This window comes from Theobroma cacao, chromosome 4 (genome assembly GCF_053813885.1).
Source record: "Theobroma cacao isolate CCN51 chromosome 4, ASM5381388v1, whole genome shotgun sequence".
Classification (NCBI taxonomy): Eukaryota; Viridiplantae; Streptophyta; class Magnoliopsida; order Malvales; family Malvaceae; genus Theobroma; species Theobroma cacao.
Window position 1 is genome coordinate 28,525,614 of NC_142642.1, and position 72,089 is coordinate 28,597,702.

General features: G+C 31.1%; 5 protein-coding genes and 1 long non-coding RNA gene across 6 annotated transcripts; 4 read left to right on the forward strand and 2 right to left on the reverse strand.

Moving 5' to 3' along the window:
* The first annotated feature begins 23,738 nt into the window (after nt 1-23,738).
* Nucleotides 23,739-26,117, forward strand: LOC18601891 (GDP-L-galactose phosphorylase 1-like). Its single transcript, XM_007032981.3, has 5 exons — nt 23,739-23,850; nt 24,510-24,937; nt 25,035-25,220; nt 25,351-25,611; nt 25,758-26,117. The coding sequence occupies exons 1-5, from the start codon at nt 23,739-23,741 to the stop codon at nt 26,115-26,117; spliced, it is 1,347 nt and encodes a 448-aa protein (XP_007033043.2).
* A 9,316-nt stretch (nt 26,118-35,433) lies between these two features.
* LOC18601893 (putative calcium-binding protein CML23) lies at nt 35,434-36,136 on the reverse strand. The gene has a single exon (XM_018118814.2). It carries the CDS (start codon nt 36,078-36,080, stop codon nt 35,622-35,624), a length of 459 nt encoding a protein of 152 aa, XP_017974303.1. The 5' UTR covers nt 36,081-36,136; the 3' UTR covers nt 35,434-35,621.
* A 5,527-nt stretch (nt 36,137-41,663) lies between these two features.
* Nucleotides 41,664-45,451, forward strand: LOC108661511 (uncharacterized). The gene is made up of 4 exons (XR_001927347.2): nt 41,664-42,189; nt 43,745-43,819; nt 43,960-44,012; nt 44,935-45,451. It is a non-coding gene; the product is annotated as an uncharacterized LOC108661511 (long non-coding RNA).
* Nucleotides 45,452-48,814: 3,363 nt separating this feature from the next.
* LOC18601894 (putative fructokinase-6, chloroplastic) lies at nt 48,815-56,398 on the forward strand. Its single transcript, XM_018120238.2, has 7 exons — nt 48,815-49,215; nt 50,598-50,806; nt 52,071-52,283; nt 52,794-52,991; nt 53,101-53,238; nt 54,433-54,549; nt 56,006-56,398. The coding sequence occupies exons 1-7, from the start codon at nt 49,065-49,067 to the stop codon at nt 56,138-56,140; spliced, it is 1,161 nt and encodes a 386-aa protein (XP_017975727.1). The 5' UTR covers nt 48,815-49,064; the 3' UTR covers nt 56,141-56,398.
* Nucleotides 56,399-57,410: 1,012 nt separating this feature from the next.
* LOC18601895 (Calcium-binding EF-hand family protein) lies at nt 57,411-58,010 on the forward strand. Its single transcript, XM_018120216.2, has one exon. It carries the CDS (start codon nt 57,665-57,667, stop codon nt 57,914-57,916), a length of 252 nt encoding a protein of 83 aa, XP_017975705.1. The 5' UTR covers nt 57,411-57,664; the 3' UTR covers nt 57,917-58,010.
* Nucleotides 58,011-58,645: 635 nt separating this feature from the next.
* LOC18601896 (putative serine/threonine-protein kinase PBL7) lies at nt 58,646-61,937 on the reverse strand. The gene is made up of 6 exons (XM_018120215.2): nt 61,114-61,937; nt 60,741-60,998; nt 60,486-60,658; nt 60,308-60,387; nt 60,035-60,182; nt 58,646-59,401 (listed from the first exon to the last, which is right to left on the reverse strand). Exons 1-6 carry the CDS (start codon nt 61,670-61,672, stop codon nt 59,057-59,059), a joined length of 1,563 nt encoding a protein of 520 aa, XP_017975704.1. The 5' UTR covers nt 61,673-61,937; the 3' UTR covers nt 58,646-59,056.
* Nucleotides 61,938-72,089: the final 10,152 nt, after the last annotated feature.

Sequence of the window (72,089 nt, forward strand, 5' to 3'; positions counted from 1 at the left end):
TAAACCCAGTTATATAGTTACTCCGATTGTAGAGGCGATGAGGGTAACTCCTGGGGTAGTATTAGAGCTCACTTCACGTCGAACCCCCACGTGAATGTGTAACTCGGCCAACGCCAAGGAACGGCTGGTTTTAAAAAAAAAAATGTGTTTCACGTGTGAATATTTTAACACCCTTGGCGGACTCAGTTAGATACCTCGGCCAAGGTATCCCCGAGGATTAGTTTTGGCTTGAGCCTTGTTTTAATAAAAGACATAAGCCTTAACAACTGTTTTGGTAAATTACAAATATTTTATGGTTTAAGAAATAAATTGGAAACATTATGAAATGAGTTGAAATTTGTTGTTTAAACTTGCCTCCATTTTACTCGCCTTTAGATATTTATGATAATGTCTGTTTACTCATTGGGATTTTATAATCTCACCACCCTCCTTTCCACCCATTTCAGGTTCAGTATAGACTGTAGATAGCTGATCTCATCGAGGACTACCATTGGATCTGCATTTTCCAAACCGTAGGTTCACAGTCCTCTTTACTTTTGTTTATTCGGGGGCCCTCTTGTTATTGTAAATTAAATTAAATATTTTAGCTTACTGTATTTCAGTATGTATAAATTTATTTAGCTTTTACGCTATAAAAATTATTCACGTATAACTCTATAAATATTGTTTTATAAGAAAATAGAATATTTTCCTTAATATTTCTTTTATTTTCTTATTATATTCAAATAACCGTAATTTTGTTTTAAATGAAGATTTTAGACTTTTAAACTCATTTTGAATATGAATTATGTGTTTTGTACTTGTATATTACGTTTTTGCCAGTTTCAAAATTTTTGAGAAAAAAATGACCAAAATACCCCTGTGTGGCGAAAATTTTATTTTGATTGTTTTTGATCTAAAATAGTATATATTCTCTAAAAACTCGATATTTAACAATGATTGCTCACAGGAAAGGAAAGAAACTGATATGTAAGCCTTGCGGGGTTCCGGTTGGCATTCCGGATAATAAGTGTCAATCGGGACGTCGCGGCGATTGTCATGGGCCTGAGGGAGGTTCCGGGTCGTGACAATAAATATCACCAAGGAATCATGTATCAATTTAAATTTGATTCAATGGGTCTATGCCTCTTGATCCTTGAGAAAGGATTCACAAAAATGCTTGTTTCATCATTTAAAACTCTTAATCTTTATATTATGATAACAAAAGTTACCTTACAAAGATCAATAACTCTTTCTTTTTTGAAACACATTTTTCTTTTGCTTTCAAAAAACGTTGAATTATGACAAAATGCGACCAAAATTCCCTCACAAAACTATTTTTAATGACTAAAGATAGTTAGATTTTGGGAACAAGAATGAGTCAATTCAACATGTGATACTGTAATCTCTTGAAAGACTGATAATTACTGCTCGAAAGGACTTTAGATGACAATTTAGTCTTTCAAATGGATTGGATGGTATAATGAATCAAAGTCTTGGTCAACAAGAAGGGTTTCACCACTTCATGGAGAAAAAAAGAAAAATTGAAGTTTCTTTATCTAAGCTCACAAATGAATGGTGATTTTCTAGACATACACTTTTAGAATCAAATTTTGCAAAAAGATTCCTTTCAAATCACAATCAAATTGACACTGTCTTAGTCTCATGATATGTGGCAAGATGATAAATTCCAAGACCAGCTATTAAAAGCTTAATATTGCAAAAGGCTATTTTGAAAGAGATAGGTTCAAATCTCAGTACGGATTTTTCCAATAGATCTTAAATCTTTAAGGGTGCTTAAGAGTCTTAAGCACTTAAAAAGTGTCCAACGCATTCTAACTGCCTTGAACTGGTCTCTCTTTGGTGTTACTTGTTATCACCTCAGTTAGAATCATGAGTGGCTTCATAAGTTCTCATTTTTGCTCTAGACTACCATTTCGAATTTTCGCCCAATAGCTTCATCTTTCTCACTAACTTTTTCTCTCTCTCTTTTTTTTTTTTTATTGATTGTTCCATCATGTACTTGAAAAATTCAAACTTGGTCCAAAATGACTTGAGGGATTCAAAAGGGAAATTTTATCAAAGAAAATAAGTCAAGGTCTCATTTTCTATATGATGATCTCTTTCTATAAAAAAACTCTTCAATTTAAGTATCCACACTTGATCAAAATGGACTTCTTCAAGCACGTAATGTAGGCTATGGTTAAGGGTTCTGAAAAAAAATGGATACAAAGACCCAAAACATGTATTTAAAGGTGATTAAACCAAAGATCATTTCTTTTCATGTAAAAGACCTTTTTAAGACATTTGTCTTTTTTTCAAAGCATGCTTTTTCCATCATTTCTCTTATATGCTTTTTCTTTTTTTCTTTTTTTTTTTTGTTTTTCTTTCATTGCAATTTTCATATTGATGGATTGAGTTTGAAATTTTCAAGAACTTAAATTCGCATCTGCCCCCATAATATAAAAGATGTTCATTTTTCCCTTGGAATGAATCTTCTATCATCCATGTTTTTGACAAAAATTTTCCTTCGTAATTGCCATCCAATGTGAGAGGTGATCTTTGATTGAGGTGAATTTTAAAGAAAATTCAATATGCTCAAAAGGGTAGCAAGCAGATAATTTCTCAGTTGTTAAGGAAAATGAAACATAACCATTTATCCTCTCAACTATGGTTATTTATATTGATGAGCAATCCTTAGAAAAGAAGAAATTAAGATCAAAGGTTGATTTTTTTGTTTTTCCTCTTTTGTCACCATTTGAGTATTTCAAGTGCATAACGTCGTTATCAACTTTCCTCACCATTCTCTCATTTTTTTAATTTCTTTCTTTCTTTTCTTTTTTTCTTCTTTTTATTTGTTCTTTCTTTTCTTCACAACTCAAGATTGAAGGAATCTTTCCAAAATGGAAGAATTCATCGAGAATGCCTTTCCTTAATCAACCACTCAAATGAAGGCTCAGGGGATAACTCTTAACAACAAGGATTCTTTAGAAGCCTTCAAAGATCTAATATCATAATCTCTTATCATGATCAACTTTTTATGAAAAGAAATACTTTTACTAAATGAAAGAGGGAAATGGGCAATTTTTGAACCCAAGGTGTCTTGAAGATATTGGGTAATCTTGTTCTTTTGATCATCATGCCTCAAAATGTGGGTGAAGAAATGTTTTAGACAATGGGTTCAAGGTTCACATTCGGTTTCCACATTTAAGGAATTTGAGAGGTTTTGGCATATTTGAGACTTTAGCATAGTCTTGACATTTATTAGCCTACCACATACAGAGTCTTTATAAGAGCATCTGATTTGCTTGATTTTTAAAGGAAGAATTTTACAAAATAATCAATTATAACACTGGTCATTGCTTAGACAAAGATAATTGTCCTTTGGTATCACATGATAAGGTTGATGAACTTTCGAAACTCTACTTTCTTTTGGATTTAAGTTCTTAAATAGCCTTTATTTGAGTGGTCTTGGAAGTTTGTGGTGCTTGGAGAAATGGTTTGAGAACATTTGCAAGGACTAATTTGCTCCAAACAGTAATCATCAACTTTTTTGAGAACATGTGTACACTTTATTGTCAAATACTTTTTCCCTTCTTGACTTTTCTATCAATTTTTATGATCTTGAAAACATGTTATAGAAAACTTTATTAAATCAATTACATCACATCATTTTGCAAATTAAACATAAAGCTTTAAAAAATTGACAAAAACATTAACGCTTCAATTACAACTTCTAAAGTTTATATTCCTTAATAAAATCCTACTCATGCCATGCACATGAATATGAAATAAAAACTTCAAATTATCCACTTTTCCTACAAGCAATTTGTTTGAGACTTGAGGTGTTTCTTCAACTTCCCAACAAGAGCTCAATCTATGGCAAAGTTTATTTCCAATGTTCCATAAGCTCAAAAGTCAAAGTGCCATCCTTGATGAGAAATTCAATTTTCTCCTTCAATTGCCTACACTTCTCTATTGAGCGTCCAATTGCCCCCATATGATAGTCACATTTAGCATTAAAGGTCATAATTCTTTGCTGATGGATTTGGAACTGTCTTCATTGGCACAGGACTGAGGTATTGATTCTTAATTAACAGAGCCAACAGATGATGGATCGGTATTGGCAATTGAAAAGTATTAGATCTTGGAAATGATCGAGGCACAAGTAGAGGTGTGGGTGATCTTGAATGAAAAATTGGTTGTGGAATCGGTTGATATGGATATAAGTTATGGGAAATATGATTCAGAGTGGGGTAGGAAGGTTGGTATGTGAGATAAAGATGGTATGGATTAACGCCCCATGGCTACCCCTCACATGTAATAACTTGTAACTCCCATTTCCTTTTCTTTAAGGCATTACAATTTTCCATGCTACTGACACTGTTCTCTCCAAGTTTACCTTTCTTAATTGCATTCTCAATCATCTCTCCTGAAATCATTATGTCGGTAAAGTTCTTGGTAGCATTGCCGATTAGCCTATCATAGTATGGTGGCTGCAAAATACCAATAAACAACATTGTTGTTTCTTTTTCAGTGGGAGATGGTTGAACTTGTGCAGTAACATCTCTCCATCTTTGAGTATATTCCTTAAAACTCTCAATGTCTCTTTTTTCCATGCTCTGCAAAAAAAGCCTATCCGGGGACACATCCATGACATGTTTGTATTGGACTAGGTATGCTCTCGCAAGATCTTTCCAAGAATTAATACTAATCCTCTCCCATTGAACATACCATTTAGTTGCAAACTTTGTTAGGCTATTTTGGAAGCAATCAATCAAGAGTTTATCATCATATACATGTGCAACCATCTTTTGACAATACACAGCGATATGGGCCTTGGGCATTTGGTTCCATCATATTTCTTAAAATCTGGTACTTTGAACTTAGGTGGGATAATCACATCAAGTACCAAACATAAGTTTATTGCATCAATAGAACTATAGATGTCCATCCCTTCAATGGTTTTAAGGCACCCAAAAGGTCATGTTTTTATTACATTCTCAATTCTTTCATTGGTTTAGAAAAGTCTACTTTCAATTTTCCTTTCTTTCCAGGGTCATTTAAGTCGAGAATAGGAATTGGGTCAAAGAGATTTACCTTCGAAATCGACATAGTTTGCTCTTGCATTGACAATTGGCTCTATCCTTGCAAACCTGATGATCCTTCGAAAGACCTTTCTCCTTTACTAGCAATCATTATCTCCATTAGCTTTGCTAACTGTTCCCTTATCTCTTCTTGAAGTTTCTTGATCTTGTCCATTCGTTTTAACTACTCATCTCCCATGATTCTAACTTGAGTCCACGTAGCACTCAAATAGTAAATGGACTTCCTTGTGTTTTTATCTTTTTCACAAGATGGAAACAAATTAGATTGAGTGACCAATTATATCTTATTGAAGATCTTTCTAAATATACTCCTTCTTCATAAAAAAAACTTTGGAAAAAGATCTTTTATCTTATGGAATCAACAACATTGTTGTCTCTCTTTTCATTGAATGCTATGGAGTCAAATGATGCTATTTACAAAAAAAGTGGATGAATGATGAATACATGTGTGTCAAAATCAATGGATGTTTAAATGCATAACAAGATGATTTATGAGTCAATGGATGATGAACGATTTGGGGCACTTTTTATGCATGATGAGATTACAACAAAATCTAAGTTGTGTAACACATTTATTTTTCCATTCATCTTTTTTTTTTTTTTGAGAAATCCTCTTTGTTATTATGAAACAAAATTCAGAATATACTTAAACAAAATCTGAAAAGTCAATCATTGATACATTTGATCTAATTTGTAATAATTTTCTTGCATCATTCGAAGAACACATTCATTTCCCGATAATTGTTCACAAACACAAATCCGTTTTTACAAACTTTAAAAGAAGTTAAGAACAACCATGTCTAAACATTAAATGTTCTAAAGTCTTAAAAACTTTTACTCAAAAGGAAAAAGTCTCAATAAAGTCCACCCTTTTGCTACCTAGACGCCTATTTGGACATCTTATCACCATGCTCGACCATCTTCGTTGGATCAAACCACTTTGCATCTATCAATGTTTGCACTTTATGCTTGAAAGTGGTACAATCTTCAATGAAATGTCCCATGACTCCACCATGATAATCGCATCTTGCATTTGGGCTGTACCACTTTGGATATGGAGGTTTCAAGGGTTCCATAGGCATAGCAGCAACGAGGTGATCCTAAACTAATTGGTGAAAAAGTTCTCCATAAGTAATAAGAATGGGATCCAACTGTTTGTGTATTTTCTTTTTGGATTGTTTTTGGATGACACCTCGGTTAAAAGCAGGAATGGTTGATAGTAAGAACAATTGGGCTCGAGGAGCTTGTTGAAAATGTGGTCAAAAGGTGCTAGGGTAATGGTGCAAACTTGGACGCAGACTAACGTTCATAGGTTGAAAAATTAGTCGAAAAGTGGTAGGTTTGAGGCATGTGCTCGGTGGCAGACCACTGTTTGAAGGTTGTGTAGGGCCCAAAGATCCCATCTTGGATATTTAGCTCTTCAATTCAATCATCTGCATATTCAGCTCGTCCATTCCCTTCATAACTTTTTCCAAACCCTAATCTTTACTTGGGTCACTAAGTAAAATGTTGGACCTATCAAGGACAAATTGGCTTTCATTCAATGGTTGCTTGAGGCGTGGTTCAGTTTGAAGAGATTGCAATTCTTGAGGGTGAATTCCATTAGCTTCGTTAAGACGTTTAACCATTTCCATCAATTTGGCAATCTGTCCTTTCATCTGTAGAAGATCATACCCAAACTCTTTTTTATTACACTCCAGTGCACTTATTATCAGTTAAAATTCTACTACGCAAGTATACATATCGAATAGATAATATATAAGCAAGTAGAGTATCGATCCCACAGAGAATTTATCTAAAATTTTTGCTAAGTACTAAAATTAGAACAATTTAGTTTTATTCAAATAATTAAAATATGAATTCTAATTAAATTAAAAATTACTCAACTAAAACTAATTTAATTAAAAATTAAAGCAACAAGGTAATTGGGTAAACAACAAATGAAACAAGCCTAGGATTACAATATCCCTCACACTTCATCTAAATCTTAACTCTCTTTCTTAACTTATTTCAATAGGTTGAATTTCTAACTTAGAGTTCTCAATTATTTATAAGGGTCTCCTGACTCATCTTATAAAAATATCTACTTTAACTAAAACACTATATCCCTATGTGAATTGAAATTAAAATAGACTCATTAAGTTCAGGTTCTAATCTGACTACATATGTCCTATATGTATATCCCTATCCTATACACAAATCAATTAATATGATCATATGCTATCCCAATTTTAGTCTACACTAAACTTTCTTTCTCAAGTTTGTTTAGGTTCCTAAATCAATTTAATTGGTGGCCAAGCATTTAAAAGCTTTAAGAACAAATTGGAATAAACAATTCAAATCCCATAAAAGATAAGCAAAAGAGAGATAAAAATTTAGATTACATGTGAGTTCAATTGCAATCCTAGAAAAAGAAAATTAACTACTCATGATTGCAAAGACAAATAACATTATAATAATTTCAACCATTGAGAGTAACAAGAAAAATAAAAGCCAAGCAAGAAAACAAAACAAATATTTACCGCCTTACTCTGCAAGTTTCAACCTTAACTTCTAGCTTCTTGAGTCTCCAAAAGTTGTCTAACCTAATGTTCTTAAAAATATCCTATTTATACTAATAAACTTAACCTATAGTTCCCTATGTTGACCTATGATTTAATTGGGCTTAAAAGCGTAATGAAAGGCTTAAAAAATATCATATTTATCACTTATCCTTGCTTCCAATGGATGTTCCATATCCTTCCCTTTAACTCAAATCAAATAAATTAGAAAAGAAATTTTAAAATTTCACTAAAAACTTTCTAGATGTTTTCCATAAAAGTGGATTTGTTCCATTTTCTTCAAACCTAATAACATTGTGTGGTTCTTTATTATGGGAATAAATATGGCTAGAAATAAGCAAGAGATGAATATATGCATATGGATGCAAATATGTCATCTGCATGAATGCATGAAATGCAATGATGCCTTGATGGATAGATGAAGTGATATGCAATGAAATGCCCCTAAAATGTAAGAAAACTTGAACATTGTACATACAATGCGAGTATAATAAAAACCATATTATTATTAAAAATCATGTAAAGTGAGAAGTGAAAAATTTATTCAAAATTAAAATCCTTTTTATTTCTCTTTTCATTTCTATCTATATGGAAAAGCCTTCGCTCCTTATATTTCTTTATGAGGAAAAAAAAAGAGAATTGAAAGAAATATCATTTTTATTCTTTTTTTGTTATTCTCATAATTTTTTAAAGGACAAAATAAAAGAAAAGACTTTGTTTGTTTTCTTTTCCTCACTTTTTTTCTTTTTGAAAAGTCATCATTCGAAGAAAAAAACTCTCTTTTTGTTGTTTATCTTTTTCTTTTTTGAACTGACCAAGATGCCATTTAGGGTGAAATAGTCAACATTGATGTCGATATTGACATATTCATCCATTTTACGATTCCTCATTTTTTTATTATTTTCATAATTTTATGTGAGAAATCCAAATAGAGAAACTGAGAAGTATTCCTTCAGTGTTCCTATTTAAGGGTATATCTTTCATAGTAGGTTGGAATGGCTCTACCTAAAAGAAAGCTACTCTCTGTTTTCTACATGCTGAGTTTTGTTTCGCTTGGAGCTAAAAGGTTTCCAAATTATTCCTCACTGTCATCCACTCGGACTAGTAAGGCACCCCAGTCCTCACCCATTACAAGCTTCAAACGAACTAGGTTCAATCCAAGTGAGAGTGTTTCGCTAGCCTATGTGGAAGTTATCACTTCACAAGAACGTAGCTACTTAACTCCCTCCTAATCAAGGACAAAGCTTAGGTAGAAGGCTCATGCATGAATGCAAATCATGTCGTGTGTGTAAAGGAACAAACTGACCTTTCACTACTTATCTTAAGTCCCTCTATCCTAGAATCGCCGTAATTATTCAAAATTAATAAAATAACAACGAAACAATAAATGCATCAAACCAAAATATATAAAATAAATACTTGATACTAAAGGAAACACTAAATTCTTTAAGGCTTTAGATAACATATGATTAATCAATGGCTCGACTCTCTAAAGTCCCTAGTGAGTCGCCATCTGTCGTAACTTGTAGGTCTAGGAACCTGACCCCTAGATTCGGGAAATAAAGGAATCACCACCAATCTTTTTTTATCTAGGTGTGATTGGTCACTATTTAAATTTGTCTTATTTGACGGAGTCCTAAACTAATTTTAGGATCGCCTATAGGACATGTCAAACCCTGTTCTATAAAATAATTACGATGTCATTTACATGCTCAATAGAATGTTTGCATATTTAGGAAGTTCGAGGAATCGTTAAAAGACGATATTGCCCCTAATGGAATCATTAAGTCGATTAATTCTCGAACTAGTTAAAATAGGAATTTTAAGGTGAAATTAAGAGTTTCACAGTTCAGGGATGACTCAAAATGGTAATTCGGAGTTCGAGGATCAATTTGGAGTCAAACCGAAATTTTCACTATCTAAGGGCAAAATGGTCATTTGCCACTTGACGATAAATGGGAATTTTTAGAAAATATTTTTTGATCCATTTGACTTATTGGAGTATGATTTGAGATTTAGAAGTGAAAAAGTTTAATTCCGGTGATTTCTGGAGTGTAAGGGTAAAATCGTAATTTTTTCAATCGTGGATAAAATTTGAGATTTTGAGAGAATTTAGATCACATTTGAAAATTTGGAGAATGGTATGAGTATAAGGGATGAAAATATGTCAATGGACAATTTTTCAGTTTTTGGGGTAAAAATGTAATTTTTCACTTTACGGGGGTAAAAGTGTAATTTTTAAAAATTTACTCCACCAAAACTTTGGAAAAGTCTAAAAATTTCATGGAAGACATGGATAAGTGAAGAGGATTGAGTGGTAGAAAAAGAAAGTCAAAAAGATGGCAAGAAAAAAATAAAATAATAAAATATTCAAAAGGTAAATAAAATAATAATATTTTATTAAGCCTATTAAAAGGCTTGAAAATTTCAGAATTCTTCATTGGGATGGTCAGCCAAAACCAGCAGGAGAGAGAGAGAAATAAGAACAAACCCTAGAGTGAGAAAATTCAAAGAAAAAGTGTGATTTTTCAAGGAATCAAGTGTTTAAAGGTATGATTTTTCAAGCTTAGCTTAAGATTTATCATTTCCATGCATTTCCCATCATTTTCCATGGTTGAATCATGTGATTTGAGGATAAATTCAACTCTGAAAAAATGGTTTAGGAGAGAGAAACTTGTTAGATTAATTTGATTTTAAGTTATGTTAGTGTTTTAAGTTAGTTTAGCATATTTAGGAACAAAACAACAAGAAAAGAATTTATTTTCCTCCATTACCATTATTGGTCAAATTTTCTAGGCGAATATTAGCTGATGATCTTGATGTTTATTTGAGGAATTATGATGAATAATGATGAATAATGATGAATTATGAGTCTAGAAAAATAATGGGAATTTTCAGAGCAAAAATATGAATTTTTACCCATTAGGGGTATTTTCGTAATTTGCTATCGAGACTGATAATTTGCACCACACTGAGGGACATTAAGTCAATTTGGGTGCAATTGAGGTATAGAAACTGAAAAAAATTAATTTGGAGTTTAAATGGACGCGTATATCGATTTAATCGGGTAATAGGCCGAATTAGGTCAGCACCGCATTTAAGCGGTAGTCGGATAAGTTGCATGTATACCGAGTCTGAATTGATTTTATAATGGTCAAGCATTGATGTGGTGAATTATGTATTGTACATTGTGGATAGGTGGTGAGCAAATTACACTGGTAAAAGTACAAAAATTGTGCTTGAAGACTGGGATTAGGAGTACATCGACTCCTAGAACTGTGAGTGGACAACTTATCATGTTAAATATCAGAGTTATTATACTTGTTTGATGCTTTTATTGAATGGTGAGTTTAAATTATAAAATATTATGTTTTCCAATTAAAATATTTTTTAATAAAAATGAGATTTATACTGATTTTGAAATCAAATATTGTTTTGAGAAAATTGAGTATATGGAGACTGTGTTGAAATTTATGATTTTATATGTTATTGAAATTGTGGCTTATGACACTATGGTAGCATGATGGCTAAATTTTTGGGGTTGGCATGAAATATATGAATAGTTTTGGATTGGTCTCAGTAGACTGGATTAAATTTTATTCGCCATATTATGCTACTGGAAATTTTATGAGTCTGGTGGTATATTAAACGGTCACTGCAGTGGTGGGGGTTTCCGTGGACTGCTTATGAGAGGGGCACGGTAACTCAATTATATATTTACCTCCGGGGGGAGATGTTGGGTGAAGTATCTCCTGAGGTATGATTTGAGTGCACCTCACGTTCGGGCAACCACGTGAGAGTGAGACTCAACCAACGCCAAGGAATGGCTGTGTGTTAAATGTGAAAATATGTTTATGGGTATGGGTTATTGAACAACTTTGACGGTCCTAGTGGGATACCTTGACGAAGGTACCCGCGAGAATGATTCTGGCAGGGGCCAAGTTTAAGAAATTCATAAGCCGAAAAATTTTGATGAAAAGAAATTGTTTGGTATAGATTGAAATAAATTTTGTGTTATGAACATTATTGAGATATAACATTTTTATATTGTCTCCATCTACTCGACTTTAGATGCTTTTGATGGTAATTATTTACTCATTGAGATTATGTAATCATAATCTCACCCCTCTTCCTATCCATTTTTCAGGCTCAGGACAATTTGTTGATAGTTGATTAAAACGAGAATTAATCTCAGAGTTGCATCCTAGAAAGTAATGGTTCGTAACCCTACATCTTCTTAGTCAGTTGGGGGCCCACGTGTCACTGTAAAAGTAATTTTATTCTTCAGTTATTTGATTTAAAGTATGTATGAATATATTTAGCTTTTACACCATGTTTTTGGCGAGTTTCGGTATTTTCGAAGAAAAATGACGAAAATGCCCCTGTGAGCCAGAAAGTAATATTTTATTGTTTTGATTTGGAAATGACTTATGATTTTTTTGAAATGTGAGATTTAATAACTGTCGCTCACTAGGGAGATGTGGAAGCTGATGCTAAGCCTTACGGGGTTTCGATCGGCATTCGGGGTAACGAGTGCCTATCGAGACGTCGCGACGGTTGTCACGGGCTCGATGGGAGTTTCGGGTCGTGACAGGACAAGACTCGATCTACGAATTTTCAGAGTTGGGTTCAGGAGTACGGTTATGCACAAGGAAAGATTAACACCCCTGTGGCTCTCATTCCATAAACGGTACCACTTAATTATGTGTTATCCTAAACCATTGATTTTATTCTTACGTTTCCCTAATTGTTATTTATTTTATTACCAAACCAAAATATTTTATTTGGTTTTGCAAGTGTGGTGTACACATTATGCAGTCGTGAAATGCATGGCAAAGGAAAATCTAATAATACCAAATGAAAACCTTTTATTGAGGATATTTTCCGAATCTGCCCATAATACTAGTGGGATCCAGAGATATTCTCTCACCTAGAGAATTATCCAGAAAACTCACCTTCGCCAGTGTAACGAATAAATCTCATCATCGAGGTAACCAGTTGTGTTTAAAAAAATATTTTTCGTGAATGCAAACCCACTACGAGCAAAAACTTCTTATTTAAAATATTTTTCCACGTCCTCCCATCATACTGGTCGGACTCGGAGATATCTTTTCACCTAAAAAATTTTTTGAAGAAACTCACCTTCATAAGTTCTTTCAGAAAGACCCATCATTGAGGCTTATGCTCGTGTATAATATGTCTACATGCCATGACATTTAACGATACGGTGATAATATGTAATGGGCCTAAGTAATTTCAATATTTGTTCTTAACTTTCTCGCAACTTCTTTTGATGTTTCTTTAAAAATTATTTATCTTTAAATATATGTACATATCATGAATAAATCTTTTATTTTTATATAATTTTATTTTTATTATATATTTTTATATATCTAAGTATTTATCTATTTGGCTAAGTATATTTTCCTTTTACTTGAATGTTATTTCTTTAACCAAAAATTTTATTTTAGAATTATTATTATTTATGCATACATTTCTCAACTTCTTTCCTAAAATTTTATTAACCTAACCTATTTTGTTTTTTAAGCTACTATTTTGCCATCTTCTCACATAAATCTATTTTTTATGATTATATATATTTGCCTTTCATATTTTAGTCATATTCATTATTATTATGAATTTTCTATCTCTGAAAATTTTATTTTTTGCTATTTGTTTATCATCATGAATATCATTATTTTATATAATCCTATATTTTTAAACTATATATATTTTATCTACTCCCTCTCACATTTATTATTATTATTATTATTATTATTATTATTCTTGTTATTATTATTTCTTTTTTTATATATTTTGTTTGATTAGTAATTATGTTAATAGGTTTTTCATTTACTGAAAAATTGCAAACATTGAGATTCAAAATTAAAACCCTCCCATTGTACTGGTGGGATCTTAATCGAAATCCCTAGTCTAGAAAAGTTCATTCGAAATTGCGACTTCTCGCGTTCTTAATGAACATTTCACCATCGATGCAATAATGTATTATTCCTATAATTATTAATATTGAAGTATTTTTAGACCAGACTTATACACCTTCCTAACTATTAATGTTGATCCTAAATATACATTTTATTTTTATTATTATTATTTAGTACTTGGCTATAAATGTATATTTTTTACCTACATTTATTTTTTATAATAAAAAAATTTCCACCTTATTATTATATACATGTATATTTTACTTAATCTACCTTTCTGTGAATAAATACCTTTTCTATTTTTTTAATATATTTTATCTTTTATGGCCAAATTAATTTTATTTTTGCTTGCTTACTTAACCTATTTTCTTGTGATTAAATATATTTTTAAATCTATTTTTTCTACTTAGCCTATCCTTTCTTAAAACTAAATATTTCATTATTTGTTATATTTTTCATCTATCTAAACTCATTTCTTTACAACTAAGCTTTTCCTATTCTTTCTTATTTAAATTATTTTCTTTTAGTACTAAATTGTTATTTTTTTATAACTTTCTACCTAAACCTATTACCATCTATTTTCTTTTTATATATTTTACCTATCTAAACCTAAACATTTATTTATTGTCTATTTGTAATTTTTTGTTTTTTTTTCATTCAAAATTCCTAACATAATAACCTATAATTTTTCTGTATATTCTCTTTATCTTAATTGATCTCATACTTAAAGTAACATGCTTCTCAACAAAATACTGAGCCAGCCAACATAGACATACAGCAATAAAGCAAAAGGATTTCACCTTGCTTGGGCTAGAGTGATGGCCCAAGATGATTGGTCCGCTTGGTAGCGCCCCAAGCCTGTATCCTTAGCTCACTGTGCCTCCCAAAATGCACCGTTTTGGTGCTTATGCAGCAGCCCCTTTACCTCTCCAAAATGCACCATTTTGACTGATGCTCCCTCTCTCTTCACTTCCCAAAACGACGCCGCTTAGTAACTAGCAACCCTAGAAATAAAAACTTCTTTGTCACTTCCCCTCTTCATTTTCTTCCTTCCCTTTCTCTCTCTAGTCGCAGCCACCCTCTAACATCTCTCTAACAGCTAAGGCTCTCTGCCCTCTCTCTACCTGAAATCTCTCTTTCCTCTTTCCCTTTCAACTCTCCTTTACCACCGGCTTAATACTCACCCCAAAAGAAAACTCCTACTCTTTCCCTTTTCAAGCTATCCAGTCCCTGCTTCACACCATACCCACCATCCCAACAACCATAAACACCTGGCTTTCTCTTTTACTTTCATTGTGCATTTTTTGTTTTGTATTTTTTTTTTTTTGCTATTTTCTATGATTTTGATTGTGGTTGTATGCGACTAGTCGTGAAAGGGATTCTAGGGTTTCAGTTGCTAGGTTTTTTCGAAAATAGGATTTTTTTTGGTTGTTTGGTTTTTCTATAGTTGTGTTTCTAGGGTTCATGCTCTCTCGGGTCCCCATTGAAATCCGAAAATGGGATTTTTATAGCTGTTCTTCGATGTTTGGGATGCAGCTACCTGTGCCATCCCTAGCATCACAAGGCCTTTACCAGACGCGATTTCTCGGGTAAGGCATATTGTCCTTGGCAAGGTGCAAAACACACCCTGCTATATGTTCCAGCTATCCCATTTTTCCTTTTTATTTTTTATTCATTCATTCTTTGTTCTTTCTTTTTTCTCTAAAATATTCTTTAGTTTAATTAATTTTAATCTTGATTTTTTGGTTTAGTTCTGTTTAACTGATTTGATCTGTCTCAGATCTCTCTAGTTAAAGTGGGCCTGTTTATTAACGGGCTTGGGCACACAGTGAGCCTTTTAGAGCCCGAAATTGTTGAAAGCTAAAAAGATTAGGGCAAATATCATCAAATTAAAATAAAAAATAATCAAAACTAAAATTAAAAACAAAATAAGATAAATAATAATGAGAAAAACATAAAAATAGTGTGTACATTTATTACGACCAGCTCCCTTAACCCAGTAAAATAACAACCCACAGCCCAAGAGAGCCTTGAAAAGCTTGCTGCCTACTATTAATAGTTTTATTGTTAAATTTGCAACTAGTTTGAATGACGAGTAAATGTCTATCATGGTTGTGGAAGAGATAGAAAGAGGGAAATTGATAGCGTGCTTGCTTTGGAGAATGGAATAGTCATTGCTCCATTATTTCTAGGCCCCTCTAATAACTTGTTTACTTTACAGGAATGACTTGTGAAGAATTGTAGAAGCTAAAAGAAGAAAAGAACATTGTGGAAAGAATTTTATTTCTCAGCAATCCCAAAATTACAGAGCAATCGCATTTCAAAAAAAAATTACAGAGCAATCGTACTTATATACAAAGAAAAAAAGGAGAAAAGGTCTCTGTCATAAGGAAAGAAAAAAACTTTAACTAAAAAGTTAATTAGTTAAGGCCTAACTACCAATTTACTAAAGTAAACAGTAACAGTAAAAAGTAAATACACATAAGTTACTATATACGTATTCTTTAATGAGAGTTGATCATGTGATCCTCACATGTCTTTCTTCTCAAACAGATTTCTTCTTCTCATTGCACTATGAACTACAACTAATAAAATCATAGTGATTATTCCAAATTAATACTCCCCCTGGAGATGAATATTCATGATGGAGCATGAATATCATGAATATTCATCTTAATTAGCTACCAATGATATTGCTTTGGTTGTAATGCCTTTGTCAATATATCAACAACCTGTAATTCTGTAGACACATGTATAGGTTCGGTTAATCCTTCAAGCACTTTCTCGTTGATAAAGTGGCAATCCATCTCTATATGTTTTGTATGTTCAAGAAAGATAGGATTGCGACAAATGTAAATTGTAAACAAGTTATCACAACAAACTTTTGTTGTTGTTTCTTGTTTAATACCAAAATCAAATAGTAAGCAGTTCAGCCATATGATTTCACAGCAGACAGAGGCCATTGATCTATGTTCCATTTCTATTGAACTTCTAGCCCACACAATTTGCCTTTTAGACTTCCAATTGATCAAAGAATTTCCCAAAAATATACAATACCTTGTGACTGATTTTCTGGTATCTATGCACCCTGCCCAATCACTATCTAAATAGGTAGATATAATCAAGTTTGAATCTAATTTCATGAGTATCCCCTGACCATGAGCTTTCTTGAGATATTTCAATACTGTGTATGTTACTAATAAATTATCATGCTTTGGTTTTTCCATAAATTGTGACGGCACTTGAACAACATAAGAAATATCAGGCCTAGTGAATGTTAAGTATAAGAGTTTACCTACCAACTGTCTATAGCTTGTTGGATTGCTAACTTCTTTCCTATCTGAATTTTTGCTCAATTTGTGACTGTAATCTATGGGAGTAGTCCTTGGGTTTGCACCAAGCATACCATACTACTCTAAAAGATCTAATGTATATTTTCTCTGTCAAATCGAAATTCTTTCTGAATTCCTTACTATCTCAAGTCCAAGAAAATATTTCACTATTCCCAAATCCTTCAATTTAAATTGAGAACTCAAATACTTCTTAACTTGATTAGCTACTTGAGTTGTGGTGCTAGCAATAACTATGTCATCAACATATACTAGTAGTGCAACGAATGCTTTATTAGCAATAGTCATAGTAAACAAAGAGTAATTTGCAAAAGACTGTGTGAAACCATAACTCAATAAAGATGCTGTGAACTTTGAGTTCCACTACCTTGAAGCCTATTTAAGGCCATAGAAAGACTTATGCAGCTTACAAACCATCTTAGAACCAAGTAGATACTTCCCCTGCACAAAATAACCTTGAGGAAGGTCCACATAAATAGTTTCTTCTAAATCTCCATTTGAAAAGGCATTAATAATGTCTAATTATGACAAAAAGCAATCCCTCAGCAGCTGTTATTGCCAAAAATACTCTAATTCTACTTTGCTTAGAAACAAGACTAAATGTTTCTTGGTAATCAAATCCCTCTATTTGATTGTACCCTTTAGCCACCAATCTAGCTTTATACCTTTCCATTGTGCCATCTACATTCATTTTTACTTTAAACACCCACTTGCAACCTATTGAATGAGAATTAAAAGGTAGAGGCACAACACTCCATGCAGTATTATCTTTCAAAGCTTTTAATTCACAATGCATAACATCTTTCCAATGAGAGTAATTAACAACTTGATCATAGGTACTAGGCTTATAAATTTGAGATAGGCTAGTGGTAAAAGTCTTATGTGCAAATGATAGTTGATGACAAGATAGAAAATCAGTTATAGGATGAGATGTAACTGAATGGGAACTGAAAGGTAAATCAATTTGATAAGTTTCCAAATATTTTGGTACATGTTTAAGTTTACTATTCTTCCTAAAAAATGGTACAATATCAAAAAGAGGATTATTTTGTACAAAAACAGAATCTATTGAGCAGTTTTCAGTGATAGGATTAGGTGAATTATGTGCTATATTAGTGAATTCGGATAAAAAAGGAATATCAAATGATGGTATAGGTGAAAAGGAAAATGATTCAGCTATAACACTTAACATTTGGTGTGAAATTCACTGAAATATCAAAATGAAAGTCATGTACACCAAGTGTTTGTAAAAATGAATACTGATCTGTGGTGTGTTGCAATGACTAAACTGGAAAGTTATTTTCGTAGAAAACAATATTCCAAGATATAATAAACTTATTGGCACTAACATCAAACACTTTATACCCTTTCATGCCATTTGGATAACCTAAAAACACACATTTAACTGCTCTTTTATCACATTTTCTCCTATTTTGTGTCAATGTAGGTACAAAACATAAACATCCAAATCCCCTAAGATGATCATAGGAAGGAATTCTCGAATAAAGCAACTCATAAGGTGATTTATCATGTAATACCTCTGTTGGTATTCTGTTAAAAATATGGGTTGCAGTAAGGACTACTTTTCCCCAGAAAAAGATAGGTCAAGAAGATTGGAACATTAAAGCTTTAGCTACTAGGTGTTTCCTCTCAACAACTCCATTTTGCTTAGACGCTTCTACACAAGACAATTGATGAAGAATACCATGTTTCTCATAAAAATCAATAAGATTAAACTCTCTTCCATAATCTGTTCTAAAACATTTGATTAAAGCGAAAACTTATTTTTGGCATACTTATAAAAGAATGTAATATGGAAGACACATCTGACTTGTTTCTCATTAAGAATACACATGTAAAACGTGAAAAATCATATACCAAAGTCAAAAAAAAAACATTGACCTTTTATGGTAGGAACAGCATAAGGTCCTTATACATCAACGTGCACAAGCTCAAAAGGAAAAGTTGTATTCTTAATGAGAACAGGAAATAGTAACCTTTTCATTTTTGCATAATGACATGTGTCACAAATCAAATCCTGTGAACAATTAATGTCAGGACATTGTTTTTGAAAGACACTTATTTTGTTCAAAGGTATGTGGCCAAACCTAAAATGCCATAAATCAAACTAAGTATACATTGTTTTACAAGCATTAACAATATGCTGTAATGGAAAATGTACAAGTTTGTCAAAACTAAATTTTGATAAGTAATGTTCATCTTGATGGTCTTGCAAGAAGTATAATCCTGAGGAAACTTTGGCAACCCCAATCACCTTTCATAAAAAGAGATCTTAGATAACACAAAGCTCATAAGTAAAGAGAGCTAAAGCATTCTGACAAGAAGTGAGTTTAGTTACTAACACAAAATTAAAATGAAATGAGGGAACACACAAAACATTTTTCAAAGTCAATAAAGAAGTCAATTTGACTGTTCCTATGTAAGTGACAATGGCTTTGGCGTCATTTGGCAAATGAACAAAACAATTTCAACTAGTACAACAGAAACAAAACTAGATAAAGAGCATGATATGTGATTAGTAACACTAGTGTCTATTATCTAGGAATCTTGTTTAATTATGAACTGATTAGTGTTCTTGTATTTAGATGGAAGATTATTTGAGGTGTTAAAATAAGACTAACCAAAAATAATACCTGCAAAGGCTAAGTTCACCGAGGAAGGCTTTTCTTGCTGAGTGTTTGATGAGCTTTCAGGATAATCTTCACTATTTATACCACTCTCACTGAGAAGAGTCATTACTTTTTGAACCTAATGCTTAACGAAAGATATCTGAGACATGGAGTTTGTACCAACAACTTCTTCATCTTGATCATTTTGTAAAAAACTTCCTATAGATATATTGTTTGTAGCAGTAACACTATTTATTGTTGATTTCCTGAAATTTCCTTTATTCTTTTTTAACGTAAAATTTTCAAGGAATCCTATTATCATGTAACACTTATCTTTTGTATGAACTTTCTTTCCACAATGACTGCAAGTTAAGTTTGCTCTGTTTTTCTTCCTATTGTCCACAGTTGCATCATAGCTAATGAATCTATTGCTGGATTCGACTGAATCAGCAAACTCCTTTATGATTCTTCCCTTAAAACCATAATATATGCCTTGTCCAGCTTTGGAAATGGTTCCATTTATATGATTTAAAACCTCAATGCAGAAAATGCCTTATTGAGTCCATTGGTAAACCTAAAAACCATATCTTTTTTGTATTGATTTGAATACTTATTGAAACAAGCAGGATTACACTTGCCACAATCACAATGTGGCAAAGGCCTAAAATTCCTTAACCCTTCCCAAATGCCCTTCAATTCTATGAAATATGAATCCACACTTCTAGTACCTTGATTCACATTGCCTAGAGTATATTGTAAATTGCACACACGAGTGTCATCAGGCTGTGTAAAGTTCTATTTGAAAGCACTCCAAATTTCTGTAACATTTCCATGTAAAACATAGTCAAAGAAATTGGTGGTGTAATAGAGTCTAAAAGCCAAGCCACTATCAAATTGTTGCATCTAATCCATGAACTATACAAAGGATCTGTCATGCATGGTTTTGGGATAGTTCCATCAATGAAACTGACCTTGTTTCTTATGGATAAAGCTAGTAAAAAAGATCTACTCCAGGTAATATAATTGGTAGAAGTCAACTTGGGATTAACCACTACTGATCCATGATTATCAGTGTGGTGCACATAATAGAAAGATTGAAGATCCTCTAAGTGTGAATTGCTAGACTTAGGGTTTGTAGAATTATTCACTCTTGTTTTTGAAACTTCAGCCATTAATCAAAACACTAAAAATTCAATATCAAAGCTATGATACGTAGTTAATATATCAAGATTCCAGAAGTAAATCAGCCACAATACGAATTCTCGATTCACTTTTCAACAAATCAAGATCGATAAGGAAAGACATATATGAGATCTTTAAAGTAACTGAAGAAATACCAAAAACTTCAATTGCAGAAAAAAAGGAAAAATAAGAACCTAATTGTAATCCTTAAGAAGATTTAAAGAAGATCAACAATCAAGATCCCAATCTTCGAGCAAAGCTCTAATACCATGTGAAGAATTGCAGAAGCTAAAAGAAGAAAAGAACATTATGGAAAGAATTTTGTTTCTCATTAATTCCAAAATTACAGAACAATCTTATTTATATACAAAAAAGAAAAGAGTAAAGGTCTCTGTCATAAAGAGGAAAAAAAACTTTAACTAAAAAGTTAGTTAAGGCCTAGCTATCTATTTACTAAAGTAAACAATAACAGTAAAAAGCAAATACACAGAAGTTACTATACATTTGTTCTTTAAATGAGAGTTGATCATGTGATCCTCACGTGTCTTTCTTCTCAAACAGATTTCTTTTTCTTCTTCTTATTTTCATTACACTATGAACTACAACTAATAAAATCATAGTGATTATTCTAGATTAATATGACCATTCCTTAAGACACTTGAATAGCCATTACCAAGAGGGACCTTGGTAATAGCTATTCCAAGGGTAAAGGAATAGGTCAAAAATTTTGTTAAACAAAATTGAACTTAAATAAAGTTAAAAATTACCATCACATATAATATACATTTTCTTCATTTTTTTACATTTTCTTTCTCTCTTTACCCATTTTGTATCTCTCTCTTTCTCTCTCTAAAATCCTTCAATGGAAGGTAGCAACGACATCGATGTCGACTGCAAGAAGCACCGATTGACGTTCCTCACAATATCCAATTGCTGGAAGTGCCAATTAACTCTCTAGCAATTAGATTCAGCCACAAGGAATGCCAGATCGTCGCTCCATTACGCTAACCACATCTCTGAAAGTTGGCCGGTAAGAAGAAAGAAAAGAAAAAAACGAAAATACTAGAATGGAATAAAATAAAAAGCTAAAAAATAATATTTTATATTTTAAAATTAAATTAAAATTGTAATTATAAATTATAAAAAAAATTGATATTTAAAATTTTATTGTTAAATTTGCAGCTAGTTTGAATGATGAGTAAATGTCTATCACAGTTAGGGAAAAGATAGAGAGATATTGAATGAAAATAAGTTGTAAAGAGAGAAAGAGAAGAAAAATAAAAAAGTTTAAAACTAAATATGTATTAATTTAATAATAAAAAAATAAACGTGTGTCAATTTAATTATGTTAGTAATAAAATATTCCAGCAAAAAAAAGTTAGTAATAAAATAAAGGTCTTTGTAGAAATAACAAAATAAGAAAGCTCTTACATATAGTAATGGACTTATGACCCAATAATCTAATCCTTACTAAAGCCTTTTATAGTTATGGTCTATGACCTCGATCCTACAAAATGGATCAAGCTTCTTTAAAATGGTACATTATCACTTACTATTATTGACTACTAATCGTACAGTTACTATAACGTGTATCAATTATTCTTCTATATATGATTTTTGCAATATTTAATTGACATAAAGTTTAATTTAAATTTTTTAATCAAGAGAAATTATAATTTTTAATTAGTTATATTACCTATCCATAGCATGTTATCTGAATTATGACGTTTAGTTATATTTTAAAAAAAAAAAATCAAGGATTTTTTTTTGTTTTTTTCTGAACTCTCAACCTCAGATGGAAAGGTCAAGGAAAGAATGGCTTCCTACTAATTATCCCACATCTTTGGAAGGATTATTTTATTAATTAAGAAACTATAAAGTTTCTTTTACAATAACAAATCTTACATTCAAATTTTAATCGAATTGAAAAAAGATACTTTAAATTTCACACCCTTCTCTTTTTGGAGATCAAAATTTTATTAGATTCTAATCAAACGAGAAAACCATATTCCCAACATATCGTTCATATCATTCATAAGAAAATTTTTAATATTGAGTGGTTGAACATTATAGAACACATAATCATCAACTGCATCAAAACCCTTGTTAGTCATGTAGTTGGCGAACGCATTTCCTCCTCTAAATCACTTATTTTGTTTGGTAAACAGATTTTCTGAAACAGTCTTTAAGTTCTTGATTTTCGTGGGCTTTGTTGCCCAAATTGCATTGTGGACAAAACTCATGGCCTTCTAAACCTTTTCCTCTTTTGGCCCAACGCGTTCAAACTTCAAACCTCCGGCTGATCTCGTACCAAGCCCAGATTATTTTCCCCTTCCATGGTAGCAAATTTTGGTTATTTTGAAATTGACATAATACTTGAAAATTTTTTTGAATTATTTGAAATTTTTTAAATAAATTTTTGTTTTTTATTGTATTCAATCAAAGTTTTTTTAATTTTTATTCTAGATGAAATAAGCCGTTATGAGTATTGGTTAACTAATTACTATTAATTAAAATGTTATTTGTCATTTTATATTTACATAAGACATATATAAAAGGTAAAAAAACTTATTTAATTTAAAATAAAAATATAAAAACTTGATTAAAATAATAAAAGAATAAAAATTTGTTTAAATTTTTTAAAATAATTTACAAAGTTTTTTTAAGGTACTATGCTTATTGAATATTTATCAAATTTCAATGCATTGAAACAAAAAAAATTCCTTGTTCAAAATAAATTCCTTTAACCTTCGACTTAAACTTCCAATAACTTCCTATATAAACAAAGGCTAACAAGCACCGGAATTGGCACCGCCTTATTCCAAAAATAAAAGGAAACGATCTTAGAGAGAAACATCAAACCAAGGAAGAAGAAAGAATTAAGAAGAAGAACAAATTATTGAAAATCTCCCTCTCAAAAATCCCACAACAGCTTTCTCAACATTCACCAAAACAATCATCTTCAAACATTCTCTTTTCGTTTAACATGTTGACTATTAAGAGGGTTGCAACGGTTCTTTCGAATTACCAAGAGGATGCTTATGAAAAACAAGAAGTTGGGTGCGGTAGGAATTGCCTTGGAAACTGTTGCATACCTGGTATACATCGATAAGCTCCTTGCTTTTTCTGCTTCTCATTTGGTTTTTTCCATTGTCTTTGTAATCTCTAACTCTTTCGATATTTGGTTTTCTTTATTCAGAAGAAAACAGACAGAAGCTTTTAAATATTTGTGTTGTTTCTTTAAAAATTGAATGGCGTAAAAAGCCTTGCTTGCATGAAGTCGCAGGACGCTTTTTGTATTGGTTGTCTACAATATTATTTCCTTTCTGGATTTTGTTTCTGTTGGAACACCGTCGGGTCAAGTTGACGCTTAAAGCATTAATTGCGTTTGCTGTTCAAAATTTTGTATCCAATCTTCAAGATTGAACTTTTGATTCATAAGCTTGGAGCACAAGGCTTGAGAATTATTGTGGTTGAAATTGATATTTCTTTTTGTTATTAAATTTGAATTGTTACGACCTAGTAGAAATAATAGTAATTATGGAATGTGTTTGCAATTATCATAATTACCAGCTTGTATATATAAAACCAATTATACTATCAAAAAGTAAAATTTAGCAACGTATAAAAGTTGTCTCAATATATTGTCAGCAAAACGTCATATTCCTTGTGACGATTGTGGAATTCTTTAAATATTTCTGTTAGATTATTGGTTTTCCTTTGGTTTGGCTATTAATCTTATTGATGGACGTTGCAGCATCGACGCTACCTCTGTATGCATTCCAGAAAGAGCAAGACGATTCAGGGGAATATGGGGAGTTATATCCATCCGAGGAACAACCTCAACCATCATTCCTGAATCTGTTGCTTGAACAATGGGGCGACCGAATGAGACGAGGTTTATTTCGCTATGATGTAACGAATTGCAAGACAAAGATCATCCCAGGGAAGTATGGTTTTATCGCGCAGCTCAATGAGGGGCGCCACCTCAAGAAACGGCCTACTGAGTTTCGGATAGATCAAGTCCTTCAGCCCTTTGATGATTCTAAGTTCAACTTCACAAAAGTTGGACAAGAAGAAGTTCTTTTCAGGTTTGAACAAAGCAATGACTGCAAGAGTCATTTCTTGGCTAGTGCACCTGTCACTGCAAAGCCCAACTACTCTCCTAATGTTATTGCAATCAATGTAAGCAACTGAAATTTCTTCAGTTATTGTTGTGCCAAAATGGTGTATTGTAATTTGGCTGTTTTTAGCTAATTGGTTTGTGGATTTGGATCATCAGGTGAGCCCGATTGAATATGGGCATGTTCTGTTGATACCACATGTTCTTGACTGCTTGCCTCAAAGGATTGATCATGACAGCTTCTTGCTTGCTATTCACTTGGCCAGAGAAGCAGCAGATCCCTTCTTTAGAGTTGGTTATAACAGCCTGGGCGCTTTCGCCACGATTAATCACCTCCACTTCCAGGTACTATTTTTGTTTTTGTCCATTTAGCATTAGTAATTCTTGGGATTGTCCTCTTAATCAGCAGATTAATGTACCATTTAAGCAATGAGTTGTGCTAATAATATTGTAAAATTTGCTAAATAACTTGCAGGCATATTATTTAGAAGTGCCCTTCCCAATTGAGAAAGCTCCTATCCAAAGAATATCCACAGAGGAAGGATTGCAAGATACGGGAGTTATTGTTTCACAGCTGTTGAATTATCCAGTTAGAGGCCTTGTTTTCAAGGGCGGGAAGTCAGCGCAGGATCTGTCTGATGTTGTTGCCAATACCTGCATTTTTCTTCAAACTAACAACATCCCCTTCAATGTCCTCATCTCTGATTGCGGAAAAAGAGTCTTCCTCTTGCCGCAGGTAATGTTTCCGTTTCATCATATTGTATGGTTTTCTCTGGTTATCAGTGGTTTTTTCTAAGTAGTGAACTGCTTCAGCATTCTTTGTCATTTCTCGTTATGGAATTTTTTTGGATCGAGTATTTATTAGCTTATTTATGTGAGCAGTGTTATGCCGAGAAACAAGCAATAGGAGAAGTTAGTCAGGAGCTGCTACATACTCAAGTAAACCCTGCTGTTTGGGAGATCGGTGGACATATGGTGCTGAAGAGGCGCGAGGATTATGAAGATGCATCGGAGGCATATGCTTGGAGACTCCTAGCTGAGGTTTCTTTGTCAGAGGAGAGGTTCCAGGAGGTGAAAGCTTGTATCCTGGAAGCAGCAGCATTGCAAGCAACCAACATGAAGGAAACTGAAGTAAATCAGGCGGAAGATAAGGTATATCAGAAAGAAGATTCATTGTGCAAGCAGCGTGCAGCAAGCCAAGCCAACCAACGTGTACCATATGATTGCATGGTTTTGCAGTGAAGACCAAGATTTTTCCAAGGTAGTAAGCAATTAATGCCAAATTGAACTTGTGACTAATGATAGCAATGGGAATACTGGCGGTTTTGACATTAAGCCAGAATCTGTTGCCACATATACATATTTGTATTTGTCAGGAAAAAGAGAAACATTTTCTGCTGGTTGTCTTAGGTATGCTGTCCCCATCATATTCATGTCCTCGTATTTTGACTTTGAAAGTATTGATGTACTCATTAGTTATTCTTTGCTATTCTTTTGATAAATGAGAACCATATTTTGTGAACAAGGATAACTATTTTATACGTTCAACAAAATAAAAAGGAAGGAAAGAACATAAAGTTCAAAAAGCTAACAAAAGCAATGAAACCCTGCTTCTTCAGATAGCTCTCTCTTTTTACCTTTTATTTTGGTGAGAATCAAACTTTGGTTCGATGGGGCATAGATGCCCTCTCTTTAAGAAGATGGGGGGTTCTTAGTTTCTGCTCCATAAACCCGGATTGGCTTGCAATAAAAGAAACTGTTTCAAACTAGTGAAAGTTTGTACAACACCAAAATCCTTTATTCCTTTGCATCCAATCTCCTAGATTAACAGGATTAGGCATTAATTAATGCAAATGAGGGATGAGTAGCGTGATACCGACTTTGTATCTATCATTGTTTTTGGTACATAAGAAAGCTTATTAGGCTTGAGTTGAGGTGTACAAAGGGAGGTCTCTCTTTCCTATGATTTGAACTTGGGAGCACCTCCCTGCACCATTCAGAAGTTACTATTTGGACTTTTAATATAAGATCAAGTATATAGGACCTCCACATTCCCATTGAAAGAAGATCTTTCCTTCCGTAGGCAGGAACAGTGCCTGCATAAAATCAAGGATTAGCAATAATATACAATAACAACAGAGCCTTCAATGTTGTTTAATAACATCCCTTACAAATGATTTTCTTCAGGTTTTTGGTTGAAGCATGAAAGCTTCTCGTTGACCATATAGATCATGTGCTAAATATATGAACCAAGCATCTAAGCAGTCCAGAGAATTCCTTACATTTTTATATTCCCATGCTTTCATATTAATAATTAGGGAAAGAAGATGGAAAAAAATGCTAAATTGGGATGTAAGTATAAAATAATAGCTAATTATTCTCTGGACAAAGAAAAAAAAAGGCAATATGTTCTTAGGCTATATTTGGGAGTTTGTAGGGAAGAGAAAGAAAGCAATAATTGTTTAAGCACCCTTTGGCAGATGATTTCACCTTTTTTATAAAAAATAAAAATATTAATCAAACAACGCCTCTTGTTAAGATTGTCATATTTAATATATTGAAAATTATTATAATTTAGAAAATTCACAAATTAATTGCTATCATAAATTTAATTTTCCTTCACTTGAAAAAAAAATGTAAACAAGTTACATATAAACTCTGTATATCCAATATGACAAAAACATTCAACCTACCCTAAGTTTCAAAAACAACTTTTTCTTTTCACTAACTCAAAAGAAACTGAGTACATTCTATTTTAAAATTTTAATTCGAAAGAACATGAGAGAAAAAGGAAAAAAAATCATATTTAAGCAACCGTCTAGCTTACCAATTTTTTTTCTGGCTTTTCAAATGTTAAAACAGAAAGTTTCTCTTTCCTTTTATCTTGCTTGGAAAAGGTGAAGTGTCCCATTCACTAAACTTCAAAATAAAAAAATACATTATATTTTATTTCACAAAAAATACGAAAATTGAAATTTGTTCGTTTCTCCTAGACACCACCAATCCCTTTCTTTTGCATGTGTATAAGCACCTTCACACTTCACACATTTTTCCTTTCCAGAATTAAAAATTTTTAACTTAATTCTTTGAATATAAAATATATATATTTATCATTAAATTAATAAATATTTAAATTTTACTAAATCCTACGGATGATAAAAAAAAAAGGCTAAAAATCGTTTTACAATGCCATAACTAACTCTGATTTGTGATTAATTTCTGACTTTACCAACAAAAGAATCCGGTTGGACCAACCGGTCACTGGAAGTTGACGGAAACACCATACGTGGACCTTCCCTAAACAACAATTTTCTTTTTTCTTTTTGTTTATTCTTTTGACAAATTCATTACAAAATTTATCTTCCAGTCTAAAGTCGTATTCAACACGCACAATTCCCTCAAAAATTGCTTTAAGCTCATCAATTGACAAGGAATCTATACCGAGACAATTCAAGTTTAGGCTCCGTTGGATAAGATTGAAGCCTTTATATCTATTTGAAATGGGAAAAAGTTGTACAAATATTAAATAATTGGAAAAATTATACAATTAGTCTCTGTATTTTATCAAAGTGGTAGATTTAATCCTTATACAATGATTTCTAAAAATTGATAATTGATAAAATTATGTAATTAGTCTCTATACTTTATCAAAGTAGTAGATTTAATCCCTTGTAAAATGATTTATATAACTTGACTTTACAAAATTAATAATATCATTCCAATCATTAATAATGTTAAAATTTTTCCATTATCTATGGTGACATGCTATTTAACTGTGTTAACGTAGCATTGAATTTAATGATGTGGCATCCAAGAATAATACATTGTTTACTGTTTAGAGAATAATCATTGCATCATTTTTAGATGTCACATCATCGAGTTTAATGCTACATTATTAAATTTAATGTCACGTCAATACAGTCAAATATAATATCAACATAGATAATAGAAAAATGTTAACATTGTTAATGATTATATTAATATTATTAATTTTAGAAAGTATAAAAACTCAATTTTTACAAATCATTGTATAGGAATTAAATCAACCACTTAGATAGAGTGTAAGGAATAATCGTATAATTAAACTTAAATATTTTACAAGACAACAGAGAAAATTACATTAATCAACGTAAAATGTCTTACATCCAAGAAACCAATTTCATATCTTTGAGATCAATCTCATAAACATTGAGATCAATCCCACTTAGAATATATTGCCCTCTCCAAATTGTGTAATTCATTTTCAATCTCTTCTCCTATCTTTCGATGTCAATCTCCCCTGGAATATATTGTCCTTTTATTCTTGTGAAATGGATCTTACAAAGCAATAAAGTAATAAAGTATCATTATTTTACTTTTTTTCAGCTCTTTTTTCCAAAAAAAAAATAATTTTTTCATCTATTTATTTATTATTCTTTTTCTCAAGTTATGATTAACTATGTCATAGGGATCATATCACTATAATTATTTTTACTAAGATACTACAATCTCTAATATAATACAAAATAATTAAAGTCAATTAAAGAAAAAATTTATGTGAAATAGGAAATAAGTTTTTCATATATGAAAATCTCTCATTTTTTTAATTTCTAATTTATGATTTATTCACTCAACAAACTAATCAACATAAGACAAGAGTTGTCTTAAATTTAAAAAAAAACTAATCAACATAACAATATGATGAGCACTAAATAAATAAAAATGATTCAATATTATAATATATATAATTTTTATAATTATTGAAAAAATATTTTGGTTGTCTTGCATAATTGATAAATGTCGACATTTTTATAGTATAATTGATGAATGTTGGCATTTTTATAGTGTTATGGTAAAAAAATTTTGAAAGTGAACCATGATTGAAAATATTTTCTACACGATTGATCTCAAATGATAGAAAATATTTTTAGCAGAAAATATTAGAGTTTCTTATAAAATATTTTACATAGAAAAAATTTAGCATAAGGCTCAAAAAACCCTTTAAACTATTCAAGAAATTCAAATAAGTCATTATCTTTTATTACATTCAATCAAGCCACTATACTTTTATCAAATAAACCCTTATGCTTAATGATTGACTAATTGCCATTAATTAAAATATCACATATCATTTTATATGCACATAACATTAATATAACGTTGATATAAAAGGTGAAAAATATCATAGAGTCATATTATCATATCAAATTAATATGTTCTTGACTTGTTGATTGAGATAGGAAAATTGGGTGCTAAGCCGTGTAATGCACCAATGACTCCTAATATGCAACTTACAAAAGAAGATGGTGAATTGTTTGAAGACCTTGAAAAGTATAGAAGGCTGGTTGGAAAATTGAATTATCTTACGATGACTCGTCCTAATATTGCATACTCTGTTAACGTTGTCAGTCAATTTATGTCTGTTCTAACAATTAACCATTGGGCAGCTTTGGAACAAATCCTATGTTATTTGAAGGGGGCTCCAAGATGTGGTCTATTTTATGAAAATCATGGACACACTAATATTGAATGTTTTTCAGATGCAGATTGGGCAGGTTCCAAGAGTGATAGGAGATTCACTACGGGATATTGTGTTTTTATTGGAGGAAATCTAGTCTCATGGAACAGTAAGAAGCAGAATGTAGTATCTCGGTCTAGTGCAGAATCAGAATACAGAGCTATGGCACAAACTGTGTGTGAGGTAGTATGGATGTATCAGCTATCAAGTGAAGTTGGCCTTAAGTCTTCTTTGCCAGCAAATCTGTGGTGTGATAATCAAGCTGCTCTCCATATTGCCTCCAATCCCGTGTTTCATGAACGAACTAAGCATATTGAAATTGATTGTCATTTTGTTCGTGAAAAAATTCAGCAAAAATTCATTTTAACAGGATATGTTAAAACTGAAAACCAACTAAGAGATATCTTCACAAAAGCGTTAAATGGACCTTGAGTTGATTATATTCGTAGCAAGCTGGGCATAATTAACATCTATGCTCCAGCTTGAGGGGGAGTGTTATAGAATAGGAAATGTATAAATATTCTTTTATTAATAAACGTGATTATAGGAATTAGAAATCACCATAATTATAGGGATTGGGAATCATCATAATTATAGAGATTTTATTTTCTTTATTCTAGGGATTTTATTTTCTTTATTCTTTTCCTATTTTAGAGATGTTTAAGCTGTATATATAGATGATGTATTATGAATGAAATATGCTGAGTTTTCTCTTCGTAAATAACAAAAATATTTTCTACATGATTGATCTCAAATGATAGAAAATATTTTTAGCAGAAAACATTAGAGTTTCTTATAAAACATTTTACATAGAAAAAATTTAGCATAAAGCTCAAAAAACCCCTTAAACTATTCAAGAAATTCAAATAATCCATTATCTTTTATTGCATTCAATCAAGCCGCTATACTTTTGTTTTGTGTCAAATAAACCCTTATTATTAATGATTGACTAATTGCCATTAATTAAAATATTACTTGTTACTTTATATTCACATGACATTGATATAACATTGATATAGAGAGTAAAAAAAATCATATAGTCATATTTTCATGTCAAATTAATATATCACATTATCATCAATTATGTTATATCAAGATATTACATTATCATCAATTATGTTATATCAAGATATTACATCATCATCAATTATAATATATTCGCACGTCACATTAATGTCACGCAACATAGAATGACAAATCACATTTTAATTAAGTCAATCATTAATTATAAAGATTTATTTGATTCAAAATAAAAGTACAATGGCTTATTTGGCTCACAATAAAATATAAGGACATGATTGAATGTAAAAAATAGTATAAAGGCTTATTTGAATTTTTTTTATATAGTTTAGGAACTCTTTTATATATTATGCCAAAAAAAAAATTTAACAAATCATTTTTCAATTACCAAATAGAACCTTAATTTGATTTCTATCTTTATACTCTTCTAAAGAAAAATAGTAGTAAAAATTTGACATTATACTAAAAAAATTATTCAAAAATATTTAAATAAATTTTAAACTTTTTTTTCACCCAAGCATTTGACTCATTGATTGGTACATGATCTCCTATTTAAAGAGCAAAGTTCGAATCCTCTTTTCCCCAATTAAAAAAAACTTTTTCTCTTTTATTTTAAGCATAATGCTCAAATAAGCCACAAACTATTCAAGAATATTCAAATAAGCCTTTTATTTTTTTATTGCGTTCAATCAAAGCCCAGTACTTTTATTTTTGATCTAATAAGTCTTTATTACTGATTATTAACTAATTATCATTAGTAAAAATAACACTTGTCATTTTATATTTACATGGCATTGATGTACAGGCTGAAAAATGTCATATAATCATATTATTATGTCAAATTAACATGTCATATCATCATCAATTATGATACATTAATATGCCACATCATAATCAATTATGATATTTTAACATACCACGTCAACATCACATAATATAGAATAATAAATGATATTTTGAATAAATCAATCATTAGTTATAAAAACTTATTTGACTCAAAATAAAAAATATAAAAGCTTATTTATCTCAAAATAAAAATATAAGGGTTTTATTGAACACAATAAAAATATAAAAACTTATTTAAATTTTCTTGAATAGTTTAAGGGTTTTTTTATATTATGCCTTTATTTTAAGTCAAATAAGCCATTGTAATTTTTTTTAGTCAAATAAGCTCTTATAATTAATGATTGATTTAATCACATAATACTGATATGACATGCTAATATATTATAATTGATGATAATGTGATATGATAACATGACTATGTGACATTTTTAACTAAAAAATATCAACATCATGTCGGTGTCATATAAATTTTGATTAATTTATTTGACTTAAAATAAAATTTAATTAAACACAATAAAAGAATAAAAATTTATTTAAATTTCCTTAAATAATTTAAAGACTTATTTGAGCATTATGTCTAAAAATTTTAATTTTGATAACAATTTAAAAAGCATATTTTTCCTCCATATAAATACATAGATGAGAATTGTTAGTGTTAGTATTATTTTGTTCATTTACTTATTTTAATTAAATATGATGGTTTTATTTTAATTTGTATCTACTGGAGTAGTACTAGTAAAAATAATGACAAATTTAAACATTAGAAACAGGGGCAGAGCCTCCTTATGAGATTGGGGCCATGACCCCCCAAAATTTAAATTTTTTTTGCATACTATAGAATTTTTTTAATTTTTTTATAAATTTTTTAATGCCCCTTAAAATAATTTTTTATTTAATAATTAATATAAATAAAAAATAACAAAATAATTTCTTATATTTGACTCAATTTTAAAATTTTTTTATTTATTTTTTCAACTTATATTATTTATATTTATTTATTTATTTCTATTCTATTTACTTAGAACATATTTTTAAAATCTCTATAGATTTCTTTCACAAATTTTTACTAACCATCAATCATATTTTTTTTTCTCTCTTTTTTATTTTGTCATATGTGAGTTTTATTTTTTTTTATTATGTCATATGTAAGTTCTATATTCTAATTGTCATATTCTTCTTTTTTCTGTTATATGAATTTTATTTTTTATAATTTTAATCTTTATAAATAAATAAATTATTATATAATTCTTACATATAAATTGTAGTATTACACTATTGTTTAGAATTTCATTAATATATCATTTTTTATTCAAAACATCCAATGCATTCTAACATGTATGTTTTAAATTTTAAATAATAAAGATATACATATAAATTAATAAAATAAAATAATTGTATTTCCTTCAATATAAGTTTATTTATTATATATATTTTAATGACTCTCAAAATAATTTTTATTTAATAATTAATTTTATTCTTCAAATTGTTTGATAAAATTAAAACCATTATTATGAGCATATTGCTAGTTAAGCCTAGTAAATAAATTCTAAACTGATATGTTAAGCCTATCAAATTAAAAAAAAAATAAACGTGAGTCTACTAATCCAAACTCATTAAATTTTAATATAAATCTAAACCTATCATAACATATTATATCTTAACAGTTCAACCTAATAGTATGTCCTATCATATTATATCTCAATAGTTAAACTCAATAACCTAATATGTTAATTAACAATTTAAGAAATAAATAGAAAGTAAAAAGAAAATTAAAACACACAAAGTACAAAGATAATTCATTTAGTATGAAAAATTGTTTTTCAAGACTGAAAGAAACCCCTTTTATAGTTTTATTTAGTCGTGTGTGTGTATATATATATATATATATGACATCATCATTATTATTAATGTGTATTTTTTATATATTCAATAATTTTTAAATTTTATTTAATTTTTTAAATAAATAATAATTAAATTATATATAATTTTTTTAATTATTTAGCTAATATATCATTAATAAAATAATTGTCTTTCCTTCAATATAAGTTTATTTATTATATATATTTTTAATGACTCTCAAAATAATTAATTTTATTCTTCAAATTGTTTGATAAAATTAAAATCATTATGATTAGCATATTGCTAGTTAAGCCTAGCAAATAAATTCTAAACTAATATGTTAACTCTATCAAATTAAAAAAAAAACATGAGTCTACTAATCCAAACTCATTAAATTTTAATATAAATTTAAATCTATCATAATATATTATATCTTAACAGCTCAATCTAATAGTATATCCTAACATATTATATCTCAATAATTAAACTCAATAACCTAATATGTTAATTAACAATTTAAGAAATAAATAGAAAGTAAAAAGAGAATTAAAACACACAGTACAAAGATAATTCATTTAGTATGAAAAATTGTTTTTCAAGACTGAAAGAAACCTCTCTTATAGTTTTATTTAGTCGTGTGTATATATATATATATATAAATGACACCATCATTATTACTAATGTATATTTTTTATATATTTAATAATTTTTAAATTTTATTTAATTTTTTAAATAAATAATAATTAAATTATATATAAATTTTTTTTAATTATTTAGCTAATTACTTTTTAAAAATACTCAAACTCTACTCCTATTAGAAAGAATCCCATTAAAATTAAACAAAAACCCCATCAAATGAAATATGTAGAAAAAGTTGAAAACAACTCATTACCAGAAATAAAAGAAAAGTAAAAAAAAGAAAGAAAGTACAAAAAGATTTTAATGGAAAAGCAAGTAAGCAACCAACCAATAACGTGTTGAGCTCAGCATCTGCCCCATCAGTTTTTCCGTGTCCATTACTCCACACGAATCACCATAGAGGAAAAAAAGGGAGAAAAACCCTAATTTATGTGGACCCAATCCAACGGTTTCCCATTAAATTGATATTCCCTAATTAATTAATCAAATTGTTTATTAAAAAATTGAGTCAAACGTATAAAGGAAAAGCATTCAATATTTCACGTTTCCACGACCTAAAAAGGCTTCACATGTTTTCATGAAACAATTAAATCCTAATTTCTCAAATTTTTATATTCCTTACAATATTTTTATCCCAATTTTATCAATAATTTATTTATTAATTTTTAGTTTTTATGAAATATAAAAAGACAATTTAATATTCTATGTAAACAAAAATTCAAAAGAAAAATAAAACTAACTAGCATTAGCATTAAAAGACCATATAAAGTAGCAGTAATATCCACAATTAAAAGTTCCAAAATACAACTAAATCTACTATTATTTCATTACGTCCCTAAACTAAAAAAGGTTAGATAACCTAAAAGAAACCCTAACACCTAACCTGGTATTTCCCCAACTTTAATTCAAGCATTGGTCATCATCTTCTTAAACTCTTCGAAGTTAACGTTGCCATCGCCATCTTTATCAACTTGACTAATCATTCTTCGACAATCACTCAACGAACACTTCTCTCCCAACCTTTTCAACACGGCATGCAACTCGTTAGCGGAGATTAAGCCATTCTTGTCCAAATCGTACATGTCGAAGGCATCTTTCAGCTCTTTGTTCCCACACTGGCTGTCGTCGCCATTGCCATTGATGTTCGTTCCATGGAAAGCAATGAACTCGTCTAGATCGACATAGCCATTGCCGTCTTTGTCCATCATCGACATTATCCGATCAACTTCGTCGGAAGAAGGCGGGGATCCTAAGGCACTTAGGATCGATTTCAGCTCGTCGCGGGAGATCTTTCCGTCGCCGTTTTTGTCGAATTTATTGAACACTTCCTTCATCTCCTCCATCGAACCTAAAGGACTCGCCATTGGAGAAGGAAGAGAAAAACAATGAGGAAAAAATTTTTAGGGTTTTATGTTTTCTGTTTTATTGGAGGCGTACTTATAAGGTGCAAACTGTAAAGTACAAACGCGTTTTTTTCCGCGTGAACGCTAAGAAGGAAAAGATAGGATGTGGTTGGACATAGGATAGTTCCAGGGTGTTGGCACCAGTAGGAAAATGACAAGTATTATTTTAAGCAGGAATTATGGCCAAAGGATGGGAAATTGTGTGACTTGAAAGAAAAGACTTTTGCAGGACAAGGACTGGTTGCTGCTATGATTGTGACCCTTACCTGTTAACGCGTGTTCTAAGATTTAAATATTATTTCCAAGTTGACAAAATTAAATTTAGTTTACATAATCAAACAAATAGATGGAGGAAAACAATTCTTATTTATTATAAAATTTGGCACATGAGATATGCTACTAGGCTTATCTGTCGTCGGTCGTCACACTTAAACGTGTGGTCATATTTTCAGTGCCTGCTTACGTTGGATAGAAAGCGCGTGGGCCAGAAACGCAAATCAGAGGCAAACCCATTGAAATTGACGTGACTTGTTTCGACTTTTTAATTGTTAACTTGATGTTTTTGGGCTGCCTCTGATTTTAACTACCAACGAACTGTGGTTGTTTTTGGGTCAAAAGACAAATAGCACATGGGGGGCAACCATTCTTTCGGGAGTTGACGGCATTCATTCCAAAGGTTTTAGCACTTCATATAGGGGACTCATTTGGTTTTGAAGTTGCACAACGAGTGAGAGGGACACACAGCACTCCGCTTTCTAGTTTTGTTCACAGCACCCGCACTTGACACTTCGTCAGCTTTAACTCTAATTTATTTTAACACTTTACAACATAAACATCTTAATACCATTACAATATATTTTCTGTGCATATTTAGTCGCACGTTCTCATATATATACACTTTATTTTCCAATCAATACAAAATAAAACAATGTAGCCCAATTATATTTTCTTAATATACTCTCGACTCCATAAGCTTAGGGCGTTTCTTTTTCCACCGTCATAACCATCTCTTTCCCACTCTCACGACAGTCTCCAAGGATTCATCATCCATAAGTTCTTTCATAAACCTCATCTTTACCACTCTTGTTACAACCGAATCAATTTATGAGTAGTCGTCCTCCCCACATTTTTTCTATCAAATTATGAGTATTCCAACCTTTGGTTAGTGACAATTATCCAAATTGGAGCTGTGCTCTTTGCATGACTCTTGAATCCGATACCAATATCTCTAATTTTAATGAAAATTCTAGTACTTTATTTCAATGGAAGTGTTTTAACAGTCTGCTCACCTCTTGGTTACTTAACGTGATTTTCAAAGATATTGCTGCAAGCGTTATTTACATGTCTTCTACAAATGAGGTTTTGCTTGATCTTTCATAATCCTTTTTTTTTTTCAAAAGAATGCACCTCGAATCTTTAAGATTCATCAAAATAATTCTCTTCATGATCAGAAAAATAATTATGTTGCTGCTTATTACACACTTAATATTCCTAAAGATTGTCGGGTTTTAAGTTTTAAAATTGTTGAATTTCCTATGAAATAAAACTTAAGACTTACTGCTTCTTTTGGAGAGCATGTTGATACATGCCTTTGAGTCAATTAGATTGGTCAAAGAATATATATTATTGTTTAAAGTATATTTAATCGCATAATTATATGTGATAGGGGTTTTCCTTCATGTTAGTGCAATAATAAGGAGTTATTAAGTACTAATTGGATGAAACCCATGAAACGTAAAGGCCTTGCAAGAGAATTGTAAAATAATTATGAGATCAATATGCTTCAAAGTCATGTTCTTAAAATTGTTCCTGATCATCGTATTGTCAAGACAAGGCATTGACAATATTCAAAATCTGGTACATGTTAAGCTTCTTTACTTGAAAAGTAAACAATCGATCTTATAGATTGAAGTATATGAGATACTTGAGGATAACATGTAGATGCCTGTTAAAGAACAAGTTCACTGAACATGACCTGCTATGAGAACTCCATTTAGTATTTCACTCAAGTGTTTATAGAATATGTTCTCACGTAATAGTCGTGCAACTAATCTTTAAACTTGAAACATCAAATCATCTTATATGAGGAATGACATACTTTGATTTCACTCTTATGGGTTTGAAAGCTACCAGATGCCTAAACATGATGTTTTTTAGTATACCATGAAGCATGTAAAGGTGAATGAGTCGTCAAGAAAGTCTTTATCACCCTAAGTGATATGAAGGGATGCATCTCACTTGTTCTCAATTCTATATTAACTTGTATAAAGTCTTTGGCCAAAGCATGATGAATTTGAGAAAAGTTAGTTTCCTAAATTCATAAGATTAGTCATGAATTATGAGAACTAATATGAAATGCCATAAGTAGACACCGAGCCATGCTTAATGACATATCCGAGATATTTGATGAAAGGGTCATATTGCATTAAAAGGCTTATCATTGAAGGATTTTATCAAATTCTTTAATTGACTCTTTAACATTTTGATGGTCATGATGTATTGCTAGATGTCACTCATGATCTACAAATATAAATCAATTATCAAATTGATATTTGATTAGGATTTATATTTACTGCCAACATGCTAAAAGCCTAATCAGTCACACACATTAAGTGACATGATTGGGATTAAATAAGGATAATTAATTAAGTTGGACTTAATTGAAAAAGATCAAAATAAAGTGAGAAATTAATTAAGTTCACAAAGACTTAATTAAATTAAAATACAACTATTGTATTTAGAGTTACAAGTTAGTTTGGCTATATAAATTTATTATATTAGCAAATTAAAACTCTAAGCCTCTAGCTACTTCTCAACTGTTTCATAAAATAAGAAAAGAAAAATAGTTTTCTTTGTTTGACAAAACAAAAATTTGGCAAGAACTTTTGATCTTTTTGTTTTAGAACAAAACTTGTTAGCACAAGTAAAAATCCTACTTTTGAAAATGTCTTATTTGGTTACTGTGTAGATTACTGTTAGAGGCTAAACACTTGGGTGGTTAAAGATTTGACAAATCTTAAAAGTGAAGAAATAAAGATTTTGGATTTAATTAGCTCTTGATTACGATATTTTGAGCAAGGTATATAACTCTTAAATTTATGAGTGTTCATAATTATTTAAAAGTTACATGAAAAATATAAACATTGATCCTGTAAAATTTGACTGTTTCTCTGATTAAATATTAGTTTATTTTTTCATTGCGTTTTATTTTTTAATTTCTTGATTATTTTCTAATTTGAGTATGAGATAGAATCCCAACAGAACAACTACAAGATTGCTCTTTATATCGCACCTCATTGATCGATTAATTTATCTTACTATAACTTTACTTTATATATGCTTAGCACATTTTGAGTCCATTCATGCATCTTCCACGTAAACCACATATGGATCCAACATATTATCTCCTCCACTATTTGAAAATTGTTCCTAGCTAGGCCTTTTCTTTTCAGCTGATAATTCTCTTCAATTACATGCATTTTGTGATTATGATTGGCCACATGTCGTGTGACTCATCGTTCAATAACTAGCTGCTTATTGTATCTTTCTTGGTTTTGACTCATTTCTTGGCAAAGTAAGAAATAAACTATTGGTTCTTGCTCTTTGACAGAAGCTGAGTATGGTGTCATGACAATGATTACTTGTGAAATTGTTTGGTTGAAATCTTTGTTGAAAGATCTTGATATTTTTTCCTATCCAATAAGTTATTTTGTTATGTGATAATCTACTATGAATGCACTAAACACGTTGACGTTGATTGCCGTGTCTTCCATGAGAAACTCCAAGCTAGCATCCTTCTTCCTTGTTTCATTTCCACCACAAACTAGCTTGTTGACTTATACACCAAACCTATTGACAAGAAACGTTTTCATCATTTATGCACCAAGTTAGGGACATTCAAAATTTTCAAGGTTTAACTTGAGGAGTTATATTAGAGTAATATTTTCTCTTTATTTTTTTTTTAAAGTTCATATTTACTCTTTATTAGGTCATCATATATCTTTACATTTATTTTAATATATTTTCTAGTACATATTTAGTCAAATACTTTTTTATATTTATTTTCTAATCAATAAAAAAAAACCAATTTAGCTCAAATTATATTTTCTTAACAATTAGAAGGGAGCCACAAAATTGGAAACTTTAAAAAGCCTACCTTTTTAAATCTCAATTTTATAAAAATCAAATAAAAGTGAATTTTAACATTGATAATCTTGCATGCTCTTTTTTCCTTGAGTTTTGCTTAGAACTGTTCTAAGGATTCAAATTGAACTTCAAAATATTTTATTAGGTGCCATTTCAAACTTTGTAAAATTTATTTTGGTAAGATAAGCGTTCAATTAAGATTTTTTTTTTGGCCATTATATACCAAATACACAAAAGTTAACACCCTGACAATTTATTGTTTATGAAAAAAACATATAAGGTGTCGATGTGAAAAATAAAATCACAAGGAAGATTTTGTCAAACCGAAAAACCAATGAGGCGAAAGTATAATTTACCCTTTTCTTATCGAGATAATCTATATATATATGGTCAAAAGACCCTTTTAGTCTCAATACTTTTCAATTTTGTTCAATTTTGTTTCTATACTCAAAGTCGAAATAATTTAGTCTATTGATTTTGGAAATTACTTCAATTTAGTCCCTCCTCCTAACGACATCTAATTTTGCCATTAAAAGATGACATCAATGATGATGTCAGCATAAACGTGTCCGATTTTGATGATGTGGCGTTTGAAATGACGATGTGGCAATGCCACGTGGTATTATACGATGTCGTGATAGTGTTGACGTGGCACTGACGTATTGACAGGTCAGTGCCATGCGGCAAATTAAAAACAAATTTCAAAAAAAAAATTTTACCATGTCATAAGGACTAAATTGAATAAAAATATATAGTATATGAATTAAATTAAACAAAATTAAAATATTAAGGGACTAAATTGAAAAAAATATTTGAAAAATATAAATCTTTAAATAGATTATTAATATGCTTATTAATAAGCCAAATATTTAAGTGTAAAAGATTTAAGATGTTAAAAAATATATACAAATATTTTCTTACTTGATTATTTTATTCTAGAATATATAAATTAATTTATATTTTTTACAAAAATTAAGTTTGAATACTTCTCCTATAAAAAAAATTTTGAAAAAAATTTTATACTTGAAGTCAAATTTAAATGAATAACTTATTTTACATTAACATCAAATAATATAAAATGACTAAATAAATTTTTTTTCTTCTATTTATAATAGTATGAAAATTTAAAATTTATTTAACTTAGTTTTTAACTTGAGCTAAAGTTAAATTAACAAAATATGTTGACTTAGTTTTTTTTTTAAAAAAAATGAAAAACGAAGATATGAAGTTAGCATGATTCACTACAACATAAATGAGTTTTAATGACATAATTTTAATTGCACTTTTATTTTTGTATCTAAAAAATTAGAAACAGTATTTAGGTTTTAAGATTTAGCTAACTTTTTATTTTGCAATTTATAAAAAATCCAAATCTTTTATATATATTTTATTTTAACTTAAAAATAAGTCTCCCATGTCTGTCTTACAGTTTCTCTTTCTCTCAAAATTTAAAATCCCCTAAAATGTGGCAAAGAAGATGTTGAGACAAAACCATTCAATGTATATTCAAATCTCAAAAATTTCCCATTCCTTCTAACCCCTGATCCCAAATTCTTTGGTTGTTTGTCTTCCCCGTAATCGAAACCCTAACCCCAATTCTTTCAAAAATTCCTCTTTTGTAGAGCAAGATTTAGGGTTCTTCAAACATCAAAGGTTTCTTTTTCAGGAAATTTCCTTAAGTCTCCCACTCTCCACCAACCTTTACAATTTAAACTCCGCTTCACAAATTCGATGGCGTTAATAAAGAGGTTCATGGAGGACAATCAGAGCTTGTGGCAGATATTAAGGAGGCATTGATGGATTTTCTAAATGAAGCTTATGATAGGGCAAAGGAGGCTTAGATTTGGGTTGATAAATTGGAAGAGAAGTTGGGGGAAATTAACCAAAAAATGAAGGTTTCAAGCGCCATTATGAGAACAAAGGGGTAATTTAAATAATTTTTTAATTTTTTTTGTTAATTTCTTTTCAATTATTGATTTGAGGGATTTTTGAATAATTTTATACCATTACTATAGTTGATTGCTAATTTAAGTCTTGTTGCCATATTGTTATTGCTTAAAATTTCATTTACTCTATGATTTCAATCCGGTTAAGTTTGCAATCCTTCAAAGTTGGTATCTATAAGATTAGTAGGTTCAGTTATCTTGGAAGATATAGTTTGGATGTGATCTTATATAAGAAGAGGAGCATCCCTCGTATTCTTACACATTCCACTCTTTAAACCAAGACACCTTCATATCAGGAAGCTACATAATTAACAATGTTGCCAATTTCATCATTTTCAATTGCATCAGCAGAGTCTCGTCTGAATCTCTACCTTTGCTTGGCTTGCCTACTAGTTTGTGCATGGCCAACGTTTGTCCACCTTTCTTGCTTTCTTTATGCCTTTTTGTTTTGTTGTTATGTTTGTTCTTTTGGCTTGTTTTGTCTCTAGCACACTAAAATTTCAATGTAGTAACTCAAGCATTCTAGAAAAGGGTAGATGCAACTTTATCAAACTTTGGAGAATATTTGAATGTCAAGAGATCTCATTTTCCAAGAGATTTTGTTTTCGGAGCATTCACTGTTGCTGCTCAAGTGAGCTTCATTTGAAACTAAATGTCAAATGATATATGATACAACATACTCTTTTGTCACATACGTCTATTAATGTACGTATTTTCGGACATGTCACTTGTAGGTTTTAATAAAATAAGTAATTAAATTGAGGGCAGATTGAAGGATCAACTAAATTTGGAGGGAGAGGATTGAGTGTGTTGGACCAATTTGTTTGAAAATTCCCCGGTTGTCACCTTAAATAGTAACATGTACTTAATTGGAATTTTGATAGCAACTAACAAATTAGAATTCTCCTTTGAATTGTTTATGGTTTTTATGTAGACAAAATAATGGACAAAAGTAACTTGGAGGTAGCAATCGACTCGTATAAACACTGCAAGGTAATACATCTCTTATCGTGGGCTTTCAAGTTACTATTAAAGTTCCATGTAGAAGAAACAAGACCTCAAATCCTACCATTGCTTTATCAAAATAATGGTAAATGTATTTGCGAGAAGATGCATTGGCTTTGAAGGACCTTGGCATCGATGCTTATAGATTCTACATTCCATGGACTAAGATTTTGCTGGGTAAAATTCAACTCCCAATCAAGAGAGAGAGAAATATTATTTATTATAAAAATATTTAAATATTTTTATATTATTCAATATCCCCCTATCAAGTTTTTTCTACGGTGCTCCATGAACTTAAAGGCTTAACTCTTAGATTGCTAGCTAAGCAAAACAACTTCTTCTTTTTCCACTTCCTTGTATCTTTGGTCATTAAGCCTTTGAGCAACCATCATTGCCTATAGAATTTCTAGGTTCAGCTTCTTAAAAAAATTCCCAAAATTAATCCAATAAGTAATGACGATTTTGGGAAATTTTTAGGTTTGAATTTAGCTCACACTTGGCTAATGAAACTTTTTTTAATTTATACAGGATTGATAATTTGGGAAGTTGTAAGCCAAAGGACTAAGTCAATTGGGTGGGAACATGTGGCTCCCATGTTGATAGGTATAGTTTTTACACATCAATGGGATAAGATTGAAGTTAATTTGGATCGACCAACATTGGATGTTGAGGTGCTGTAAGACCTCTTTTTAATCACGTGACAAGGATTGTGAAACTATATCTAAATATTACCTCTTTTGTAGGTTCAGTTGTTACATTCTTACAATATCAAAATGCACTTTCAAAGGACTTACAGGTTATTATCTCAAGCTTAACATCATATCATTAGTTCATACATAGAACTTAAAGAGACTACTGTAATAGGTTTTTGCAAATGATATAAAATAGACATTTTGCTTGTGCCACCATTTTTGTCATGATTTTAAGGTCAGCGATTAGTAACTTTTTGTACTGAATGTTGCATATTCTTTCTGATTTTATAGTCATATATAGCCCTATGAGCATTTGATTAACTAAGTACATACATAGAGGTTGCTTATGAAAGTTAAGAAAGTAGTTCTTGGCATTATTGGTAATGGTATTTGCATAAATTATTTATAACTTATTGAGTACCAAACATCTATGCAATTCCAATATGGTAAAATACATGTCAGACTCATCTTTTCTTTAAATGTATGAATAGGATTTTTTTCATTTTGCTAAAAGCATGGGCAAGGCTTATGCTTTTTACAAAAAGTGTGTTGAATCTCAACCTTGCATAAACTAATGCATAAGCCAACCTTCAGTTAGCTTTTGTGCTTGTGTTTGGGTTTTGGTTGAGGCAATTTGTCCTTAGAAGTTTAATATTGTAGGAAGTCATTCTTCTTCTTCTTAGTTTTAGCTATGGAAGTCTTTTCTTAGCCTGGCAGTTGAGGGACATAAATAGCTGTGGGGATGAAATGTTCTTGTTGATATTTACTTGGCTAGAACTTTGTCTAATTATGCAAGAATTATCAGATCTTAAGCGTCTTGTTTTAGATGCTCTCACATGTTTTATTCATGGCAAATTAGTTGTCATTGTTCATAGTAAATTAGTCCTGGAATGGAAAAAGGGAAATGATTATATGAAAATGAACACGCCAAATTTATTTTACTTTTGTTGCTGTGATTGTCTTCCTTCTTTTTCTTAAATAAACATTGTCCATCAGGCTGAAGCAATCTAATATTGTAACTTGCAGGGTATCAAATATTCCTATCCACATGCCAACAAACTATTTTAGGATTCTACTTAAATACTTTGTGTAAGAAAATTTGGAACTAATGTGTAGACATTATACAAAGAATTGTAATTTTACTTCATAATTGTTTTGATGATCAATATTTGCTGTAAATTTTGTAAAATTTGCATGATTTATACTTTATAGCTTGCTGTAAAATTTGCAAAATTTGCACCTTTTTGTTGCACATTAGAATGTTGTAGGTGTTGCTATTATACACTTTTTAACTGCATATTCTATATGCTGCTATAGATATTAGGATTGCAGCCATATAGTATATGGCTGCATAATAATTTTGCTGCAAAATCTCATAAAAAAGTGCAGCTAAACTTTTCCGTACAGTGGCTAAGGTTACACTTTTTCTAAGTGCAGCCGTAACATAAGGCAGCAGATTTTTCACCTATGGTTGCAATTTTTTCTGCAGCCAAAGGTCAAAAACGTTGTAGTGATTATAAAAATAATTTTTCATTTCGACTTACTTAATTTGAACATGAGAAATTTTTTATTACAACCATAGAATCTGAGCTCCACCTTTCTAATTTTTTATTTATTTTTTATGTTTTTATTTTGATTAATATTTCAAGTTATATTTTTTAAGTTAAAATTTCTTAGATTAAAGATTGCATTTATGATTGATAAAGTTAAATATAACTGTAAATATTTGTATCATTTTATTTTATTAACAAATTTTTTGTAGATCTAAATTAATAATTTAAATTTAAATTTAGTAAAATTTGATTATGGTATTTGAATTTAAATAAAATAGTTTTATAAGAAATTTTGAGTAAATTTAAATAAAAAGGTAAAGTGAGTAAGAGTTGAATAATTGTAAAAGAATGTATATCTGTAAATTGTGAAAGTTGAAACTAAATTAACATATTTTATTAATTTGAGTAAATTTAAATAAAAAGTAAATTGGATAAGAGTTGAATAATTTCAAAAGAATGTGTATTTGTAAATTGTTAAAGTTGTAATTAAATCAACATATTTAATTATTTTATATTATTTTATTTTAACGTAATGCAAGTTATTCATCTAAATTTGTCTTTAAGTATAAAATTTTTTCAATTTTTTTTTATAGAAGGAGAATTCAAATTTAATTTTTGTAAAAAAATAAATTAATTTTCATATTCTAGAATCAAATAATCAAGTAAAAAAATATTTATATATATTTTTAACACTATAAATTTTTTACATTTAAATATTGGGCTTATTGATAAGAATAATAATAATCTATTTAAATATTCGTATTTTTTTAATTTTTTTTTTAATTTAGTCCCTTAATATTTCAATTTTATTCAATTTAATTCTTATATTATATATTTTTGTTCAATTAGTCCCTATGATGTGGTAAAATTTTTTTTGAAAATTTTTTTGATCTGCATGTCAGTGCCATGTCAGCACTACCATGGTATCGTATAGTGCCACGTGGCATTGCCATGTCATCACTCAGTGCCACATGGCATGCCACGTCATCATCTTAAAATGCTATGGCTTCAAAATGTGACACGTCGGCGCTGATGTCATTCTTTAACGGCAAAATTGGATGCCATTAGGAGATGGATTAAATTGACGCAATTCTCAAAATTAAGAGACTAAATTACTTGATTTTAAGTATAGGAAATAAATTGAATAAAATTAAAAAGTACAAGAACTAGAGGGATCTTTTAACCATATATATATATATATATATTAAAAAGTTTTATCGAGATTATATTGGATTAGCTCAGAGGTAAATTATACATGAGCAAACTAAGATTCTCATGGATTAATGGTATATTAGTCAATCTTTGATAACTTTGCTTGGTAAAGTGGAAATTGGATTAGTAAAAAAGTGAAAAAAAATTATTTTCTCAATACTCGATAGATAAGAAAAGTGAGGGATAAATATGAGAGATTTTTATATCTTATCTTTATTTATAAAAACAAATCATTTCAAATTGAAAAGATTACAAGAGATAAAATGAGGGAGGAGAGAATTGAGTGTTAAATATTTACAAGATTATCTATTGTTTTTAAAAATTTTATTTGTTTATCTTAAATTACAAAAGTATGATGATAAAATAATATATTTTTCACTTTTTATCTTTTCATTTTTCAAGTCTACCAAGTAATAAAGGATAGAAAATTATTATTTTTTCATTAATGTTGTCATCTTTCCTAGCAAACATAGCAATAAAAAAGAATAAATATGATTTCAATCTTTTCACTTTCTCCTTCAATTCTTCATACTCCCCTTTCTTCTGTTCACCCTACTAGGCACGGCAAAGTAGCATATGTAACTAGAGATCTCATTGAACATATGTTCGGACTTAGTTGTATATGCCTAAGTTGACAGTCCATCAAATGCCAATGATTGTTTCCATAAACTACGTGTATTATATATGTGATTTCCAGACAAATCCCAAAATTGGAAAATGCTAAAGTATTTCAAATAATTCGTATCAAAATATTATTTTTTTAAAAAAATTATATTGTTTACTTATGTTAGTATTATTTTTGCTTTTCTATATCTATATTTAATTGATTTTGTAGTTAATACATGATGATCAAAACAAACACTGTTAAATGTCACGAATCACATATCAATAAAAAATAAAGTGAATCTTAAAATTTATAAATTAGAACCTTTTTCTACTTATTATACAAATCCTTTAAGTTGAAAATATAATTCTATGACAAGTGATATAAAAATAAATCTAAATTTTCATTCATGATTATAAAAAGTAATAAAATTTTAATTTATAAATAAAGATTTTTTTATTTATTAATTTTTTTTTATTAAAAATATGAATTCGTGACACATACATCAGCTTCTGCGTCAGGTAAAAATTGCTTAATGGTTTTGTCATGTATGCCTGATGGCTCCAAAGTGGATTCGTGACGCATGCATCAGCTTCTGCGTCAAGTGAAAGTTGACCAATGGTGCTGTCTCATATGCCGGGTATTGGCAAAGCTTGATTTCACGCTTTTCGGGTTCCTTTTAATCCCAACTATCACTTCTCGGGAAAAAGATAAAGAAAACACACAATCAATTTTAATTGCTATCATTATTCTTTAATATATTTCATATATTTATGCATGGAATTATTGGACAAATTTAATTTCAATAATAATACAAAGTTTTTGGAATAATATATTTAAATTACATTTGAGTATTTAATTTAATAAGAAGTAAACCTATTATTTATTAAAAAATTGAGTAAAATATTCAAACCCTTCTAATTTTTGAGTATAATTTCACATAAATCTATTAAATTTTAAAATGATTTGAAATGATAATTAGATCTAAAAGTGCAAACATGATTAATAGGAAATATAAAAGAATTAAAATATCTTTTTTTATTTTTTTCTCAAATAAAGTAGCCAAGAAAAAAAAAGTAAGGGAGAAAAGATTTTTTTTAATAGAAAAATGTAAAATTATTCAAAAAAAAATTACTATGTCTAACTAGATAATGAAAACATTAACAACACTAATCTTTGTATTCATGTGATCAGCCAAAATAATCTTTTAGATGGATTGTACATTTTTCATATTAATGAATTTGTGTGAAATTTTAATTAAAACTTAAAGGGTGATATTTTATCCAAAAAAGTTGAATTTAATTTTTTTTTTTTTTTATAATTTCAAGTTCCATTGATCCACTCAGAAAAATGAATGGTTTTTACTTTGATTTTGAAAATTAAAAAAAAAAGAGGAAAAACCTGATAGAGTGAGAGGCTTCACTGATCGAGAATTGGATTTTTTCTCCAAAAGACAATCTGGACTTACAGTCCACATGAAGAGAGGAGCAGCAGCAAATCAAAACAAGAGCCGAAGGTATAAAATTACTAAAATCCCTCCTTTGCTATCTCCGGCACTCACTCTCACTCTCACTACCTCTGTTTATCTTTTTCCTCCAAACAAAAAACCCATAGCCAAAAGAATCCTTTTTTTTGGCGTTTCGTTGAATCCAATGCCAATTCCATTTCTCACCCACCCTTTATCCACCTCAATTCAATCATCTCCAATTTAAACTACCACAAATTTACAATCAACTTTTTATAATAATTGAATTCTTCTTTTAATTCTTTTTTTGTGATAATTTTTTATGGCTGCTCTTTACACAACTTCCCTCTGCTTTTCTGGTGGTTTGGCTTCTTATCCACTGCATAATTCCGTAAAGTTCGGTCGTGTCACAGTTAGAGCTTCTGGGGTTTCTTCATCTCCGCTTTTTCCGGGTCATAAGTTGCAAGTTCGAGGTGCTTTAATTCTTCTTACATGTTTTATATTTTATTATTATTATGTAAGTTTCATGTAGTAGAAGTGAAATGCTGTCTTTTTTTTTTTTTGGATTCAACTAGGTTTAAGACCACATGATTAGCTTTGATTTTGGTCTGTAATGCTTAGGGCAGTCTTGGTTAGTTTTGAGTAATGGTGATATTTTTTTTTATATTTATTGCAGTAATTTAGGGAGCATTTAGTTTTGTAAAATGTGTCTTCCATTTTTTGTCTTCATTTTTATTCTAAATATGATCAATAAAATAAGGTAAATAGCTAAATTGGAAAATTTAAAGACAATGATTTCCAAACTTAGTTATATAGGAAGTTGGAAAATAAGGGTTTCTCAAGCATACTTGCTTGCCTTTTTCTAATTGATCATGTATTGAGTAAAAGTTGATTTAGAAAATGGACATGTGCACATATAGAAAAAAAATGTATAGAAGCAAAGGAAGAAAAGTGGCTACTGCCATTTGATTAATTGAATTAAGGATCAGTTTAAGTGATGCAAAGATATTTAGGAGTTTATGTAGTCTTTTTTAAATTTGTGTAATCCTAAATTATTAACATACTTAGCAATGCAAATCACCCAACTGGCATGCCCCATCAGTAAAGCAATGCGGCTAGGTTCAACATACTTAGCATCAAGATTCCACCGGAGAGCTATTTCTTAATCTTTCAGCAACTTTTGAAGAATTGATCAAATAGTGTTCATCAAAACCCCACACACGTATCATGTGTACACACAATTTGGTTGATGTCTTTTACCATTCAGTTCAAATTAGCAAAGGATTATGGTCTTTCACTGTTCTGGCTCATTTTGTGTACCCAAATCTCGATCAGTTGGTAATGAAAATGCATGTATAGTCTCACATTTCCTCCAACCTCTACTCTATCAGCAACACCATGATATCTTTAGAGTTAAAGTTTGGAAGCTACTTTTGATTCAATGTGAAACAAAAAATAATGTTACATTAAGCTATCATTGTGTGAACTGGAAAGAAAAATAAAATCAAGCTGTTTGTAGTTTCAATTGGTGGTCCTTTTATATTAATAATAATGCTAGGAGGGGATTATGTTTGTATTCTCTGGATGCATATTTTCTCTACAGCAAATTGTGCTTTTACTAGGGCATCTTGAGACTTGTTGAATACCACCAGGTGTGTTGAACCCTAAAGTTTGAACTTGAACAAACTCTGAACTTAGTATTAAAGCTGGACTGATGATAATTGGTGAATGAACTTTATATGTTAATTCAATCGTAGTCTTTCTTTTTGACCCTCGGTTCCAATTACCTCTGTATATTTTGTTCTTTCTTACTTTCTACAACTAATCCTTTTGTTTGTCATATTTATTATTTTAGGTAAAGTGTTTCCTGGTAATGGATTACCTGAAATAAATGATTCATCCCTTGTGGTTTGTTTTGGGGAGATGCTGATAGATTTTGTCCCAACTATCAGTGGGCTTTCATTGGCAGATGCTCCTGCATTTAAGAAAGCCCCTGGAGGTGCACCTGCTAATGTAGCTGTTGGCATAGCTCGTCTTGGAGGCTCATCAGCTTTTATTGGGAAGGTACATTACGGATGTACTGGTTCATTTTGTTTGTTGTACATGGGTGTAAAAATTGTAATAGTGGCGTATGTTTAGTTCAACTGCTGTAGTGTTGAGTAGCCAATTTAGCTTGTCGTTCAATTTGTTTTCTGAATAGCTATTTTCTGCCCTCTTTTAAAGAATTTCTAGAAGTACTTTCTTGATTGAATTCTTTTATTTACCTGCTTCTTATACGCAGTTAATTGTCAACACTTCAAAACCATGACTGTTACCTTGGTTCTGTCTGTTGAATTTTTAGTTTTATAACATTCTTATTCTTTCTAGTGAATATTCATTGTAAAGAATCTTAGGAATTTCAATTTATATAATCAGTTTTATAGGATTCTGTTCAAAAACCTTTTGATGTTGGTCTTTGCATACAATATCCCCTGGTTAATAGATATATTGGTTGTTTTTGTTTATCAAGTATGATATCAACATATCAAGTTCATGCTTGCAATTGTCCTAGGTCAGTATCAAAATCTCTCCTCTGGAATGTCATCAGCTTATTAACATTACCTTTAATCCTATCAACTTTGGCTGCTTTATTCTGTTAACGTCATGCTTCCTTATCAATTATTTGATTCATCGTTAAATTGGGCAGCATAGCCTTGAGAAAGATTAATGATAATTTCGAAATCTATTTTTTTTGTCAATTTCAATCATTTTTAAGGGAAGTTTGTTATACTAACCCCTTTTATAGAGAGGTTTTGGTCTTTCACAAGATTATTTTCTTCCAACTCACGCACTTGTAGTTGACACCCACCAATTCTGATAAGAATGTAAATATGTGAAGACTTGAGAGCATCTGTAGGTCACGCATGTAAAAGTTGCACGGTGCTCATCATAATAAATGATGACTAAGAGGATGACATTATCTCTATAAAGTTGAGGAAGGACTTGCTTGTTTTTCTCCGTGGACGTTAAAATTTCAATCAATTAGCAGGAACCAGCCTTGAACTTTGAAGTTATGATCAACAATTACTTATTCTTTTGCTTTAATGAATAACTGCAGTCCTGCTATATACTCTTTTTGGGGCAAAACAATTGATAGTTTATGTGGATTCTAAATTTGACATTATTCATAAGTCATTTCGTATCTTTTACCATGTCTAATTTAGTATGGCTGTATGGGTACATTGAGATATGCTGTTATGTATTTATCTAAACAGATGAAAATATAAAATGAAATTTGTTTTTCATTTATATTTTTACTTAGATTTGATGTATTATATCGTGTGGACAGGTCGGTGAAGATGAATTTGGATACATGCTTGCCGACATATTAAAGGAAAATAATGTCAACAATGAAGGGATGCGCTTTGATCCTGGTGCACGAACTGCTTTGGCATTTGTAACACTAAGGAGTGATGGGGAACGTGAGTTCATGTTTTATCGTAATCCTAGTGCTGATATGCTGCTCCAAGAAAACGAACTTGATTTTGATTTAATTAGGAAGGTATGGCACCACTATGACTGTTAATCAAACAAAAGTAAAACACCCACACCCACAAGATATAAGAGAACAAATAGCTGCAAATATCTTCTAAATATAACAGTTATAGAGTGAGAAATTGCATAATTGTATTTGGAGTCATGGGTGACTTCCATGCTGTTACACAGTTCAAGTATACAAACTTTTGAAGGAACACTTAGTTTTTAACCTTTTTATTATGTTAAATCAGTCAACATGTTTTATTCTGTGGAATATGTTTGCATTTCTAACAGTACATTGGTCATCATTACCACTGCATGTTCCTTTTGTTTTCCTTATCAATTTTTTAACTTTAAAGTTCATTATCTAAGGCTCTCAATATTTCTGTTAGGCAATGGCAAGCTGTTAAATCCTGATTAATTGTTGTGTGGGTCCCATTCTTTATAGCAAATTGGTTTCTGTTTTCTTCTATTCTCTTTTCAGAAATTCGCTGATTTATGTAATATTTGAATATGTATCTCCATCTTTTGGCAGGCAAAAATTTTTCATTATGGTTCTATAAGTCTTATTACAGAACCATGCAAGTCAGCTCACATTGCTGCAGCAAAAGCTGCAAAGGATGCAGGTGTTGTTCTGTCCTATGATCCCAACCTTAGGCTTCCATTGTGGCCTTCTGCCGAGAGTGCCAGGGAAGGAATTCTGAGCATTTGGGATACAGCTGACATTATCAAGGTAGTGACCTTATCATAGCAGATGATTTAAGCAGAGGTAGAATGCAATGCACAAAGTAAAAGGCAGTACTGTATTGATGATCTCAATTAATGAGTTGAGTGAATTTCAGATAAATGAAGAAGAGATTTCTTTTCTAACACAAGGAGAAGATCCATACGATGATGCTGTTGTCCGTAAATTTTTCCACTCAAATCTTAAATTGCTTCTTGTTACAGAGGGCCCAGATGGCTGTCGTTATTACACCAAGGTAAGCACTCTAAATAAGTTCTTGTGACATTTATTTTCCCTTTCGCATGAAAGTTATTTGGATGTCTGGACTCATCTGAACAGTGATGGCTGGAATCTTCTTATTATATGAGGGATGACAATGGGCACCTTGATATGGTCACTATGAACCTGACCAACACCAAACCCCACCCCAACCCCCCCCCCCCCCCCCCCCCACCCAAGGTCAGGTTATCATTTTTCAAATCCATCCATGCCCTCTGAGAAAAAAATCGTGTCATCCTGATATACTATTATTATTATTATTTATTTTAAAATTTTTCATGAAATCATTTATCCTTTTAATAAAACTACATTTTATTGTTAAATAATCACATTAGTGTCAAATAACAAAATTATGTAATATAATACAAATATGTAAACAAAAACTTAAAAAAGTAATATCATTATATTTTTAAATATACTGGTGGGGCAGGACACGGCAACCTAAACACAACCTCACCCCAACCCTGATTTTTATTTTGAAAGCCATTCCTTACCACACCTTACCCCATTTTTCAAACAAAGCTCCAACTAGGGTGGGGTGGGGAAGAATTTGTAAGGGACATGCTTTTTGCCCATCTCTATTTTAGATTCTTGCTTTTTGGAGTTGACAAAAATCAAGTAGATTCTTACTTTGATGTATAAGATGATTACTTCTAACATGCTAGGAGATATGCTTGGATATCTGATGATACAGATTCTTGAAGCTTTGAGCACCATGGAAAAGAGCTTGATGATCATTAGTCTTCATTGGATAATTGAATCTCTTACAAAGAGATTTATTCATTTTGTTAAGCTCCAACAGTTATCTTGGACTTTAATATATGTGACAATATTTCTTATGATGCTTAACCATCATGAAATACTTGTTCCAACACTTTCCAGAATCTGGTATCTGAGGGTTAGAAAGGATTGACAGCTGTTAAAGAAACATTCTTCTGCATTAAACAGCTGTCAATCTGCATTTTGAGAATCCTTAACTACCTTCAATATGTTAACGGGCTATCCTTAACAATGCTCCCTGAAAAGTTAAAGGCAGTTTATCATGTTAACATTATTATCAGGTGTTTCTTTGGGTTTGGCTAATATAATTCCTCCACACAGTGCAAGTTATGAAAACAAGCACTCTATTTTATTGGTGATTTGAAAATCAGAAAGAGATCATATTTTGCAGGAATTCAGTGGGAGAGTCAAGGGCTTGAAGGTAGAAGCGGTAGACACCACTGGTGCTGGGGATGCTTTTGTAGCTGGGATGTTAGCTCAACTAGCTTCTGATCTTTCCTTGCTTCAGGTATCGCCCTTTCAAGTAGAAACACTTAAACTGAGTGATCACTACAATGTTATCAAATAATCTATAATAACCTGCTTATCCTAATGAAATAAATACATATTTTATGTTTTTCACTTGACCATTTGAACTTTGAATCTGCCCCCAGAACTACCAATTCACTTGTCTTAGGTTAAGTCCACAATTTGTACAGGATTTTTGCAATTTGTTCCTCAAACTCTATTTTGTGCAATAATATTCTTGCTACTTTTATTCAATGTTTTCCTTCTCTTGGGGATATTAATAGCTGAGGTTGACAAGGATTAAGGTCCCATTAGTAAATCAAAACTGCAAAGATATGTACTCCCTTCCTATCTGTAAGGAACTTTTGCCATCCAGCATACCCATGGTGATGCGTGTCTGTGCTTGTGTTCTCTTTTCCCTCTCTTTTTTCATCCCCCCATTTTCTTTTTAAATTTTTCGTCAAAATATTTGTCTTCACTCAATCTAGTTTGTCATATTATATGCCTGGACTTGTGTGATCTGCAGAAGCTGTTGTCCCCTCTCCTTCTTGTGTTGAAACAAAAAAAAAAAAAAAAGAAACTTGTTAATATTTTGATGATTTCTGAATGTAAAGTTCATAAGCACCTGTTTGTTTGAAAGAATTTCACTAACAAAGAACTTCATGAGTTCATGGATCAAATGCAATTAAATACAAATTCCTAATGACTTTACTCTAAGGACTCTGCTACCAACAATGAGTCAATGGTAAATACTTAAAAAAATAAAGTATCCAAATACTTCTTCTTTCAATTTTTTTTGGGCCAGAAATGCTTTTAATTACAGATGTAATTGAAACCCTATGAGATGTAAGTTGCCCGGTAGCTCAAATGGTAATTGCTGTCATCTCATTTAGGAATCAGAACTACAACTACAAACATAAATATAAAATTTCTATACAACAAATAAGTAATGGGGCTTTTGGGGGGAGAGGGGTTGTGTAGGGAGAAGAAATGGAAGGATATATTTCATTTGAACTCAGAACCATGAAAAATAAAGTATGCATCAACTGTTCAGACTGCATTTAATTTGTTGAAGAACATGCTAAAACACATATGTGCTTACTAGTGTGGACCTATAAGCATGAACGCTGCTTGCTGTGTGTGTTATTCACTTCATGCTAGGTTATTGAACATATTTTCAGATCAGACTAAAAAGAGTGATTTAAAATTGTCAAAGACATAATTTCGATCATTTACCATGTCAAATACATAGTTCTGTTGTTGGACAATGGTAAAGAATTTAGGACTGCAAGATTATTGCCTGTCACTTTCTGATAGTTTTCAATTTATTACCATGCATAATGTTTCCTTGAATCATGAGTCAAAGTATAGATATTGTGATGAGAATTCTCTTGTTCTCTCCTCATTAACTGAAGAAATATGAATCAAGTTGCAATGTTATCGATTTAATCTTGTAGGATGAAGATCGATTGAGAGATGCTCTCAAGTTTGCTAATGTTTGCGGTGCATTGACTGTGACGGAAAGAGGTGCAATTCCAGCTTTGCCAACTAGAGACGCTGTTCTTGATGCTTTTCTCAAGTCTGTAGCATAGGTTTTATTTCAAACTCCTGCAATTAGGTGACCTTCAAGTTCTGTACCTTAATCTCTTTTGGTGGCTAGGGCTCAAATAGGAATTGAGCTCATAGAATAATCTGCATATACCCTAGTAATGTTCTTTCATCACTATTACCTTTATCTGTCAGCCTAAAGTTGCCCCAACCTTCCGTATTATGCAAGCCTCTTGCATGAGATTATAATTCTGTAAACAGAGAACATCAGTACCATTACTCAACAATTGGTGATTCATGTATTCTCTTTGTCCAATTTTGTAGTATATATACAGTCTATTTGCCTAAAGCAGTATGAACTCTGAAGCATGTATAAGCTTAAATTGGTTCACTTAGTGAATGATGGAAGGCTTTTCTACCCTCCTCTTTAAAAGGATAGAGGTAAACTCATAAATCTCAAATTAACGGTGTCAGTTAAGTCCACTCATGAGTTATTCAGGCTCTATTCGAGCAATATCTGGATTCAACTCGTTCGGTGCTAAGTCTGAATATTCACACTCAAGCTTAATTGACTAACCTAGTCAATGCTTTAGTATTGTGGTTATTTTTTCATTTATCCTTTCAGTTTAATTCGGGTCTGAAAAATTAAACTCGGTTGAGTTTGAGTCAATGTTTAAAGCCTTATGAGTTTCATAATCGAGTCGAGATGAGCTTGAGTGGTTTTGACCAAGTTGACTAGTCCCGAACTCTTGATTACAGTTCTCAAACCATGCTAAATTTTTCTGGGTTTATTATGCAAAGCTTTTGTCCAAATCCCAAATGGGAGTTGTGGCATTGGAGCACGCTCAACATTTGCATATATAATCGTCATTAGTGAAACTTGTGATTTATTTTATTCTGTTTGGCAAGAGAAGGCTTTTTATTGTGAAATTCTATTTGATCCCATTGATTGAAGCAGGTTGAGGAAGAATCCCCATGTCAAATCAGATAGCAATCTCATATTGCTTTCTATGCAAATCTTCTTTAAACACTCACCCTATCTTCAAATATTAATCCTACTTCATGTGGCTGCCAATTAGGCTATAAACACTCACCCTATCTTCAAATTTTTCTATGGATGAATAAAATGCTAATTATATAAAAAAAAATGAAAATGCATTTTGGACAAATTATAAAAAACGAAAGAGGCAAGAGTAGAAGAAAAACGTAACATTTTAAAGTAACATTACACTGTCTTGTCATTAAATTGGAATGGTGACATTGGTGCTTGGCTGATTCTGTTGGTTAAAGTTGGTCCCTACACTTCCTTAGCTATGATCTAAGGCAGACAGGTGTTCTTTTTTCACCTTAATTTCAGTAAAGCAGTTGGAAGTCACCAGCATTTTTACAGGCGATCCGTTCTTAATGCCAGACCCCCTTTATCAAAGGACAACCTCATCTCTTACTACAACCTGTCTTTAAAACCCAAAACTCTTCCCCTCCCCCTCGCTCTTATCTCATTCAACAAAACATAACCCAAAACCATTAACAACTTCACTCTCACCGCCACATACCACAGCAAAAAGGAAATGGCCGATGATGCAGAGAAGGCTGAGCGCGATCGCATTTTCAAACGCTTTGATGCCAATGGTGATGGCAAAATCTCTGCAGCCGAGCTCGGAGATGCATTGAAGACACTCGGCTCTGTCACGGGGGATGAAATTACACGGATGATGGCTGAGATCGATACCGATGGTGACGGCTACATTTCCTACCAGGAGTTCACTGATTTCGCCTCTGCCAACCGTGGCCTAATGAAAGATGTCGCGAAAATATTTTAAGTTTTCTAGCTATGCATGCTTAACATTCTTTTCCCATTTTGATAACTTATTTGTGAAACTTTAATCTCCATGATTATGAGAGGTTCGCTCTTCATATGGGTCCAACTGGATTTCTTTTTTCTTCTTTATTTTTTGTTTCCTTTTTCATGATAGCACTTGTTGGTAGTAAAACTGTAACCTCCTGTCTTTCAAATTTTAATTGCTTTTCAGTGTTTGGTTTCTTGCTTGTCAACTGTAAGAGAGGTAGGTTTTTTTATTGACCCAGGATATCTGATAATCCACAACCTTTTTTTTAACCTGGGTAGGCTTATCTAATGCATGAGCTGCAAACTTATTAATCTATTTTGTTCGACAAGATGATACAACCAAATCCATCCTCGTTGATTTAACATATAATAAAATGATCGTTGCCACACAAGCTCAAATTGCATAGGAAACTGTTTGACAGACAGTAAGCGCATCGCATGCATATGTATATGTATGTACGTACGTATGCACGCACATATAAACAAATATTATTCAAGGTTTCATGCTTCCCATCACAGAACCTTCTCGCCAATCTATATCATAAAAAAAGTTGGCCAGCTTACCTAATTTTGGCCACTGTCATGGTTGTGACACAGTAGATGATTCCTTTCTGATTCAACAAACTTAACAATCAACCACAGCTTATAAGCACTGCCAACCTATGAGTTAAGAAATATTGCAGTTGAACAAATTTACTCACAGTTAATGAAATTCACACATTATCTGAAAAGATACCTTAAAAGCAAAGTCTTCCGGTCACCAAGGTATTAGAAGCCAAAACTTACCCAGTTCTTTTACAAGCAACAACTGAAATTATGCAGAACTGCATAATTCCAAAACAATACTATTAACAATAAGGACCGTTCAACAATCTTAGAACTCCGAATGCTATAACTTAACATGAAAATCAGTAGCTTTCCAGGAGTATAGAGGTGGATATTCAGGGTATGTACACACAACCGGCTTTCATCAGACTCCTTTTCCTATTTACAAATTCAATTACTCTTTTTTCTTTTTCTTTTTTCCTGTTCTAATGCCTAAACTTTCTCGTCAAGCAAGCAACAAAGCAAAAAAGTAGGGTGATAAATCAGATGAATAGAAAAACAGTGTGTTTCAACGACAATAAAGGTGATCACCATCCTCAAACTCTGAAACTCCTAGCATTGCTAAAGCTAAGTGACTCTTCATCTCACTTTTTGAATGTTGTAATTGAGGGTAACAATCAATAATCCCAGAGAAATTGGACTTCTTCCTAATTGAGTAAAATGGTTCTTCTTCACCTCTCAATATAGCAATAATTTCATCAATGACGGGTCTTCGTGATTCTTCATTGCTTATGCAGGCTGCTGCAGCTTGTATCATTCGTGCTATTTCAGTTAAATTTTTCAAAGTACATTTGAGTCTTGAGTCAAGCAATTCTTCAACAGCTGCCATTCCTCTGTGCAAAAGAGGTTTTGCCTGAAAAAGCAACTTCAAGATTACAATTTCGACTTTACAGCTAATATTAAGCTACCATCATTATAAGGTCTATGCTAAACGTGAACAAGTAATTGGTTGCAAAGAGTTGCAATATGCAAATCATATCAGAGCAACCTAACTACATACGGCTGATGGCCAAATCATGATTATGTTCAAAAGCATTGATCCTTGAAGAACAAAATCTGACAACATCAATGAATTCTAATAAAACTAGAGTTGAGAAGCTATTGAAAAATTTAGAATACTAGTTCTTAGATTGATAATAATATGCCACAAAATTTCTGCAAATTTCCATAAAAGGAAAAAAAAGAAGGAAGTTCCATGATAGAGCTGTCTCACCACAAGAGCACTTGTTTCAACCCCAAATATCTAATGATTTATGAACTAGTCATTTTACCTCTGCGGACCACTATCAGGAGAAATTTCATTATCAAGTGGTCATCATCTATAACTGGTTTAAGTATCTTCAGTACTGTCAATTTTGACGTCTCCCCCCACACCCCCCCCGCCCTTGGTTCTTGAAGGGAAGCTTTTAAGGGGGATCAATTACAATTATCACAAAGTCAATGCAAAGCATGGTAAGTTTTATGAGAAATTAGTACAATAACCTACCCATAGGACCAAATTCTCTTCTCCTGGAGGCCTTCTTGCCTCAATTGGTTTCCGTCCAGTTATCAGCTCCAACAAGACGACCCCAAAAGCATAAACATCCGTTTTATCAGATACTTTTCCATGTTGGAAATACTCAGGTGCCAAATATCTGCAAACCAAATTTAATTTTACCAAAAATTAGGGGGCAAATTCATCTTTACTGAGCATTTCATGGAGGAAAAAGGAAAAAAGAATTCCTCTTGTTTCTTTAAAAAATTGTTCTTGATATCATACCCAAATGTTCCTTTAACAGTTTTGCAAAGGAATGGAATTGAGGGGGCAGAAGTCCAAGTTGCTAATCCAAAATCACACAACTGCAACCACCACAATCACAGAATCAGATGATCAATTGCAAAAAGACCAAACCAACTTCGATTCTGTTCCACTTAACAATTCAAACCGAGTTCCTCACCTTGGGTGTTTTCTTGGAAGAAAGAAGAATGTTAGAGGGTTTAATGTCTCTATGAACAACACATCTTTCAGTTCCATTGTGTAAATATGCCACTGCCTCTGCAATTCCTAAGGCAACCTTATATCTAACAGACCAAGGAAGAGTTGAAGGACGTCCCTTTACTCCCTTCTTATCTGCAAATTACCTCTCACAAATGATTCAAAATTCGTTATAAATCCAAACAAAATCCCCATAAGAAAACAGCTAAAAACTTACCATGAAGATGGCGTTCTAAGCTTCCACCAGAAACAAACTTATACACCAAAAACAGACCTTCCTCAGGATCGATACAAAATCCCAAAAGAGGAACAATATTTGGGTGATGCAAAGAACTAGCAATCATCAATTCTCTGCAAAAGGCCTTAGCAGACTCCTTATCTTCTTTATCCAACCTCTTAATAGCCACAGCTGTCTTCAATAGCCCAACTCTACCCCTGAAAACAAAGCTCAATGCCCCTCTCCCCAAAACTCTCCCTGCCCCATTCCAATAAAAACCAATCAAATCCCACACAAAAACAATAAACCAACCAGCAAGAAAAGTTAAGAAAACAAATTAAAAACAAGAAACCAAATTCATTAAAAATCATACCTTTGGAAAAGTTCCTAGTAGCTGAAACAATTTCACCATAGCTGAATCTAACCAAACAATTGGCGACAGGTGAAATACTTCTTTCCAAAGACTCAATCCTTCTCCATTTCAATTCCTTAGCTCGCTCCTCACTTACCCCATTATCCAAATTCACCATCAAAACAGTAGCTGAACTCAAAGAATTAGCATTCATAGCTTCAAGTTCAACTTGAGAACAAAAACTGAACCTGAAAGATGAGTGAACTGATTGTGGCTCAGTACTTGTCAACTCAGCTCCACCACCTGACTCAGCCAATAACCAAGCCTTGTTATGCTCCAAATTACGGCCTTTCTTCTCACCATTGTTTTTCTGGTTCTTCCGTAAGCCTTTCCTTTGACTACCAGGAAGAATACAAGCAAAACCAAAATCCCAAATCATTTTCGCGAAAAGAGATTTGATTTTTGACTCATTGTAGTCACAACAGTGATCAGTAGGTGGAGTAGAGGTAGCTGCATATAGAGCTGTCAAGCCATTTTTTGTAGTTCTAGAGTTGGTGCAAGTTTCTTCATAAAAGCCCATAGCTTTGAAACAGATCTCAATGTAAGAAAAACAAGAGCACAGAAACCCAGAACCAAAAGAGAGGAAAGAGAGACAAACTAAAAAGAAAGGTTGTGTTTTTGAGAATAAAAAAGAGAAAAAGTGAAAGCTGCTTTGCTTGGAGAGTGGGAGAGAGAATTTCCTCAGAAAAAGAGAGAAAAGAGAGAGGGAGAAAGAGTGAGGTGGGTACCTAATAAGGGGTATGGGGCATTGTAATTTGTAAGGTCAACATAACTATACACAAAAATTGAAACCTTTCCATGCAAAAATGTTAGAGATTTATTAAGACTAAACTAATTGGAGAAGGTGAAAAATGCAAAGACAAGCCAGAGAAGAATGGAGGAGATATGGGTATGGATTACAATTTTGATTTTTTTTGGGAAAATTATGAGGAAAATTAAGATCCTCTTTATTATGTTTTTATCTATAATTTAATATCTTCATGATTATTGTTTATATTAATAAGATTGAATTATTGATTTGTGGGGATCTTGTATTTATGAATGAGAATAATAACAATATTGAAAAGTAATGAACAAGAATCAAATTTAATTTGAATTTCCTTCTAAAATTATATTTTGATTTAAGAAAAAAAGAAGAAAAAAAAGTTGAGATTCTTGTTCCTAAGACTAAAGTGGACAAAATGAACCCACAAGGTTAATGTTTTTGGATGTTGACAAATGTAAAACAAAGAAAGAGGGGGGGCACCAATAAGGAAAAGGAGAAGCTTGTGAGATAATGAGGATTTTTTTTTCTTTTGTTTTCAGATTGGAAAATGGATTAAGAAATGATTAGTGGGAGTGATGAGAGGAAGAGGAGGGAATTATTGTTGATTTTCTTAAAAGGGAAAAAGGGGAAGATTGTGGGTTTGTGTATTAAAGTGGAGTTTGGAGAGACAGAATAATTGATCACTCACACAAATCATGTTTTACCAAAATTAAATGTAGTTTGGTGGCCACCCAAGACCACCCAATCTCTCCCCAACAACCACTTTTTTTTTCTTGACAGCTTGGCTCTGCTTAGCTTTGTCTTGAGCTAAGTTCTGAAAATTCATGCTCAAAACCATTATAATATACATAGGTTTCTTTTAACTTTATATTGAATTTTTCTTTAATTGGTTGATTATATCTTTATACTAATATTTATTTCTATATTTATATATTTTTCATGAAAAAGTAGTTTATGAACCCATAGCATTTATAAATAATAACAAGAGGGAAAACACTTCATCCCATTTACACAAAAAAATATATATTTCTTTCATATAGTTAGCACAGTGAAGGATAGTACAAATTTATTTATGAGTAAATTTAAAGAGGTAGTAAATAGGAATTAAAAAAAAAAAAGAGTTGGAAAGGTGAAAGTTTGGATAATTTGCCTTACCATGATTAAGGTAGGTGGTTTAAGGTGACTTAAAAGGTTGGATATCATTGTTATCATTATTGTAAAGCTAGTATTTGGAATTGGATTCAGCATGTCAGAGATTGATTAATTGCAAATGAACATGTTGTTGGACACACATTGCTCATATTGTTAAATTATCATGAATTGATCCATTTAATTTACATATATACAACCAGAAATGTTAGATATTCTTTCTATGGATCCATAAAGACTACTTTCGAACTACATTCAATGTATTTTCAGTTCAATCTTGGCTTTGGAGAAACAGCCCGATCCTTTTAGATTCTCACTTCATTTTGAATTATCTTGGTATTTATTTATTTATTTTAACACACGAAACTTCATTAAACTTGAATGGCATAAAAGCTAGCTCTGAATATCTCATAAAACCCCATTTCCAAGATCATTAAGAAGGAGCATCAAATTCCAACAGGTTTTTTTTTTCAAGGAAAAATAAGAGCATAATATTTTAAAAAAAGTTTCTTAACTATTTATAAATATTTAAATAAGTTTTTATTTTTCTATTACAGTCAATCAAATCTATTTACGTTTATTTTGACTAAATAAATATTTATAACTAATAATTAACTAACTGTCATTGATCAAAATATCTCTTATAACATTAACATGGTAGGTAAAAAATGTCATATGATTATATCATTATATTATATCAGAATTTCACATTATTATCTATTATAACATGTCTGTAGACACCCATTCAAAATCAACCAAAAAAATAAATAATAATATAATATAATAAAAAAAAAAGGGCTGAAGCACGCTTGGCCTCCATTTTCAACAAAATACAAAGCATTAAATGCTCCTCCGACGGTCGGGATTTGAAGATCATTTTCGACGGATTTACTGTTGACTTGAAGGCCACCCATCTAGGATTCATGCTGAACAGAGCATGATTGCCTCCGTTCCCCACTCCCCTAAAACGGTGCTGTTGGCTCTCTTATACTTGGGTATAAAAACCTCATTTTTTCCTGTTCTCTTATTTTCACCTTCCTCTTTCTCTCTCTAGCCGATCACCCTCTCTCTTCTCTCTTAAAATTTTCTTTTTCTCTTTCTCCTCAAACTCCTCCCATCGATCCTCCATTGTCGTCGAATCTGGCGTCGCGGCACTGCTTTCTTGCTTCCTCTTTCTCTCTTCTCTCCTTTATCACCAATTTGACCTTTCCTCCATTAAACTGACACGACTCCAACCTTTTTTTCCTTTTGCCGTCGACTTCCCCTACCACTGACCAGTGAAATTTCAACCCCTCTCTCTCTTTCTCTCTACCGCAGATCTAACCACCAGATCTAGGTTTGGCTGAACCGGAGCCTTTAACCTTATTTTCGCCCAAGTCTAGCGATCGGGTTCCCGAACTCGACACGTTACAACAATGTCAGTATGTTATATTAACATCACGTGATATAAAATAACAATAATATTTTAACTAATAACAATTAGTCAATAATTGGTGAATAACAATTAGTCAAATGGTATTTTGAGTGGTAATTGTCTTTTGAAATTGTACATGTTTCTTTTGCCCAAACTAGGACCTTATGCCATGAAAAGTCTCCTACCAAATAAGTAAGAGACTTGGAATGGTAAATTGATTCTTGAGGTTAATAAATATGCTTTAAAAAAATTATAAGAGCTTATTTGGTTCAAAATATAAGCAAAAAAACTTAATTGAACGAAATAAAAAATAAAAATTTATTTAAATTGTCCTAAATAGTTTTAGGGTTTTTTTTTAGATATTATGTTAAAAATAAACGAAAAAATGGTTAATCAAATGAGATTATAAGTATGAAAGTAAACTAAAATAGCAAAACCTAACTATAAAACATAGTTTAAGATGAAAACATTATAATATCAAAGCATGTTGTTAATTATGAAAGCAACTAATAGTAATGGTCCAAAGAAATATAAATATCTTAGGGCAAGCATCGACAATGCATGTTGAAAACATATCATTCTTATAAATAATGTACTCAAATAATAGAAAACTTTTACTACAAAAAAGTATAAACTTCTGGACAACATGATAACAAACCGAATCAAACCAAAGAAATCAGAACAAAAATGTCAACATTAAACTTTAGCATTGTTGTGTTTCTTATTCTTGTTTTCTTCCTTTTTTTTTTTTTGGCTGTAGTTCAACACCTTAGTTCAAGCACTAGGATGATCAATAGTTTTCAGTCGAAGAGACTAAATTATATTCATTTTAAGCACAGCAAAACTACTATATCTTCTTAAAACTTGGTGGTGAAAGCTAAAGCTTCACATTAATGATTTTGGTTTAATTTTACTAACAAAAAAAAGCAACTGGCATTTATAAAAATCAATGAGTTAAAATTTTACAAATTGATATAGATGAATTAACAACTAAAACTTAAAATTTAGATTCCAAGATTTCGAGTTTAAATTTTGATTTTGAGAGATGATATATAAATATAAAGAAAGAATTTAACACTAGGGGTGTCCCTGGTCAAGCCTGATTGACACCTTCAAAATCAAGTTCAAACCCAACCTGACCATTAAAGTTAAGTATATGATTTAAAATATAAAAACTACTTTAGAGTTTAATATTTTCAAATATATTTTATATTTTAAATTTAATTAAAATATATTAATATATTAACACGATATTTTGCTCAAGCCAGATTGGGTTAGGTGACTTAGGTCAAGTTGGGCTTGAGGAGTAACCCGATTAAGAAACACCTCTAATTAACACTCATTGTATGTTTAACATTCTATGAGTCTATACATGTAATTAAAAAAATTTTATTGATGTTATTAATGGCAAAGTTTATATTTATTATTCTAAAGTTACAGTTTCTATATTAATCATTTTACATTATAAAGTGTATAGTTGTTATGCTCAAACTTTATAGAAAAGCTCCTTTTAACTAGCATTCATGATTACATGTTTATTTATAGTTGATAGACACCCCTCCTAACACCAAATCTTAATCATTATTTTCAAAAAGAAAAAAATATATAAAGAAAAAGGTAGTATGAGATGACCATAATCATTTTTAAAAACTCAAAGCCAGGATAGGCTCAAAAAAACCTTGACCTAAATTATTTGCAACCACAATTTCAATTTAATGACAAGAAGGGACCCTAGTTGGTTACCTCACTTTTAGAGTTGTGTTGAAGTGATGCCAATTGGGTCCAAAATATTGGGTTTCTGGTAAGGTTGGTCACTTTAAAAATTTTGATTTTGATTGGTCAAAGAAATAAAGCATGGAATTTGCATAATAATCATGAATTTGGTCTTCACACGTGTGCTAGACTGCCAGGAGTTGGTATCCAATTCGGGCCTACCAATTTGATGATTTTTCTTATTACCATACACCAATTGTTGTCCTAACCATCTTTATGGTACTAAAATCAAGACGACTAAACTCGTCACTTTAACAGCTAACACAATAGTAGATTTTGCTTTTGGGAAATAGGTTTTTCTTTCTTTTTTGAATGGAAGTTTCAATTTATTGGACAAGTAATACAATTTTACCTTTTTAGATGGTTCTTTTTTTCTTTGAGAAACATAATAGAAGGATAATCGGTAAGGAATGCTGAATAATTTATCTACTCTCGTACTCTTACATTTTAATGTAAAAGAAAAAACATATTAAGATAAAGTTTGCACAAAGAAGAATCTTGTTTTAAATTTCGAAAACATATCATTCCTATTGTTAAGGTTGTTCTAGTCATCATTTTCTTCTTAATTATTGCAATTGAAATTGTATCTTATAGATTACTTAGAGGGGGACTATTTAGGCTTGGATAAGCAAGGCCAGCAGGTTGAAGTTTATTGGAAGCAAAGATTATGTTTGTACTTTTGACAAAATGAGAGGCCCACAGTTTGATTAAACTTTTGATATACAAATTTTGTAGAAAACATGATGTTTCGTAGACACCATCCGGTTTTAAACAAGAAACTTGTGCCAATTTTCCTTTTTTAAAAAATAATGTTACTCTGGCTGTTCAAGGAATGATATTTGAATTGCAAAGGACACTAAGAACATGCATGATGGAATTTTTTTTTTTTTTCGTGAAGAGATCTTCGTACGGAGAATGACAATTAGTATCTGAATTATTTTAAATTGTGATTGAATATGGTTCAATTTGAAGGTGTAATGTTTTTGTTTTTACTTTTGATCTAATAAACTAGATATAATATTTTTAAAAAAATTTAAAAAATTTAAAAATTTTTAAATAAATTTTTATTATTTTATTATATTCAATCAAAATTTTTATATTTTTATTTTGAACCAAATATATAAATTCTTATAACTAATAGTTGACTAATTAACTGTCATTATTTAAATTTTTACTTGTCATTTTATACCCTTATGACGTTAACATAAAAAATGAAATATTACATGATTATGTCATCATACCATATCAATATGTTACGTCATCATCTATACTATAATATATCAATACGTCACATTAACATTATATAGCATATAATGATAAGTAACATTTTAACTAATAACATTAATCAATCATTACTAATAAAGGTTTATTTGATTTAAAATAAAAAAAACAAAAACTTAATTTAACTCAATAAAAGAATAAGAACTTATTTGAATTTTCTTCAATATTGCAATGATATTTTTAGATATTATACCTATAAATTAATATTATTCTAATTTGTTATCAATACCCTTATTCAAATCACTTTTGAGAGGAACTTCCTTATACAGGCATGGAAGAGTTGATATCTTGAATAATCAACTTTGGGATATAGTGAAATTTAAAGTTAATTAATCATTGAATCAAGTCTTTTAAAGTTAGTTAGAGTTAACATGATAAAAATTAAGGTAGATCAATTCAACTAGGTGATATTATTATTACTTTGTGTTATTATATTAATTTTCATATAATTGTGTTTGGGACCATCAATATCCTACTTAAATCCGTAATACTTCCAATGAAACCATGAGAAATTAGGCCACATTAATACTAAAAATTAAAAAAAAAATAATGGCAAAGGTCAAGGTCTCCATCTTTTCTTAAAACAAAAGTCCGAGGTCTAAATATTTTTTTAATTAGTGGAGTAACAATAATTAGGTTAGGAGCATAGAATTATATATTTGTAAAATTTATAGAGAATTAACATTATTTACGTATAAATAAATAATTCTGCAGGATTCTGACTCTTTAAAGCAGGTGTATCAAACCAATGTCCAAACATTTTGTTGATTGCCTTGCCACCAGCTGACATTACAGTTGCCAAACTATTTACCTTCACCAGTCCTTTTCTCTCCATTCTAGTCAAAAAATATTTATACTTCTCATATTCCATTAATGTTTACAACATTGAATCCCACAATCAGTTATTCTTTTATATATATATATATATATATATATATATATACATCTAGGTTTCCCCTATGGGCATGTCTAGACCGGCCAAACTCCATAGCTTATTAGATAAGGGATGTGCACAAGCGTATGGAAGTACAAGCATATTAATTCTGAAGGACTGAAAATTCACGTAGTATAATTAGCTATGTTTAATATTAGGCTTCATTAATTTTTTTTAGGTATCTCTTAATTGTCATTTTCTTTTCTTTTTTTTTTACTTTTTAAAAAATTGTCATTTTCTTATATATAAAGAAAATGGCAACTAATAGTAGCTATTTTAAGATTATTTTCTTCACTGTAGCTATTCATATATCTACCAAGTAAAATGTTTCTTAAAAGCTTTTGTTTAATAAAATTATATAAACCCGTACAAAATTACACTCAAATTAAACGATTTGTAACATACATAATAGAACTATTACATTGAAAAAAAGAAATTAATCAATTAAATAAACTAAACAAACAATGAATTAGTCTATAAATGGAGAAAATCCAACATATATCTTTCTTACAATTAAGATAAAGTGTCATATGCCTTACTTTGAGCCTTTTAAACTTGAACAAAATCTGTTATTATCGTCATGCTTCTGCAGTAAGACAATAACTTGTGCTCACAAAACGTATAATATTTATTTGTAATTAGATGAAGGGTGTAATGATCAGAGTAAATTCCCACCAGAAACCTCGTGAGGCTCAAGTCTGCTAAGTCAGTACATGGGATAAAAATAGGTAAAGGGAAAACAACAGATGGTGATAGAAACCTGGTAGGTTTCTTATCTCATACCTCGCCCATTTTAAAAAGAGGATTTCTTACCAACCAAGTAAAGCATCTTCGTTAGACGTATTTGGACTCTACATTTACTGTGGACCGTACGCATGATAACCTAGCTTATTACGAAAGCCAAATATGTCATTTTCTAGTTGTAATTTTGCTCGTAAGAACTTGACAGCAAGAATGGAAACACCTTGAAAAAATAGAATGGAAAACTACCTCTTCTATGGCTAACCAAAAAGAAGTATTCTGTCAAATTAGGCTAATGGTTTTAACTACTCGTACTAGATTAACTTAAATGAACAAACCAAAGGGAAAGAGCAGTTGGAAATAAAGTCATGTCAACTTTGCTTTATGAAGTTTGATTAACTTTTTGGAAACTTTTGCTCATTCCAATTTCTTTTTAAATCTAAAGGCCCATAAACATTTCTTTAGCCCCTAAATGTACCTAATCTTCTTTAAAAAAAGGGTCTGAATTTGTTAGCATTGAGAAAAATAACCGAACAAATATAATGACGATGTTTGAAATTATTTCAAATTTTAAAAATATTTGATTTAGAATGATCTGAACACGTTACCGGTAATTATTTTTAAATATATAAGTTTCGGATAAGTTATTTTAATCTCAAGTTAGAATGTAAATGTTGAGAATTACTTCTCTAAATAAATAGCATCAAGACCAGCCACACCATGTGGAGTAACAAGTTTGATTAAATGCAACATGTTTAACAAAAACAATTGATTAGGTATGACATTCCGGACACAATTGTTCATATAACATGAGAATGACATGAGAGTTAAGTGATATTTGGGTTTAGGATTATTATGTTCGTGTATTAATCGTATTGATACATTTAAGATATAGCAATTATATTTCTTAAACGGGTTAAACCCACTTAACTCGTTTGAAATTTGTTTAACCTATTTAATTAGTCAGATCATAGTATCAATCCGTATAATTTGACTCATATAGTTTATTTATGAATTCACTTAATAAAAATTTAAATAAGTTAATTATGTTTAAATAAATTGTCGATCATATCATGTCGTTTAAAATTTAATCCGATCTATTTAAAAAACATGCTAATCATATTATATTGAATAATACGTTTAATAAATATATATGTGTACATACTTGAATCTTTTAATGTATCATTAATCATGTTGTATTATATTAATTTATCTATAAAATTATTAATATTTTATATTTATTTAAATAATACAATTAAAGCACAAACAGGTAAACAACCTCCAATTGATCGGGCGATTGATGTTAAGCAATGGGGGGCCAATGGGCCCATTTCTTCCATTGTCGAGGTGGTAATTTTCTCGTTGCTGCTTACTAGGTGGAGCATGTGTATTTCGTAAAGGAGCAGCTGCTTAGCAAATAGTAATTAAGTTCCTATATAATAATTTTGAGGTCAAAGCACATGGAGCTGTTTGTTCTATAAGTGGGTTTGATTTCTTAAAATAGTTGCTTGGCTCTGTGTACAATCATGTGTTAATAATCACTTGGATTGTGATTTTGGAGATAATTAGGTTTCCCATAAAGCGGATCACAATCATGTTAGTTTTGTTTCCTAAGGTCCAACTTGGTTTGTTATAAATAGTAGTGAATTGCAACTTGGATTGTTATAAAACGTCAAATGTTGTAACACGTCATGTATAGAACGTAAAATGTGGTAACACGCCATGCATATAACGTTAAATGTGGTAACACGCCATGCATATAATGTAAACTGTGATAACACGCCAATGCTGACACGCCAGTCACTATAATTACTGTGTTCGTCCTTACACGAACTGACCTAAGATACTCATGGCGTGTGACACGCTAATCAGTGTAATTAATGACTCGTTACATGAACTATCTCAAAATAACCAATGTCGTGACACGTTAAAATAACGTCAACACATGTTATAGATGTATGGCGTGTAACAACTCTGGACAATGTTTCTAATCCATATTCTAATTTACACTAAATGTTTTAAAAATTTAAGTGTTGCAGCAATAAACCCAATAATATACCTTGATGTCATATCTATTATAGGGTCTGTTAATCTACGATACTATGGTCAAATACCGAGAGATAGACCACAGCCCGATGATGATGGTGCTCAACAAAGAGTTGAGAGCTCATACAATTCAGAAATCTGAGAGAGTTGATGACAATGGTGCTCAACAGAGAGTTGACAGAGTTGAGACAGTTCAGAGAGCTGAGAGAAAAAGATAAGCAAGCTCAAACAACTAAGCATTTATTTATTTATTTTTATTTTGTCTTTGGCAGGTGGGAGATATCGAGACCCTAATTTGGAACAATGTTTTTAAGAGCATTTTGGTCTACTCATGTTTATTTTTTGCTAGAAACAAATAACTTTATATAAGTAATTATTTCTGAAATCACCTTATCAAGAGGTCCATTTTTCACAATTTTCTCTTTCAAATTCTCAAAACTTGTGAAACGGCACTGATAAAAATAGTGTAGTTTTGATAATTGTTTTATAGGAGTTGAGTGGTTAGGGCTAAAATGAGTTCGGTTTGGTTTTAGAGAAACTTGGAAATACATTCCCCCACCTCAACACCTTATTTCCCCGTATCGAAGAGAGCTTCAGTATCCAACTATACTTATTAAGCTACCCAAATGCCCAATGTCTAGTGTTTATTTGCCTTGAAAGGAGATATTACATCTATGTTTTTGTTGCCAAATGCCCTTGAAAGAAGACCCACTTTAAACGCTTAGGAGTAATAGTAAGCAACTTAGGTTTGGCCAAAGTGCATGTTAGGGGGAGGGGGAGAATTAATTTAGACATTTTAAATTTGAGCTTTGAATTTTGATTCTTTCTTTTTC

What these genes read in the sequence shown, in the direction of transcription:
- LOC18601895 (XM_018120216.2), top strand. Translation starts at nt 57,665, where the DNA reads ATGGCCGATGATGCAGAGAAGGCTGAGCGCGATCGCATTTTCAAACGC.
- LOC18601894 (XM_018120238.2), top strand. Translation starts at nt 49,065, where the DNA reads ATGGCTGCTCTTTACACAACTTCCCTCTGCTTTTCTGGTGGTTTGGCT. An exon ending in ATACAGCTGACATTATCAAG is followed by an intron (nt 52,992 to 53,100) that starts GTAGTGACCTTA and finishes AGTGAATTTCAG; the next exon opens with ATAAATGAAGAAGAGATTTC. An exon ending in GCTGTCGTTATTACACCAAG is followed by an intron (nt 53,239 to 54,432) that starts GTAAGCACTCTA and finishes CATATTTTGCAG; the next exon opens with GAATTCAGTGGGAGAGTCAA.
- LOC18601896 (XM_018120215.2), bottom strand. Translation starts at nt 61,672, where the DNA reads ATGGGCTTTTATGAAGAAACTTGCACCAACTCTAGAACTACAAAAAAT. An exon ending in TACTAGGAACTTTTCCAAAG is followed by an intron (nt 60,999 to 61,113) that starts GTATGATTTTTA and finishes GGAATGGGGCAG; the next exon opens with GGAGAGTTTTGGGGAGAGGG. An exon ending in AAGAGAATTTGGTCCTATGG is followed by an intron (nt 59,402 to 60,034) that starts GTAGGTTATTGT and finishes TTGCTTTTTCAG; the next exon opens with GCAAAACCTCTTTTGCACAG.
- LOC18601891 (XM_007032981.3), top strand. Translation starts at nt 23,739, where the DNA reads ATGTTGACTATTAAGAGGGTTGCAACGGTTCTTTCGAATTACCAAGAG. An exon ending in TGGAAACTGTTGCATACCTG is followed by an intron (nt 23,851 to 24,509) that starts GTATACATCGAT and finishes TGGACGTTGCAG; the next exon opens with CATCGACGCTACCTCTGTAT. An exon ending in CTAATGTTATTGCAATCAAT is followed by an intron (nt 24,938 to 25,034) that starts GTAAGCAACTGA and finishes TTGGATCATCAG; the next exon opens with GTGAGCCCGATTGAATATGG.
- LOC18601893 (XM_018118814.2), bottom strand. Translation starts at nt 36,080, where the DNA reads ATGGCGAGTCCTTTAGGTTCGATGGAGGAGATGAAGGAAGTGTTCAAT.